The 59,058-nt window shown below is 36.6% G+C and overlaps 4 protein-coding genes and 1 pseudogene across 4 annotated transcripts; 1 reads left to right on the forward strand and 4 right to left on the reverse strand.

Annotated features, from left to right (window-relative positions):
- Positions 1–17,414: 17,414 nt before the first annotated feature.
- LOC142640559 (putative sugar phosphate/phosphate translocator At3g11320) lies at positions 17,415–25,625 on the forward strand. Its single transcript, XM_075814705.1, has 6 exons — positions 17,415–17,557; positions 17,949–18,181; positions 21,692–22,171; positions 23,160–23,263; positions 23,389–23,617; positions 25,086–25,625. Exons 1-6 carry the CDS (start codon positions 17,509–17,511, stop codon positions 25,230–25,232), a joined length of 1,242 nt encoding a protein of 413 aa, XP_075670820.1. The 5' UTR covers positions 17,415–17,508; the 3' UTR covers positions 25,233–25,625.
- Positions 25,626–27,022: 1,397 nt separating this feature from the next.
- Positions 27,023–29,822, reverse strand: LOC142638364 (proliferating cell nuclear antigen-like). Its single transcript, XM_075812386.1, has 4 exons — positions 29,383–29,822; positions 28,157–28,309; positions 27,937–28,034; positions 27,023–27,712 (listed from the first exon to the last, which is right to left on the reverse strand). The coding sequence occupies exons 1-4, from the start codon at positions 29,699–29,701 to the stop codon at positions 27,314–27,316; spliced, it is 969 nt and encodes a 322-aa protein (XP_075668501.1). The 5' UTR covers positions 29,702–29,822; the 3' UTR covers positions 27,023–27,313.
- Positions 29,823–31,706: 1,884 nt separating this feature from the next.
- On the reverse strand, positions 31,707–34,880 carry LOC142640757 (LIM domain-containing protein WLIM2b-like). Its single transcript, XM_075815001.1, has 6 exons — positions 34,547–34,880; positions 33,731–33,999; positions 33,263–33,362; positions 33,128–33,162; positions 32,916–33,005; positions 31,707–32,206 (listed from the first exon to the last, which is right to left on the reverse strand). Exons 2-6 carry the CDS (start codon positions 33,869–33,871, stop codon positions 31,997–31,999), a joined length of 576 nt encoding a protein of 191 aa, XP_075671116.1. The 5' UTR covers positions 33,872–33,999; positions 34,547–34,880; the 3' UTR covers positions 31,707–31,996.
- A 12,232-nt stretch (positions 34,881–47,112) lies between these two features.
- LOC142638153 (uncharacterized) lies at positions 47,113–48,256 on the reverse strand. Its single transcript, XM_075812157.1, has 2 exons — positions 48,017–48,256; positions 47,113–47,938 (listed from the first exon to the last, which is right to left on the reverse strand). The coding sequence occupies exons 1-2, from the start codon at positions 48,080–48,082 to the stop codon at positions 47,132–47,134; spliced, it is 873 nt and encodes a 290-aa protein (XP_075668272.1). The 5' UTR covers positions 48,083–48,256; the 3' UTR covers positions 47,113–47,131.
- Positions 48,257–52,009: 3,753 nt separating this feature from the next.
- Positions 52,010–56,021, reverse strand: LOC142641349 (F-box/FBD/LRR-repeat protein At5g22700-like; annotated as a pseudogene).
- Positions 56,022–59,058: the final 3,037 nt, after the last annotated feature.

The following is a 59,058-nucleotide window of genomic DNA, read 5'->3' on the forward strand; positions in this document are numbered from 1 at the left end:
TTCACTTTCATTATTTGTGGTTGATATTAGCTTTGGGAAAAGACAAAGCAATTGTGGTTGATATTAGTTTTGATAATAATACTTTTTTATTTAAAGAAAAGGCTAGAGGGAAAGTGAATATTATTATTATTATTATTATTATTGTTATTATTATTATTATTATTATCATGAACTTCTTCAAATATGATAGAATAGAATAATATCATCAGAATTAAGTCTTTTCCTGTCCTTTTTGGTAATTTGCACCAAAGCAACAATTTTAGACTAATACTATACACAAAATTTACCAAACGTTTTAATATAATTTTTAAAATTGTGTTTTCCAAACGTACATTTTAAAAACGCTATTTTTAAAAACGCTCATTTTTAAACAGCTTATCCAAACAGACCCATAGTTGAGTTCTTTCCATTTTCTGTTTTTGTTTTTTTCTTTCTACTTTGAGAAATGAAATATAATTTAGAAGAATATAAGTATTATGGTTTATGATAATGAAACTCATAAATGGAGGCCTTCAACCACAGTTTCAAATTTAAAAATATTTTTTAGAATTATTTAAATAAATAATGAATTATAATACTTAAACAAAAACAACAACAACAAATTCTCATAAAAATAGGAAAGAAATGGTTTGAGTTCCAATTGCAATCTCAAGCCCCAATCGCACCCCCCCCCCCCCCCCACTCCACTACACTCCATTGCACCCCTTGTAATCATAACCTAATCCCTAATTGTCATCCTAGCCATTTACGCCAGTGGCGGTGCCACCTTATGGCCAGGGTGGTCCCAGGACCACCCTGGCCTGAAAAAGAAAATTTATATATAATAACTTAAAATTTTATATTTATTTACCTTTAAAAAAAAATTTGGGACCACCTTGAATTTTTTTTATGCCAATAAAATTAAATTTTGGTCCATAATTTGAGCAACTTAACAATATATTGAGGTCTTTTAAGCAAAAAGGAAAAACTCAAAAAAAAATTGAACTAAAATCTGAAGAAAAAAAAAACTATAATAAAACTACTTTTTTTTTTTTGATAAGTAACGAAAAAAATTATAATAAAACTACTACAACACAGTGCTCAATATAACACAATTTTCAACATTTTATTAATTTTTATTATAGTATTATTTTTCCTCACTAGACATATATTACTTACTTCCCATTTTTAATTATTTATTCTTGTTTATTCTTAACCATACACGTCTTCTGTCTCCTAGATTTTTACATTTCATACTTTTAAATTTTATCACATCTTCATCTACACTTTTACATATATGTTTTGCCTTCCTCTTTGTTCGTAACTTATGTGTCTTTTACTAGTACCAGTGTGACAGTACTTCTTCTCAAGTTTTGAGTCTCAAATTTCTCAATACAATTTTTTTTTAGCTGTACAGGTACCTTTGTTCATTTCTTTTCTTTTTTTCCTTTTGAGGTTTTTTGGTTTACAGAATGCAAATTTGTTTTGGTTTTAAAAACAATTTTTTTTTAAAGCACAAACTTCACGCCGGCCGAATCTTGAATTTCAAACGATATTTATCGAAACACCCGAAATAAACTGGAATTACCTAAAAAATTTTCCGAAGTGGAATAGAGTGGGTTACTATTTCGGTTTGTTTACCGACACAATATTTTCCGGCCGTTCCGGCCGGAACGAAATGGAATTAATAACATTAAATCAAAACTAATTACATAAAGGCTAAAAAGAAATAAGATTGTGTAATTTATGCTTTCTAAGGAACACCCTAAACAAAATTTCTAGAGCCGCCACTGATTTGCGCCTTCCTAAACATGAGCTTGTTGAAAACATCACATTCTCCAAACTCGGCCTAATAACAAACCAAAAGTTGTGTAGGAACTCAGAGAGAGAGAGAGAGAGAGTTGATCTATGTTAATAGAAGATAGGAATAACATATGAATGAAAAATGAGAATCATGAATGAAAAATGAGAATCATTGGTTTTAGGGATTTTCATTTGGACTCTATAAAATGAAAATTGCAAAACATATTAAACTAAAAATGCATGTCATGGAACTCGAAAAAGGTGCCAAACATCTCTCTTTTTTTTTTTCTTCTTTTTTTTTTCTTCTTTTTGCAAACTACATTTCACTTTCTAATAAGCTATGAAATGCATTTTAAGAGAGATTCCAAACATGAGTCAATGTCAGTTAAATGTGATATCTCTTCCATTAGGATTATTCCCCTTTTTTTTTCTGCTTAAGCTTTGCACGTATATCCAATATTTTTATATCCAGAGTTCATCCTTTACGTTATGTTTGAAAGTTTGGAGATAAATGAGACTTGAGGGTATGAGGGGGGAGAGAGAGCAAAAGGAAGGAGAGTGGAGCGAAATGGTCATCACTTCCCCTTCTTAAGATGTTTTTAAATTTAAGTAGGATAAGGGGAATAGATACGCCTATTGGTTGCTTTAGAAAATAAAATGGTAATGGGAGAAAATAATAATACATCATATAAATTGACAATTATAAATTTTTGTTCAATTTAAAGAAATACACATAAAATGATATCATATGAACAAATTTGACAAATTATTATTATTATTAATGGCTAGTAGGAAGTTGAGCTGTTACACTCTTAAGGTATGTTTGGTACTTTCAGTGCAATTAGCAGAGTTGTTTGTGAGCTCGACAATTCATTTGCTGTATGGGTTTTGCACATTTAGCTCAGCTGTAGCTGGTGGTCTCTCACAGGCTCTGAATGGATGTTTGTTTAAGCCTAATATGAATGTTGTGGTCAAAGAGAGAACGTGCCCGAAGTCTGAAGGGACAAGCACCGATGTTGATAGTCTGCCTCCTATTGTGTTAGTGTGGGGAGTAAAAAGACCCCGATGGGTATATGGGCCTCTGGGCCATGCTAAGGAAGGCCGACCTGCTCCTGGGTTTATAACTTGTTAGTACTGTGGGTCGGCCCATACGCCGAGGGTCCAAGAGTACAGCCAATGATGATTTTTCCCCTCGGACGGACATCGGAGATTCCGGGACTTCATTGTAAAGGTTAGGGAATGACACGGTCAAGACCAATGGTTAAAAGGGATGAATTCTTGAATGTCCTAGAAGCACCGATGTCAGAGAAATACCAAAGATAAAAGCTGCCACATCCACATTAAAGACCCTGCACCTACCGCCCTGGCCGCATTAATGGGGAAGTGACACCTGAATAGTGGAAGGGAAACTTCTGGTTACTATTCAAAGGCACTGAGAAAAGAAATATCTAGGCTAAGGGGGAGTTGGGGCAACACGTGTACAAAGGATCAAAAAGAAGAGTATTTAAGGAGCAACCTAGAACAGAAATGAGGGGGACCTTTTGTAATCGAAAAAGAGAAAAAGAGAAAGTGATAATATAAGAACAACTCTTGGCTTACGTTCGAGGAGGTTGATTTACAATATTCCTTTTTGTCTCCAAGTGTTTATAGTCTTTGGCTTGTCATTTAATCCCAAAAACACTTCTAACCTGGGTTTCAAGCCCACACTCTACAAATCCATATTGTTTAAGGCTCATTGGGCCTGAGCTCATAACTGTTCTTGGGGCCAGATGCAATTGTGCGCTTACAGTTAGTTTATGGAGTTTTTGGATTTGGCAAAGGGGTATGTGAATATTTCATTTTTCTCATTATTCTCTAAAATGGGATTGAATTCATTTTTCATTTCGTGCTTTTTACGCTTTCAAATTAATCTCTCTTTTTTTTTTGGGGGGGGGGGTGTTTAATTTGTTCTGGGATTTTAGAGATTGGGATGATTGTCGTATTTAATTTGTTGGGGCAGAGAAATTTTTAGGATGAATTTTTTAATTATGTTGTTGTTTGTTTGTGCTTTAATTCTTTTTGTTTAAATCTTTTTTTAATTTAAATAATAATTTATTTATATAAAAAATTTCTATTAATTAGTTTAATTTAAAAATTCAAAGAAATGGGCACTTGAAGGGAAATCCTAATAAAGACTAATGGAAGGTTTTTTGATTGAACAATTTTGAAACTTAAAAGACTTAATTGAATAAAATCAAAGTTAGAGACCTAAAATGAATTTCGGTGAAACCTAAAGTTTGAGCTTTGCATTTTTGCCTAGATTTTATAATGACAAAAATTGGGTACAAACTTGGTTGTAGCCAATGGCTACAACTTCCACTAAAAAAATTAATCTCACTACATATTTTGAAATTTTAGTTTTTGGAATGCATGTTCTTTATATTCTTAATACACATGTCAAACTCTGTGTCAATCGGTTATTTACTATTCGATCGATAAACTTATTTTTTATCTATAATTTCATATTATAAAAACTTAAAACTTAAACATTTGATTGATAACATAACTATTAATCTTTGATCTTCTGGAAACAAGCATAGATGATGTAGGGACATTGGGCCCAGTAATTTATAAAGGATGGCCCAAAAAATCTCTTGGGCTAAAAACCTAATCCGAGGACATCAAATGATCTAGAGGTACATGAATGTACCTCGTAAAGAAAAGGCTAGGTAAAGATGTGATAACGTGTGGACAAATTATGTCCGAGGAAAGTTTTGTCCTCGGATAGTAAAGCCGAGGTCATAGGAAGAGAGGTTTAATATCCCCAGGGTATGTTATAGAAATTCCTATGGCTACGGGAAAACACGGTACACGTGGAGGACAATAGAAAGGGCGGTGGGATATCTAAGGTAAAGATGCTACCACCGCCCATACATTAAAGACTCTGCAATTGATATACTGACTACATTAATGGAGAAATGGGACCTGAGCATGAGGTTTGGAACTTGGTCCCTGATTCTAGAGGACTTCAAGGAAATTTGATGGGACAAGTATCTAAAACCAGCGTTATAACCATGAGGTGGAAGTGAGAATGGAAGAAAAAGGGAGTATAAATAAGAGAAAAGACCTTCGGAAGAGGGGGCTTTTCTTTGAGAAAGAGAAAGAATAGTATAAACCATTGTAATCGACCTTAAGAAGCAATATTATAAATTATCCTCGGATTGTGTCCGAGGAGGAGCTTTCATTCATATTATTACAGATAACTCCTTATTTGTGCCATTGGGCCCAAAGCCTTTTCTTTCTTTGTTATTTAAACCACCTTTGAAATCTAAATATCAAGCTCACTCTCTACAAATTTATTGTAAAAATGCCTTTCAAGCCCTTTCCCTTTTGATTGTGGATCGGGAGTTCGAATTGTGTCCTTACAATTGGCGCCGTGTGTGGGAATTTAGTCTTTGAAGAGGTTTGAAATATCATGGTGGGATCAGGACCACAACATCGTGGAGAGTCTGTGGGCTCCCAACACGAGGATCACTCCTTGCATCCTGAGCACGAGGAGAACCGGGAAGGTAGTATGCATACTACGCACACTACCAGAAGTAGGAGTCATTCACAAGGGGGAAGCAGAGTTCTTCATGAGGAAAATACCAAGGCCATGCAGAAAGAAATTGACAGCTTAAAAAGGAAATTACGTCACGAGAGGCGAAGGCGAACTCCTTCTGTCTCCGATCCCTCTTCGGAGGGTTCCAAGGATGACAATTACAGGCAGAGGTCCAGAACTCCCCCAGATGAATCTTTTTCTTGCGAGGAAGACAACCTGCATGGGCGGCAGGGTAGGAATTATTCTTCTAGGGGCTTGGGAAATGATGCAATGGGCAGGGCGTTGCACCAAATTAACATTCTTTTTCTTTTCATTAAGTATCAAACCGAAACATGTTATGCTTAGATCATTGGACCATATGCCTTATTTAAGTATTTAACAAAACTTACTAACGGTTTTTGACCCTTAGACGTGCCCATCTAAATGAAATTCAACCACTTATATCTTAAAGTCTCCCTAAGATAGTAATAAATGGACAAAAATCCATGAGCATCACTTAATGCATCTACAGACATATTGAACATGTCCATGGTATAAAGTTCAATCCAGGTTGTTGCTTTGACTTTAGTAAGTTAACAAGGGTAAAAGGATTACTGTTCTAAATATATCAAAACAAGTATGAAGTGATATGATCAAGGCAAAACAAAGGCAAAAAGCATCAAAACATAGAAAGTAGAACTTGTGCTTTCATTAAATTCAAAATTCTTTGGAATTACAAAATTACTTGCCAATTATCAGAATTACACTAAGAAGAAATAAAGGAAATGATGAAGACGAGAGGAGAACAGTCACTGCTTCAACTTTATCTTCAGAGGGCCTTTAGGGTCTTGAGGAAGTTGAGGCTGCACCGATGACTCATCAGCAATTCCTTTGCCTTTTGGATCATCCTTCAAAGTTATCGGATTCGCTTGATCACCCAGCACGTCCTTGGAAGACTCATTAAGGTCACTTGAGGGCTGTGTGTCCTCTAGTGCCTTTCCTTCTATTGGATCAGCTTGCTTGGGGAGTTGATCTTCAGCAAGAGTAGAGTCTTCAGCCAGCTCACCTTCCTTATCCTCAGATGGTAGTTGGGCAGCATCATCATCAGCTTGAGGAATGTCAGAGGCTCGAATGGCTGGAGGATAGTAGACACTCTCTGCTTTCCAAAGAGTAGAAGAAGCATCAACCCCAGCTTGGGAAAGTGCCTCGTTCCACACTTAGAGGCAGTAATGCCTGCATACCTCAAGAACCTGAGCCTTGAAGGTTTCTGTGATCTCCTTCACACCGATCTCATAACCTTCCTATTCAGCTCGGTCTTTTGCATTCTCGGCCTCTTCTCTTGCCTTTTCAGCCTCTTCTTTTTCTTAAAGGGCTTTCTCTTTGCTCTTGATGGCCTCCTCTTTGACCCTCTCAGACTCATTCAAATCTTTTTTAAGGTCCTCGATGAGCTTTCGTGCTGCAACAAGATTCTCATCAGTTTGCCTAAGCAGCAGTCGTTGGTCCTCGGTCTGTTTGGCAGTTGTTTTGAGAGCAGCCTCTAAACCTGACTTCTCACTTTCAGCCTTAATCAGTTTGGCTAAGACCTCCTGCAGCTTCTTCTTCTGTAGGTCCGAGATCCTTTGGGCGGTTTCGTGCCTTGATTCCTCGTCCCTCAAAGATTTGTATGAGTTGATGGCGATCTCTTCTACCCTATAGGCAGATTGAACAGCCTATGAACGAAAAGACAACAATGCAAAAAAGATAAAGTTTTAAGTTTTATGAAATAACAGGAATAAAAAATAGGCAAGGTTTAGAAGAGATACTTACCATGGCAAGTTCCTTCTTTAGAATCATAAAGACATTGTGGTCTCTTTTCTTTCTGAGCTCACCCATGTCCTCGGGGAGCAGCAAAGCTTGCTCCAATGTGTCTGCTACGCATGCAGTAGTCCCTTCATCAGAATTTCTAATGGATGCGTCAACAGTAATGGCACGGTCATCCATAGTCATGTCAAGGAGCCAGAGCGGAGCGTGTACGGCCACGTGAGATTCGGCCCGTTTATCTGACCTCGTCTGCATGATGCGGGCCTGTTTTCCACCTTTTTCAATCTTAGGCTCTTTAGGAAGAGAGCCCTTTCCTACCTCCATCACTTCTTTTCCTTTTCGCTGATCCCGTTTTCTTTTAAGGTCAACCGGATTGGTACGCTGGGGTTAGGAAAGAGGAGGAGGAGGAGGGAGCCTAGATTCAGGGCCTTTTTCAGCACCATTATCTTGGACCCTAGGGCGAAGTTCCTTAGGAGGCTCTTGAGACCCCACTTGAGCCTCGAGTACATCTTTTAAACTCGGCTTGGCCTTACGCTGGATACCCATATCGTCAGACTGTTGAATAATATCTTGTGAGACTTGAGAGGATGTGCCGAAGGTGGAAATTTGATCTTCGGGAGAGTGGGATTGATTAAAAACCTCGAACTCGTCCTCGGAATCAGATACTTCGACAATCTCTTCTTCTTCCTTTATGCTAGGCTGAGAAGAGGTTGCTTCACCAAGTATGTTTTGTGTTGAAATAGGGACTAAGGGAATCCCAACCGGAACGGGTTGTGGGGGTTGTACGGGTTGGGTAAACAGAGTACCTTGAGGAATAGGGGCCCCCTCGGGTTGCAGGAAACCTTCAACGGCAACGCTGATCCGAGGAAGACGGGGGTCCTTGGCTTTGATCACACACTTCAGTGCCTGGAAAGCTTTGGAAATGGGATCGTAGCCGAGGATGAGATGAGCCGCTTGGAGTTGGCCGTCTGTATGCACCAAAACTTTGGCTTGTAAAATTCTGTCCAATCGCCCAAAATCGACAAGGAAAGGGTGACGATCCGCTGCGTGTGGATCTGCAAAATTGTCCAAAAAAAAAAAAAAAACAAGGTAAGAATAAATAAAAAGATAAAAGGGGTGGTTTTTAAGGGTTTTAAATAAAATCCAAAAACTTCACCTGGGATCCCCTCCCTTGTCGGACAAGGTAAGCCGTCGTGCCAATCTCCTGATATGATCAAGAAGTCGTTTTTTAGACCCTTATTGGATTCGGGCAGACACTAAATTAACCTAACTGCTGGATGTCTAGATTTTAGGTAATATTCATCTTTTTTTGTTAGGTAATGGAGGTTATAAACCCAGTTCACATCGTGATGAGTGAGCCCTAGGTTCATCTTCTCATTTAAGGCATCTATAGAACCTAGGATCCTAAAGACATTTGGGACGCACTGGGTGGGAGCTAATCTAAAGGCCCTAAGATAATCCCTAGTCACAATCCCCATTGGGATTCTCATTCCTCCTTCGATGAATGCAATCATCGGGATTACTACCTCCCCTGTTTTTCTTTTTTCAAAATACTCCTCTTCGTTACAGTACCTAATTGATACGTTCGAGGGAATTTGGTATTTAGCCTTAAATTGCTCTATTTTTTTGTTTGAATCCACCAGGGATGCAAATCTACCCATTTTTTAAAAAAGGGGGTGTAAAGAAACTAAATAGATTAAGCCGAGGACAACGGAGTACAGAGAAAAAGAAAAAGAAAGGAAGAAAAACAAAAAGAACAAGAGCTGATAAGAAATGGAGAGAGTATGGGAGAACTTACTTTAAGAAAAAGAAGGTACGGTCACCTCGGACAGGGTATTTGGTAAAAAGAGAAAGCACGTGGAGATGGCAAAATGTGACAGGTACATTATAGGAGCGTTGTAGTGTGTGAGATGATTTGAAAGAAATTAGTATTTATATATCAATAGGAATTATGAAGCGGGAGAATTCCCGCCTCAGCCCAAGAGCAATTCTCAATCGTTGGATATATGTCACATCGCTGAACGTGGGGAACATAGAGACGCCAGAATTTAATTCAGGGACGCTTCGCATGCCGAAGCGTCGGGAACATGCGATGGGTAGTTCAAAGTTCATTGTCCATGTCAGCAATATTGCCAGAAATCTGCAGGATAAAAGGAGATTTAAGTCGAGATCCTCTTTTCATCCCGAGTTGAAGAAATAAGAATCTCGAGGGGCTATTGTAGGGACATTGGGCCCAGTAATTTATAAAGGATGGTCCAAAAAATCTCTTGGGCTAAAAACTCAATCCGAGGATATCAAATGATCTAGGGGTACATGAATATACATCGTAAAGAAAAGGCTAGGTAAAGATGTGATAACGTGTGGACAAATTATGTCTGAAGAAAGCTTTGTCCTCGGATAGTAAAGCTGAGGTCATAGGAAGAGAGGTTTAATATCCCCAGGGTATGTTATAGAAATTCCTATGGCTACGGGAAGACACGGTACACGTGGAGGACAATAGAAAGGGCGGTGAGATATCTAAGGTAAAGCTGCTACCACCGCCCATACATTAAAGACTCTGCAATTGATATATTGACTACATTAATGGAGAAATGGGACCTGAGCATGAGGTTTGGAACTTGGTCCCTGATCCTAGAGGACTTTAAGGAAATTTGATGGGACAAATATCTAAAACCAGCGTTATAACCATGAGGTGAAAGATGAGAATGGAAGAAAAAGGGAGTATAAATAAGAGAAAAGACCTTCGGAAGAGGGGGGCTTTTCTTTGAGAAAGAGAAAGAATAATATAAACCATTGTAATCGACCTTAAGAAGCAATATTATAAATTATCCTCGAATTGTGTCCAAGGAGGAGCTTTCATTCATATTATTACAGATAACTCCTTATTTGTGCCATTGGGCCCAAAGCCTTTTCTTTCTTTGTTGTTTAAACCACCTTTGAAATCTAAATATTAAGCCCACTCTCTACAAATTTATTGTAAATAGGTCTTTCAAGCCGTTTCCCTTTTGATTGTGGATCGGGAGTTCGAATTGTGTCCTTACAGATGATATATAAAAAGAAAATGTAATCCAATGGTGAATTTGTCAAAATTCACATCCAATAAAAACATATTGAATGGAGCTATAACTATTGGTTATAACCAAGTTTATAGCCAAATTTTGTCCATTTTATAACAGAATGGTTATTTATGCAAATCAACTATTTGGTTATTTGGCTCTATTTTCATTACAATAAATAGTTATTTCTTAAATAATTTAGGAATATTTATACCTCTTTTAAGAGCATTTTCAATGGATTCTTTAAAACAAATTCCTTTTTATATTAGAGAGTAAATCCTTAAAATTTTAAGGTCCAACAATCTCTCTATTTTACTTCTTTTTTTTTTTTTTTATTGAAGAGCATAAATGAATCTCTTGATGTGGATTGTAGCTCTATAAACACAATTCCAATTATGTCCAATGATAATCAAGGAGGAGGTGCCAAAATGTTTTAATGGCATTGTATCGAGCACAAAATTGTGCTTATGGGAAGTGTCAAAATAAAATTTGAGACAAGGGTATATTATATGGTTTATGAACTCAATTTTAATAGGAAAGTATTTTAAATGTGAAGGGCATTGTGACGCCAAATCTAGTTCCAATTAGAGGTAACAAAACTATGCCTTGAATCGTATGGAAGTGATAAGAAAACGATAAGCTAAGGAGCTGATACAAATGCTAGAGGGAAAATTCCATGTAAGGGAGTATGTAGTACGTGATTTAAGATAGGAACCTATATAAAATTATAAATGAGAAACCAATTTTCTTTTTCTTATTTTCCCAAGCCCCCCCACTACGAAGTAAGATATTCATTTCTTAAGGTACCATATGCAATTCGGAATAGGCTATATATATAAATGCTTCGTTAAACATTTTCAAACTTCCAACCTGTTTCAAGTAATTAAATTCCATTAAAATTTTCAATACTCTATAAATATAACTAGGCTAGAAATTTCAACGCGACACCTGTAAACAAAATAAAAGTCATTAATTGAATCTTATCCCCAAAAAAAAAAAACTAATTTATTGAAGTCTTGTTCTAAATTTGCATAATACATGAACAATTAAATTTAACAAGGATTGCTGACATACAAAGATATCTTCTTATTGATTTTTTTATTTCCCCTCTCTCTTTCAAATCTCCCTGAAATGTATTTAAAATTAAAGTTGTTCCAAATGTCAAAGCACAAACAAAACTCAGCCAAGTTTCCTTGCACGACTTGGCTGGCTGAAATAATAAATATAGTGAAAATGGGAAACCAATTTTCTTTTTTCTTTTTTCCCCAAACCCCACTACAAAGAAAGATAATCATTTCTTAAGATACCATATATCCACATGCAACTTGGAACAGAATACTTATGCTGCGTTAAATATTTGACACTTCCAAGGCCCAATTTGTTTCGAGTAATTAAATAAATTTTATGGAAACTTTCAATAGTCAACACTCTATAAATAAAATGAGGCTAGAAATTTCAACGAAACACCTGTAAACAAAATATAAGTAATTTATTGAAGTTTGAGATGTGGATTCAATTTTTTTTATTTTTGATAATCAATAATTATAATAGAGAAGAATATTTGAATCTTAAATGTCTCGGTTAAAAATACTAAGAGATGTCAGTTGAGTTATAAGACTTTTGATCAAATTACTATTGTTTTAAATTGAGTATAACATATGAATAACTCTGTCAAATTTCCTTGCATAATGTGTCAAAGCTTAAATTAGAAATGTTGTGAAAATGCAAAACCAATTTTCCTTTTTTTTTTTTTTTTCTAAACCACAACAAAGACATATATTCATTTAAGATGTACAGAATAATAATTCACGCGGTGTTTACTCCGTTCTTTAGTCTATTGTGAAGCAATTTTGTCTTATCTTAAAAATAAATAAATAAAAGTTTTGAAAACTAATAAAATACAATTTGTACCACGCTGATCTTTCAAGTTTCATACTTGATGACGTATGAACTGTTGCAGTACTATATATATAATATACGTGCTAAAACTTCCACAGCTAATAAGCAATAGAGAACAAGAAACGAAAAAATGGCTAGAGGTTTGGGTGTTCTTGCTGATGCGGGTGTTCTGTTGGGGAGCTCAAGTGGCCTGCTTTTGTTGGGCATGATTATCATGTCCATCCCAATTATATCAATGGTCATATTTGTTTGTGGTGATAATAAAGCTAAGAAGGGAAGAGCTGGTGGTGGGGGAAGAGCTGGTGGTGGGGGTTGTGGAGGTGGAGGTGGAGGTGGAGGTGGGGGTTGTGGTGGTGGAGGTGGAGGTTGTGGAGGTGGAGGTGGAGGTTGATGATAGAAAAATGAAGGATTCATTACTATTAAAATAAAAGGAATGCTACGTCTATGACATTTTCATAATATTTTCACAACAAATTATAGATGGTAAGTTGTTATTGGTTATAATTTGAACTTACAATTTAAATTACTTTCTTGTCCATCCATAACAACCAATAACAATTTACCACTTAGTATTTGTTGTAAAAGTATTGTGAAAATATTGTGAGCATAACATTTCTCTTTTCTCATGGGGTTTTTTTTTAAAAAAAAATAAGAATTCAATTGTTATAAATAAATGGAGAGTAGAGGTTGTTTTATTGAAATGAAAGAATGAGGTGAAGGTTTAAAGTTATAAACCTCGGTTCTCTTTGTAAAGAAGATCAATTGATGTCATTGAATTACAAGATTTTTTTGGCATGTATTTTCTATTTGCTATTGTAGTATAGCTAGCATAAAAAGAATAAATGATTGGTGAAGCTACATGACCCAGTTTTGGGTTTTATTTTATGTGTATATATATAATCGTTTAATCAAGTTATGTCAATCATAACTGTTCTGGTGTAATTCAGCTCAACAATCAATGAGAATTTAGCTTATGACTGGGCGTCTTCTCTAAAAAAAAATATGTGTACCTTTTCTTTTTTATTTTATAAAGAAGTCTTATTTTTACCTAAAGGTAGTAATTTGTGTTAAAATTAAATTCAAATAAACTTCGAGTCATTCAAAGCTAAATTCGTGCTGAGCAATAGCTAAATGTGAAGTCTTATTGTGTTGGTTTTTCACAATATCTCCAATAGTTTGTTGTTAATGTATGAGGAGCATTGAAGCTTTAACTAATTGTATTGCATGAGATAACAGTAAATTTAGAGTTAAGTCTATTGTAAAAACCTTCATTCTATTTTGAAAGTATTGATCAAGGAAATCTTCTCAAAATTTGGAATATTATTTTACTATTATTAACAGTTAGACTATTATGTTGATTTTCTCAAACCTTAAAGGAGTGCAGTATCATTTATCTTAAGATTTAGGACAAAGTGTAATTCCTCCAAACTTTAAGAGAGGTATGTGTAATTTATCCATAAAGATTAAAAGACAAGGAAGGTCAATAAAAGAAATGGAAAAATATTGAGTAGAAATAAAATAACTCCATCCATACATAGTTGGGCTGAGAAAAAGTATTGTCAAAAATTAGTTATGTCCAAGGATAATTGAGGAGTAGGTGTCAAAATGTTTATTGGCATTGCATCGAGCACAAAATTGTGCTTATGGTTTAGAGTGGCAAAAATTAGTTATGTCCAAGGATAATCAAGGAGTAGGTGTCAAAATGTTTAATGGCATTGCATCGAGCACAAAATTGTGCTTATGGTTTAGAGTGGCAAATAAAATTCGAGACATGGGTAAATTATATGGTTATGAACACAATTTTCATAGGAAATTCCAATAAAGGTAACAAAAGTATGCCTTGGGTAGTATGAAAGTGATAAGAAAATGATAAGCTAAGGAGCTAAGACAAATGCTAAAGAGTTATACCTTTGAAATTCCTAAGGAGTTATACCTTCAGATAAAGGCTATTCCAAAATCGGCTACTCCCCATAGGGAGGATTTTCTTTGCTGGGACTCTTCCTCTTCTGGGGATTTTGATGGGAAAGAAGCTTACAAAATAGCCAAAGGAAGCTTGGATTATCCTAAGTTTACAGGACAATGGATTTGGAAAATTGATACACTGCCAAAAATCCGATGCTTTATCTGGAAATGTTTTCTCCACTGTCTCCCTGTCAAAGATCTCCTAGTGTATAGGGGTATCACTGAAGATAAGCAGTGTGCTACGTATGGAGTACAAGCAGAGACAACCCTGCATGTTTTGAGAGACTGTGATGCAACCAAATAGTTTCGGAATCAGGTGGACAACAATAGATGTGATGAGGAATTCTTTGCAGCTGAATTAGGCCCCTGGCTAGAGGTAAACCTGAGGAATACAAGTGATAAGGTAGGACAGTTTTTGTCTTGGAGTTGTTTCTTTGCCTTTATGCTATGTTTGGAAGTTTTGAGGGAGAGAGAGAGGAAAGTAGAGGAGATTAGAGAGAATGGGAGAAGTGGAGAGGAGAGTAGAGGGAAATGTTTATTCTCCACCTTGTTTGAATGTTTTTAAAATTAAGTAAAGGGTGGGGAATAATTAGTCTTTTCATTTGTAATTTTGTTAATTTGGTAAGAGTAAATTTGATAATTCATTTGGTCAAGCATGTTTATGCTCCACTCTCCCTCCAAATCTCTCCAATTTGGGGGAATTAAAATAAGAGGTTAGAAGTAATTCAAACCCCTCCAAATCCCTCCCTCCCTCCCCCCCCCCCCCTTCCTTAAAAAACATCCAAACAAGATAATTAAATTATTCTCCCTCCCTCTACTCTACTCTCCCTCCTTCCCTCAACATCCAAACATAGCATTAGTATTTGGAGTCTGTGGCTACACCGAAATAAAAGAATCTTCAAGCAAGTCGGTGCAGGTGTTTGTAATATAGGTGGGGTGATGAATGTGGCGTTGGATTATTACTTCAGTGCTCGGCGCATTAAACCAACTAAGGAAAAAATTCCAGTCCATGTCAAATGGAACAAACCAGATTTGAATTGGCTCAAGCTAAATACAGATGGCTCTGCTATTGGGAATCTGGGGCCCGTGATCATAATGGTGGTTGGATTAAAGGTTTCGCGAGAGCCATTGGAATTGCAACTAGTGTGGAAGCCGAGCTATGGGCACTAATGGCCTGTTTGGATGTTTAAAAAAGGAGGGGAGTAGAGTAGAGGGAAGGGGAGTAATTCAATTACTTTGTTTGAGAGTTTTTTAAGGAATGAGGGGGAGGGGTTTGGAGGGGGTTCAACTCCCTCTAACCCCTCATTTTTAATTCCCCCAAATTGGAGAGATTTTGAGGGAGAGTAAAGTAGATAAATTATTGCCCAAATGAATTTTCCAGTTTACCCTTTCTAAATTAACAAAATTACAAACCAATTATATAAATAATCATTGTTTGTTTCCTGAGAAAATTTAAGTTGAATGAAAAAAAAAAAAAAAAAAAAGAATCTCACTGTTTCTGGGCAACCAAACAGAGTAATATGTAGCCATGCTATTTACCTTTGTTACTGACTCTGCAAATAAGGCAACCCAACAAGAAAAATTCAAGCTCGCGATGAAATACAAATTCCATTAGAAATTGAAACCCTAACCACAAAATCAAAACGAAAAAAAAATAAAGAAAAGAAGCAAAACGATTCAGATTGAACCTGCAAAACGCTATTGCAATAGCTAGTGTTGCTGAAATTTTCGAGACCAAAGTAGCACTCGCATTCAGAGAACTGGTCTCCGAGAGCTTTCTCAAGCTTCGAGCCCACAGCACCCATGAGACGTTGCTCCAACTTTCTGGTCTCCGTCGACGCAGCGAGCTACAACAACGGCGAGTACTAGCCGTGCTCCAACACGACGGTGGCTCGCTCCGACGGGTTGTCCTTGGGATTCGCTTTCGCTGGGAAAACCTCTTTCTTCTTCAACACAACACAGGTATGTACAATAAAGAAAATGTTTTTTTTTTTTTTAGGTAATAAAAATTATTTTATAATAGTTAATAGTAGTTTTATTATTTTATTAGTGGTATTTGATGGAATGAGAATGTTGATTAAATAATTATTTAATCTAACAAATTAATCATAAATCATAGACCAATGTTGTAAGTTCATTTTAAAATATGGGTAAATTTGTCTATTTAAATTATTTTTTCTTCTTTCTATCCTAATTTTAAAAACATCTAAATAAAAAGAAATGCTAATTACTCATTTCCCCCTTACTAATTTTAAAAGCATTGAAATAAGGTGGAGAATAATCATTCCCCTCTACTCTCCTCCCCACCCCTCTCCTCCTCTCTACTCTCCTCCCTCTCTAAACTTCCAAATAGGTCATAAGAGATGTCCTTCAACTGTGTATGTAGTTAAATGTTGAGGCAATTGAAGTTGAATTAGATGCTAAAATAGTGATGGAGTGGGTGTCTAACCGAACATAGACTAACATTTCTCATCATGTCCTTATCTCGGATTGCAGGAAGCTTTTGGAGCTGTTGCACAGGGTGAAGATTAACCACTGCTTTAGGGAAGGGAATCAATGTGCTGCAGAATGGCGAGACTAGGAGCTACACAGCAGCAAGATTTTATCATTTTTGATGATCCTCCTTCGGATCTTGGCCTCTTATTGTGTTTTGATGCTATTGGCACAGTCTCTGAGAGACTTTGTGCTAACTCTTCTATTATTTTCCTCTAGTTCAGTAATTTACCCCGGTTACCCAAAAAAAAAAAAAAAGACAAATGCTAAAGGGAAAATTCCATGTAAGGGAGTATGAACTATGTAGTATGTGATTTAAGAGGAGCAAGAACGGTTATAATAAGATTATTACGTACATGGAGGGAGATTTCAAGAGATATGAGATGAATATCGCAAGTATGTGTGTGTGTGGTAGTGATAAAAATTTTCCTATTGAGTATTCACCATCGTGGAACCAAGAGAAGAAAAGTCCCTGCTTTGAATGACATACTTCTCTATGTAATAGAAGTACTGTTGTAGATCGGAGAAAATTGGTACTCTGAAGAAAATACCATAGATTTTGAGGAGGCGAGAATAGAATGAATGAATTGGGATTTTTTCAAATTCGCCTAAGATTCCTGCAATTGTAAAGAATAATAAAGAATATACCTCCAATAGAAAAATGGTAGTATTAATTTAATTTTTTAAAACAAAATTCACATCCAATTTTGAAAAGAAATGGATAAAAATCACATAAGCAGTGCCATGTGTGCAATAAATGGTCAGAAGACTGGATTCTAACATAGATGTGCCATTGGCTCCTGCCTCTTGGCTTTTGCCGGACGGTTGTTGTCAGCGAAAGAACCTAGACACTTTTCTTTGCCAAATTCACTCTCACTTTCTTTCTCTCTCTCTCTTTTCTCTCTCACAAACACCATCAAACACACGGGGTTCCCCCCCCCCCCCCCCCCTTCTTCAATGGCACAGATTGCATTAACTTCTTCGGCAACCCTTGTTTCCTTCAAAGGTATGCTTTCTATCTCTCTCACCCTCTTTTATTGCCACTGATTGCATAGAATTTCTTCTTCTGTTTTTTTGATGAAATAGAATTTCCATTTACATACATGTATACCCAGATGGATTTCTCTTAAATTTTCAGAAAATTTAGAAATCCCAGAATTTTTTAACTTGAAAAATTTTAGGTATCATCTATCTATGCCGTACTATTTTCACCCAAATGATGATTGTGCACGTTTTTTTTTTTTTTTTTTTTTTATTAATAAGCTTTAATTGATTGAAGTCTTAGTCTGAGATTAGACCTCAAAAAGGTTATAATTTGTGATATGATTTGAGGGTCATGAATTGTAATCTAGGGTGTGAAATGGGAAAGATTTATTACCTTAATTTTGTGATTTCAGGTGGAGCAAAACGAGGGGCTAAGTTAAGTTGGGATACTCCGAGACTGAGAGCGTCTAGGATTGGGACCAATTTATGGTTGTTAAACAAAAGTGGTGGAAGTGGAAGTAAGGGCTATGGATTAGTTGGTTCCGATGGAATATATAGAGGAAACAGAGGTGTGGTGAAGGTATCCGATGGTCAAGCAGCCCCCTTGTCTGACTCTTATTTCTGGGCAGCAGCTAATAATAATAAGGTTGGAATTTTATCATGCACATTTCCATTTATATCTCTACCATAAAAAGTCCACTAGGATTTTTAAATATATGAAAGTGTTTACTCAATGGGCTTTGGCCCTTTAGTCTTTTGGGACCTCTGGATTTTGGCCTGAAATCCATGACTTGGACCTGGGCCTTTGATTTTTTTGAATGATGTCTGTTCTGTGAGGGCCACATTATCTGGTGTTTTACTTGGAAGCAATGCTAGAAACATATTCCTTTTTTTCATGACTTGTTAAGATGTGATTAGTGCAGCATTATTTACAAAATAAATTCCATTTTTATTTTAAGTTTAATAACACAAATTATAATATGCCACCTGAAAAGTGTGAGAAAAAGTATGAAAATTTGTGTATTGAGACTATTGTTAATTTTAATATGCCATGCAACTAGCCAACTACAATGTGCTGCATTTGAGAGAAATAAGTATAATATAAAAAAATTTGTAATTCTTGACGACATGATATGTTACTAAAGCATATCCCAACTAGTTTTTTTTGAGATGGTATATGCCAACTAGTTGAGTTATTAGATTCTTAACGAGATGACTTATGATTGATGTACAATTTTGGTGCAATGGTCACTCCACAAGTATAAGTGTTTGTAGGGGGTGGGGGTAAAGGCCGGACTTCAAGTCTATAGGAGAGAGTTTCATACACATATACACCTAGATTATGCTAGAATAAAATTTCTACCTTCTATAAAAAATAAATAAATAAATATGGTACAATTATTGGCTCATTTAAAAATAATGTTGCTTCAATCATAATGTATCACCTTAGTAAGTTGTAAAAAATATATATATATATATATTTTTTTTAGAGATAATTACAACATACTACTAATCTTGCAGCTTGAACCCATTCTCCCCTGAACCCCTAAACACTTTGTACATGGGAATGTGTCAATTCAGCTACAAGGCCTTTGGCAAAAAAAAAAATTTATGTTGATAGCATTGCTAAGATTATTTGTTTTTTAATTGCCACTAAAAGGCCCTGAAATACTTTTTTTATATACTAGGATTCCCTTAATTGTTAATTCCTCTATTTATTTCTATAAATGCCACACACAAAACAAAACAAAACCCCCCATTTTTTTATTAAATAGAACTGTTCCAATTCCAAAATTAATGAGTCATTTATGAATAATCTCAACAACAAAAAAAAACAAAACAAAAGGAGTCATTTATGAATGTTGTAAATGTAACAATAAAGCAAACCCATTTCCGTTTCAAAAACACAAGTAATTTGGTCCAGAACAGTTAATTCGGATTAAATAACTAACAGTTGACTTTAGTTAGTAGCATTCCATTCCACTTTCTTGGAGAACCTGTACCTATCAGTTTGGTTAGGATAGCCAACCTTTAGAAAAAAGGGATAGAGAAAAAGAAAGAATATCATGTTTCTTATAGCAACAAAAAGAAAGAAAGAAAAAAAAAATCATGCTTTTACTACATGTAGTGAAGCTGAAGATTGTTTCAACATTTGATTACCAAACAAAGCTGATTATTTGTCTGAACCAGTCCAAGACAACATGTTTCTAAAACCATGAAAATAAGAAAAAAAAAAGGGTCCCATTCCCCACTCACACAAATGTGATTTGATCCAACCTAGGGCTTCTCTTCTCCTTGATGACCCAAATTTCTTCTAGTGGTTTTTTTTTTTTCTTTCTTTGGAGGTCAATTTCTAGTACTTAGTTTAAGAGTATAAACTATAAAATAGTGGTATTTTCACATGGGCCAGATTGGCATAATTTCATAGAAAATTAGGCGGCACTTGGATCGGCCTTTGCCTAACTAGTCCAAGTTTTTAAGTTTCTAGTAAGCAAGCACTTTGAGTATTCCTTCTTCCACGACCCAAAAAAAAATGAAAAAGGCACGTAGTGTTAATCACATCTCCGTTGATGACGGTCCAAGTCATAGAATACATTTTTGTTTTCACAAGTATAGTGCTAAAGTCAACGAGAACGTGTCGTTTTTTTTTTAATTATTCATGAATCGTGACACTAATTACAAATTAGTTAGGGGTACATTTTCACAATTTTAATATAGTTTTGTCATTTATTCGATCGTTTGACTCATTCTATTGAAAAAAAAAAAAGAAAAAAAAAAAAGAGTGTTTTGGAATAAATTCTTGGTGCTAAGTGGGGTTTTGGAGTTTGGGTCAAAGACTACTAAAGTGGACCACTTCTTAAATCACAAAGGAAAAAATCAAAGGAAAATAAAAGAAATCCTCATGTATGGCATGTATAAAATTGGACATAATTCGGAATAAAAATTAAAAGTGACCCTTGATGTTTTCATTTGCAAATCAATACATGTTGGCATGTCGCAATATCTTCTAATAATTTCTCTTTAAAACATTGCACACTTGGGAATTAAAATTAGTAAATTACCCATCTCAGATTTTTTATTTATTATTATTATTATTATTTATTTGTCGAGTCAAATTAGAATGCTTTGCAAATCCAACTATCACAACCACGGTTAAAAAAAAAAAAAGTTATACAAGTAAATCTAAGAATTTTTCTATACTATAAAATATTAATATCATAAAAGAGAAATGTTAAAAAGTGTTTTAAGAGCATTAGTTTATGAGCTATTTTTAGATATATTTTAAGAAAAAATAATAAAATAATTAATTTTAATGATGACTTTTTAAATCTCCTATAAAAATGATATCAAAACTTTCTTAATATAATTTATTAATCATTATTCTAAAAACACTCTTTAACATTAACTATCATAAAAACCAAGCTAATTTTTCAAATTGAAGGTACCCACCAAATTCTTGTAATTCCCTGCAACATTGGAAACCGTATATAAGTCAAAAGTTATACTTTTCTTAAACGGTACACCTCTATGGAAAAAAAAGAAAAAACAAATTAGAAATCAACAAAGTTACAAAACCAAGCAAATATATATAGAAATAGAAATCGTATATATAGAAAGGAAACAAATTAGAAAGTCCCACTACAACAGCACCACCTATACCAATAAATAATAATAAAAAAACCCGAAAGAGAAACGAAACTTGCAGAGTCCATTCCATACGCGTTTTACGTTTACCTCCTCTTTCTTTCCTCTGTTTCTGTTCTGTTCTGTTCTGTTCTCAAAAATAAATAAAAACTCTTTCTTTCTCTCTCTTTCTGTGTCTCTCTCTTTTCCTTTATTTGCAGAGAGCTACATTCCTCGTCGGTCATCCTCAAAAACTCGACCTTTTTTCATTTGTTTTGTTTCACACCCACGTTTTTTTTTTTTTTTTAAATATTTAAAAGCAAATCAATCCCTTTCTCTTATTCTTTGTTTTCAATGAAATGAAACTCAACTCAATTTTCGCTCAGATCCATGGAAGAGAAAACCCACAAGCTTTCTCTCTAAATTCTCCAATGCCCAGATCTATTATTATCTCCTTCCTTGTATAGTAGACCTCACCGTTTTCTGATTACTCACTGAAAATATAAAAATCCAATCTTTTTTGTTGTTGAAGGCAAATTCGGAGCCGTCGGATCAAGACCCATCAACGAAAATGAAAGGTACAAGCAGATTCTTCACGATCGGGCTCGTAGCAGCGTGGTACTCCTCCAACATTGGGGTCCTATTGCTAAACAAGTACTTGCTGAGCAATTACGGGTTCAAGTACCCGATCTTTTTGACCATGTGTCACATGACGGCTTGCTCGTTGCTCAGCTACGTGGCAATCGCGTGGATGAAGATGGTGCCTATGCAGACGATTCGGTCCCGGGTTCAGTTCTTTAAGATCGCGGCGCTGAGCCTCGTGTTCTGCGTTTCGGTTGTGTTTGGGAACATATCTCTGCGATTCTTGCCCGTCTCGTTCAACCAGGCTATTGGGGCTACCACGCCGTTTTTCACTGCGGTTTTTGCGTACATTATGACTCTGAAGAGGGAGGCTTGGCTTACTTATGTTACTCTCATTCCTGTTGTCACTGGAGTCATCATTGCAAGTGGGGTATGTGCTTCTCTCTTTTTCTTTTTCTTTTTCTTCTTTTTTTTTTTAGCTTTGTTTTTTGGTTTTAATTTGTGCAAATTGATTGAATTTTGGATATGGGTTTTGCTTCAATTGAATTCTTGAGCTACTTTTATGTGCAATTAGGTTAGTTTATTTAACTTTGATTGGGAGTTACTGATAATAATTTAGTGCAGTTTAATGGGCTAGAAGATATATGAAAATCGCATTTCAAAAAAGTCTTATATTTTTCAGTCTACCTAGCTGAGACTAGTTTAGCTATTAGGCTTAATGGAGATATGAGCTTTTTTGCCTGGTTTTGATTTGGTTTTGACTTGTGTATAATTATTGAATATTGGATGTGGGTTTTGCATTAAGTTTTTGAGCTACTTTTCTGTGCAATTAGATTTGTTTTCTCAACATTAAAAAAAAAGTTCGTTTTCTCATTTTAATTGGGAGATACTGCATATAATTTATTACTGTTTGATGGGTTGAAAGATCTAGGAAAATAAGGGAAAATTCATATTATTTTTCCGTCTACCCAACTATTCTTAGATTAACTATTAGGCTTAATTTGGTAACTTATTTTTCTTGTTCTTTTTTTTTGGGGGGGAGGTTTGTTTTGATATGTGGCTAAAACTTAGCTATAGTTCCTTAGGTGTTGCCATAGGTTCTCCAATAAAAGTCAACCATGTGGTTGCATTGATATTAATGTCTTTGCTGCATTTGTCAATAAAACCATGTGGTTGAATTCAATTGGGGAACCTATGTTACAATGCTTAGGAGCTGTACCTAAGTTTTGCCCTTGATATGTAAGATTGAAGCTTTATTTGGCTGCATGAAATTGAGTGCTTTTTCCATCAATTTGATATTTGGATGATTTAGTTGGACTGTTGATAGACTCATTAGAGTGATTTGCAGAACTCTTTAAATGTTTTCTTTATTCAAGTGATATCACTGGAATAATATGTCTTCTGATTTGTGGCAACAGGGTGAACCGAGTTTCCATCTGTTTGGGTTCATAATCTGTATTGCAGCTACAGCTGCAAGGGCACTCAAGTCAGTGCTACAGGGGATTTTGCTCTCTTCAGAAGGGTAAGAAACTCTTATGTGTTCATCTTATTGAGACAAAAGTTAATGGCATAATTTCTTTGTTCTGTAGTTGAATTATTTCAAAACTAAAAGTGGGTACTGACAATGCCTTCTTAATATTATTCAAGGGAGAAGCTGAATTCTATGAACCTCCTTCTATACATGGCTCCAATAGCTGTTGTTTTTCTGCTACCTGCAACACTTATTATGGAAGAAAATGTGGTTGGCATCACACTAGCTCTTGCTAGAGATGATCACAAGATCATCTGGTATCTACTATTCAATTCATCGCTGGCATATTTTGTAAATCTGACCAATTTCTTGGTCACAAAACACACTAGTGCACTCACTCTTCAGGTATGACTCACTTCTTGATATAGACTAACTTCTGTTTGTTATCTAACATGTTTCATGTTCTCTGTTAATTGCTTGTGTGCACTATTTGCCTATTTATTTTTGAGCTCAGAGAAATGAATATTTTTCTTCCCTATAGAACTTGAACAGTTCTGGAGGAATGATCTTCATAAATTAATTTTGGAATTATAGAAATCTGAATATTAATTAGAAAAGGATCGTGTCTGCTTAGTGGGACATATGATAAGGAAATGTACGTTGTCGGTAGAAATTGCAATAATTTCTTTCTATCAATTCTTGGGCGCAATGAGGTGTTTCTGATTATTGCATAGATGGAGCCTTAACAAGTTCTTTCCTAAAATTATGTAAAAAAAAAAACATTAAAGAGAAGTTGAGTGCCTGCTTTGCATTGCATAATCTAAGTAGGTTATTGCTAATGTCCTATAGCTCAATTTATACTTTCTCACCTTGTTAGTACAGGTGGAGGGTCCCTGTAAGAGTCACCTAGTGCATGGTTGACTTACCAATTAAGTAAAAAAAAAAAAAAAAAAAACCATGTTTGCTTATTATCTTCATAAATAAAATATATTTTAATGATACTACAAAAAGGAACAATTGAGAGTGTAAGATGTAATGTAAAGAGCGTGGAAATTTATAAATTGAGCCCAAAAATAGAGTTCTTACTTCTTAGTGAAGCTCGTTAATCATAAATTCCTCTAGGGGTTATTGGTGGGGAGTATTAAATAGTGCTGCATGATCTCTATAAAAATCGGCAAATTCCACAAGTTCTGTACCCTAGATCAATTCCTATAGCTACATATGGTGGTTTATGGATGGAGTGAAGTTTGGAGAAAAGCATTTGAGTTTTTATGTTGACTCGGTTTCCCGTGGTAACTTAATTGCAGCCATGATATTTGAATTTTTTAAAGAGTTTAGTTGATGAGATGGATAAGTGGGATATTATCATATATGAGTTTTGAACTCTAGGCATGACCAATTGAGACAATCCTCTAAGATGATTTGATCATGTATGGTGGAAACCAATTGTGGTACCATTTGAGTTTGGTTTCAGCTGAAACTACTCTTTTAAGGATGGCCAAAAGTATTTAGGCTGAAGATGTGGAACAAAGTCCATGCAGCCATTCTAAGTGAGAGGGATACTGCTTCAATAGACTTTGTAGCTCTCTTGTTGTATGGCTTTATGTTAAAGTATCTTCTGAGTTGGATATTTTTGGCTATTTTTACTAATGAACTTCTTGGGAGCAAAGCATTTGCTGAGCAATAAAAGGTTGAGCATTATGTTTTTGCCCTTAAAGTTATGTATTCAGTCTTGCTGCCCTATCTATATTTGTGTTTCAAAGGTTCAATACATATATGTGCAATGTTGCCTTTTTTTTTTTTTTTTTGTTTCCCCTTATCTTTTTTTTTGGAAGTTCAACATTTGTAAAACAAAGAGTTCTGGTTCTTTCAGGTACTAGGAAATGCAAAGGGGGCAGTGGCTGTGGTGGTTTCAATTTTAATTTTTAGAAATCCCGTGTCAGTGACTGGAATGCTTGGTTACTCGCTTACAGTCATGGGAGTTATACTCTACAGTGAAGCCAAGAAACGAAGCAAATGATATCAATCTGGAAAGCATTAAGTGGATTTTCCAATATTTTGTTTTTCTACAGCGAGGATAGCATCAACCCACATGGAGGCAAAAGTTTGGGCCAACGTACTAGCAGTTTGAGGTGGATATTGCCCTCTAAACTCTATTTTTTGCGGGAAGCCTGCAGAGATTGGCTTCCACTTGTATCAGCAACAACTCAGGATTAGCCAAAGAAGTAGAAAATTTCAATAAGTGACTTATATACCTCTATTATTCCTAGCTTGGGGTTTGGAGGACTCTTTTTTTTTTAATCTTCTTTTATTCTTTCAGGAAAGGATTTTAGAATTGGATCTCTACACAATCAGTCTGTTATTAACATTTCTTATATTGATTAATTAATGAAAAACATTCATAATCTCACCATTCTGTGCTTGTCATCTTGGCTTTATTAAGGATTTAATTATGGTGTCCCTCTTCAAATTAATTACCCACAAGAAATCTGGTGGTTGCCAAAGTTGAACACTGTTGGAACATGACCAATTTACTCAGATAGTCTCCAAAGGTCCATTGGGTCTTATTAATTCTATTTCGGTTCATTCAGTTTATTTTGAACTAATTGGACATTAAATTCATTCTTTTTGTAAGTTCTCTTCTCTAACTCAATTCTTCTTCTTTTTTTCTTAATTCTTGGGTTGAAAAGTATGAAATTTTATTCTATTTTGACCAAACTTTTTAGTTTTTTGTTAAAAATACAAAGGAAATAGACACTAAAAATTATATATATTATTAGCCCTAAAATAACAATAAAAATGACAAATATTCAAAAAATTACTTTAAAATTCAGGTTTCAATAATATAGGCATCATACTTATATTTGAAAAGAAAAAAAATGTTACAATTGTAAACTAATATAATAATTTAAACTTAACATAACATCATGTGTTTCATAAAATGGTGTAAATTTAAAATAAAATAAAAAACATTATAAGAAATTTTTAAATTAGTCTACCAATTATAGTATCTTTTTTTAAAAAAAAAATTAAGAACATCTTCTCTATTTATAAAAAAAACATATATATATATATATATTATAATTATGTAGTTCAAATCTTATTATTAAATTGTTGTTGAATGCAAAATATATATATATATATATATATATATATATATATATATATATATATATATACACACTTAAAACTTATAAAAATTAAAAATATTTTTAAATAACACTCGTACTATTTAACCTACAGATTTTATATTATATTCTTATAAAATACAATTACATTATATTTTCCTACACATTGCATGAAAGCTTTGATGTGCCATCGTCTCGTGCTTGCCACTCTGGCCCATTTACTGATGGTTCTTCAGATCTTCTACGCTTCTACCGCACCAATCATACAACTGCCAGACTATTCCATTATATCTCTTTTTATTTACCTTTTCAGTTGTCCAGTTATTCTCACCGTAGATAAAGAATAAACCTTATATTATTGTCCTTGTGAATGAGATATGCCTCATAGCACAACAATGAGTGCCCATTAGTTAACAATCCAGTTTAAAAAAATTTATAGAAAAAAAATAATAATATTTTGACAATTTTTTTCATTTTTTATAAAAATGATGTCAAAATTTTCTTAAAATAAATAATATTATTGTCCTTGTAAATGAGATATGCCTCAAAGCATTTATAGATCATGCTAACAAGTGCCCTTAAAGTTTATGAAAAAAAAAAAATAATAGTTATTATTTTGACAGTTTTTTCATTTTCTATAAAAGTGACGTCAAAATTTTCCCATAATTTAAAACCAAAAACCAATTCAGAATGCATGATATCATTTTCAACAGCACCTAATCCATTTTAAACCGTACAATCTGAGTTAGGTTCAGGCCTTTTAGGCATAAAAATTGCAGAGGGCTAGGGATGTCAACAGCCTTCAGCAGAAATCAACAATATACAACACAAGATCCCAATCTAAAACATCTAAAATTGGAAGAATTAATATGATTCCATCTAAGGCTTATCTGTAAACAAAACTCAATGAGCCCTAACATGCCTGGTCTTCAGATTCTTTCAACTGAAAGGACAGATGAATTACAGCCATAAACTACTCATCATCCATAAGATCAATTTCCTCCTTAGATCCCACTGCAGTGGTGCTTTCAATTTGAGGCTTATTCTCATCTTCAGCCTTGACCTCCAATTTAGGCTTAATCTCCGATATAGGCTTGGCGTCCACAATAGGCTCTTCTTTAGGCTTCTTGTTCACTTCAGGCCTGGCTTCCGCTTGATTTTCAATGTCATCTTCTTCTAACTTTGGAGCCAAGTAGAACCTTATGTAACCCATCTCTGCTACTTTGTACTCAACTACCACAGGCAGTTCTGAAGACAGGCTGATTGTGACTTGGTTTGACAAAGGGGTTGCCTTTGTGAATGAGTTCATATACCTTAGTGCAAAGGTCAATGAGACTGGCTCCTGCATTTCTATTACGGTAGCATCTTCTGGCTGTAAATACAAACAAGAAATCAACCATGTCAAACACCAATAAGTAACTCCTGTGTCAATTTCATAATCCTGGAGAAAACAGAAGCACGCATGTGTAGAGCACTACATTGCTATAGGTAAATGACCAGTGCCCAAATTTCCACGCCCCAGCAATTCAAGTTGAGATACAAAATTACAGTATTTGCTCCATGCGATAAAATTTAAGACTTAAGAAAGTAACTAACCTTGTCCACTGTAGTATTCTGTCTGCAAACAATATTGGCAGTCCCAATATCACCTCTGGTGGAGAACTTCACACCTTCCTTTGTCACAGATATCACAACTGCAAAAATTGCCATTATCCACATAATGAGCATTCAGAATGTCTGATACATCCATACTCTTAAGGAACAAACTATTTTTGAGAGCAACTTTGACAATGGGCATGATGAGAAAGCAGAATACCAGTATCACCAATGGAGCTAAGGTCCTTGCAAATCCTTGCAAATTCAGCTGATGGCATCCTAACAATGGCTTGGAACTCTGCTTCAGGGATTCCAAGATGCTCACTGTCTATGTCCATCAGCTTCATCTCAAAGTCAGCAATCTTGTCTTGAGCTTCATGCCAAGAATAAGGAACAAGCAATCAACAAAACAATCATAGGATTTTAATGAATGTAAAGTATACCACATTTAGCAAAGAAAGCCCCACATGCAGGTATCGAAGTCATTCAACCTTCTATATCTTTAACAAATGAATATGAACTTTCATATTGAGCAACAGGACAAACCAACTCCATGTTCATTCTTTGTTCAGGAAGAGGTAACTAAAGTAAATAATTAGGAAATCAGGCCAATATACAAAAACAAATAAAAAATACATTCAGGATTTTCAAGACTATGCACACAAGTAATCACTACAATTGCTTTCCTTCCCCCAAACTTTCTCTAGAAAAGGAAAAACAGAATGCCAACACCAAACCACAAATACAATATTCTATCAAAGCACACAACTAATCTCCATATTTTCCTTCCTTTTTCCACATTTTCTAAGCAATCAAACAGAATCACAACAAAATCACCAAACAAAAGAACCACAAATACGACATTCAAAAATCAAAATTCCTCCTTCAACTAACAAGAACTTAACTAGTTTCCACATTTTCCTTTCCTTTCCCTATAAAGTTATGATATCCTTGGCATCATACAACCTTCAAAGATCCCACCTTCATTTAACAGGCAAGCAACTAATCTTCACATTTTTTTAAGCAATAAAACAAATTCACATAAATACAAAATATCAAAAATCAAAACCCCACCTTCGTCTACCAAGAACTTAACAAATTTCCACATTTTCTTTCCCCTTACCACATTTTCACAGCAACCAAACAGAATGATAAACAAAAATCCAAAACCACATTCGAGACTCCATCTTCATCTATCAAACAACCATTCTTCACATTTTCTTTCCCTCTCCCACAATTTCCCAGCAACCAAACAAAATTGCAACAATATCAAAATCCCACCTTCATCCACCAATAACTTCACAAATTCACCCACATTTTCACAGCAACCAAACAGAACGACAACAAAAACCCAAACCCATAAACCCACATTTTCTCAGCAGCCAAACAAAATTTCCAACAGAAAAAAAAAAATCACCAAAAGCAAGCAAAATCAACAGTTCTTACTAGGGCTTTCGAACATGAAAGTGACGGTGTCGCCGCCATCATCGGCCTTAATGGTAACAATATCGTCATTTCCGGCGCACTTGAGCATCTTGGCCATGTTGTTGAGGTTCATCCCCATGGACAAGTTACGGTCACAGCGGTAGTGCTCGAAGCCCTCAGATCTGAGGAGGAGAGCCACGAGTGCCACGTGGCTGGAATCCATGGCCTGGAGCGAGAACCCGGTGGCGGAGCAGTCGAAGTTAGCGTCATTGACAAGGTCCTTGACCGATTCCAGAACCTTCTTCAATAGACTCCCTTGGACTAGCCTTAGCTCTAGCATTTTGGCTTTTCTTCTATTTGAAATTAGGGTTTTGGTTTTTTTTTTTTTTTGCTTTCTGTTTGTGTTTTGAGAAGAAAAACAAAAAATAAATGAATGAAACTCTGAGACTGTGAAAGTGAAAGTGAGAGTCTGAGAGAGACTGTTGTTTCTTATAGTAGCTTTTTGGGGTTTAGGCTCTATTTGGCGGGAAAGGGGGAACATTCCCGCCGGATTAACATTTGAAACGACGTCGCTTTTTAGGAAGTTCCCGCCAGTTTAAGATCAAAACTACGTCGCTTTGTTTTCTCCCTCTCTTTGTTTAATATCAGTAATAGGAAAAAAAAAATAATAGAAATGTTTTGTGGTTAAATTTTGGATTTTTTTTTTTTTTTTAAATGCAGATCATGCTCTTATTTTATTCTTAAATTTTGGGAAAAAAAAAAAAAAAAAAAGAAGGGATCCAATTAGTTAAATTGGCAAAATTTTAAGGGATATGGAGATTGAACTCTACTTTTTCTAATGACAAAAAAACAATTATTATAAAGAGAACTTTATAAATTAAAATTCTATTATATCTTTAAAAAAAAAATTGATTTTTTTAATGGTGACTTACCAACTATTGTGCTACTAAATTCTATAAGTTTGTCGCTATAAGTTTTAACTTTTGCTTACATGATATAATTCAATGAGGCCTATGTAAGAGTATAAGACTTCATTATAATGATAAATTTTTTTTTTAAATAATTTTATATGATTATAATTTTTTGAAAATTAAAAATCAATTCAAGTTTTAACTTTAGAAACTAGTAGTATATTTTTACCCATAATATATGTGAGCATATAATTGGTAAAAAGGTGTAACATATGCATACGTACAAAACAATTTTTTTTTTTTAAATCACATCCGAAATACTAATAATGTGTGCACACTTCTTTTAAATCAACCGTAAGATTAATTTATAAGACAATAATAATTACTTATGGTTTTACAAATGGTTTTTATTTTTCGTAGTCAATGTCTCACTTTTAGAAATCGAAGGTTCACAAATTGAGATTTGGCTATAGAGATAGAATTGTATCTAAGGAATAGGGAGATACAACCAAAAAAAAAAAGTAATAAGAGAGGCACATTGACCAATCAATCATTTGAGTTGAGTTGTATTCTTGACTTTGGAATGAAAAGAGCAATAATGCTTTCTAGCACAGTACGTAGAATAAGACCACTTAGATATAGCATTCACATAAATGTTCCCCACCTGGCTCAAGTTGTAGCGAAGAAGAAAAAAATAAGCAGTTTTATTCGCACAATTTGCACATAGACTCATAGCGCAGGTCCCACTTGTATATTGTGTTTGGGTGAAGAAGTATTTGATTTTCATGGTCAATGTTTCACCTTTTCTTTTCATTTTAAAATGAAGTTATCATTGCAGCGGGTAGTAAATATATCCTTTGTTGCATTTATTGTATTTTATTTTGTAATTGTATTGATGCAACTTGTCCCGATGAATGATGAAGAAAGATTGGATGAGATTAGCAAATCCAATCTATTTAAACAATGAAACCAAGGGGTCCATATATTTTTGGGTATCAGTTCTTTTAATCATATACATATGGGACCATGATTATAAGATTGTCTTTAGCCCGGGCAGCTCCAATTAAGTGATCAACACCTGTACTCCATTAACAACAGATTTTACTAATTAAGCTAATTAAAACCAATAAATAAAAGTGATAGTGTTAATTACAATGTTGGTTTGTTTTTATTAGATGGAAAAAATAATAATAATTCCTTCCACCTATTTAGTTGATACAAGAAAAAATTAATTTCCAAAATTTGTCATGGAATACATTTTCTAATAAGCACAGACAAAATCTGCATAGTGATGTTTTAATCATTTAAAAGTTTCCTTTCCTTTTAGTAACTTTAGGGGAAATTTTTCAAAAATTCCAAACAAAATTAAAATTGAAAAAAAGTGACAAATGTTTTGAAGGTAGAGTACAGGGGACAGTCAGAAGGAATAGCCAGTAGAAATGAACTTTTTCTCACTCCATATCTTTGTAACAAGCCAAAACAAAAGGTACATAAAGCTCATGAAGTTTCTGCAAAATAATGTCCTGCAAGTCGTTTTACAAAAGCTGGATTTGCATCCCATGTTCAAGCAAACACAACAGTACGCCCAACAATGATGATGAGCTAAAAGCAAAGAGAGAAACAAGTTTTGCCAATTCTCCACCAAGAAAATTAGGTATCAGAAGAAACACACCCATAAACAAAGAGAAAACCTTGTAATCAAACCATAATAAATGATAGGGAGTTTAAGCCTCTGGCGTAGAGGCTGCTGCACGCTTCATTGATGCAGACTTGATAAGATGGTTGTAGCTCCCTTTCTCCTTGAAAAGCTGGGAGAAATGGTGTTTGCAATACAAAATGCCCTCTAGAGCTGCATAATTAGATGGTGTTATAGGACAACCACCATGAGAGCACTTGAAACATGACTTGTGGTAAGCCTGGCTCTCCACTGTCACCTGCAAATTTTTAGTCAAAACAAACCAACATTGTAATCAACACTATCATACTTGTAAAATTTTATTTAAGGTGCATTTGAATGTTACATTTTGTTGTAAGCTTATTTGCTGAAAGTTTACCTAGAAAAAATGAGGCTTTAAAAAACTATACATAACCAAATAAACTAAAAAGCTAAAAGAATAAGCCATGCCAAACAGATCTAATCTAGGTAAAAAGCTAGCCAACTATACACATACATACATATACATATTTGGCTAGTATTTGATCCTGAAAGTTCATTAAGCAGGAGGGACCTGGGGGCCAATAGCATTAGAATCGACAAATTCGAAATCTTAAATCCACATTTGCTAACTGAGATTACTATAAACATTAATCCCACTCTACTCCTGCATATAATTGTCAACAAAGGATCAAGAATGCTATTTCCATTTCCCAATGTTTGTTAGATATTTATATATGAAATGTGAGATCTACATACTCCAATGCCGTAAATTATAATTAACAACAGATGCATACAAGACATGCACTCATCGAATAGAAAAAACACTAAAAGGGTATCACAACCCCAAACTGCTAGGGTTGGACCAGGAAAAGAGGAAATAGAGGTGGAAAAAGAAGAGCACTCAGAGTCAGCAACCAGATAAAAATTTGAGATTTTCCATGTAGATTATCACAACAAAATGACTCTAGGGGATATTAGAATTTTACCTTCTCAAGTGGGTAAGCAGTTTTACCACAAGTAGCACATTTTTCTTGTGTCCCAGAAAACATGCTTGCAGCCTTGCTAGGTGACCTAGTCTGAAACCAACTCAAGCTTTTGAGAATCAGTGACAACACTAATACACATGAGAATCCTCATGAAATATTTGCCCTCTCATATTTAAATTTTGAATATACGCAGTGCAGTAGGGAAAATTTACCAGCTCTGGAGATAACTTCTCAGCTGACTTTGCAGCTGTTGAAAATGAAATTCATGGAAAATTAAATAGGCAGAAAAAAAACTGTTGACAGAAATCAAATATAAAACTTCATCAATGGCAAAAGAAAAGACATACGTGACTGAAAATTCTTGTTGAAACTACCCGTCTCCTTGAAGAGCTGCTCAAAGTGAGGCTTACAGTACAGAACACCTTCCATTGAAGAATAGTTACTGAGCTGAAAACATGTAAATTACACAGATAATAGCCTGCATAGAACTAGATCCAAAAGGCCAGAAGTTTCTAATCTTTAGTAATAGAATCTGGTTTAATGCAAACAATGTCACTAGATTTCATATCAAACCCTTATAATGCTGCATGAATGGTATAAAAATCACTCAAGGTTGATTTATACATGGCAGTTGATAACATTATATACTTCTATATACTGATAATTGTACATTGCATCTACAGTCAACATGTAATTTCAGCCTAAATCATAACCAAAACACAACAAATTCAATGCATTCCATCTGCCTACATACTACATTTGAAGCTACACCAGCCAAAAATTAAAAATTGAGTCTTCAAGGATGATAGATATACCTTTAGGGTCCCTTTGCAGTGGGAGCACTTGAAGCAAGACTTGTGGTAAACAACCCCATCAGCAGATAGCTGCTCTACTGGATAAACTGTCTTCTCACAGACCTTGCATTTCTGTTGGGTGCCAGTGAAAGACATAGCCATTGCCTTGGATCTGACTCTTCTCTCTAAGTACTAAATATACCGCCAAATCCAAGGCGATGGATCCGCTTCAAAATCACTTCCTGTTCAGATTTTCCTTTTCCAAACAGCAATCTTATCTACTCCAAGAACTTAAAAAACACAAAAAACAGAATCAAGAATGCAGTTAGAATATGTCAAATCAGGGAAAATGAACCCATTCATTCTGTTTGGTTTCTTACAAGAAGCAGGAAACTAAAACAGCCCAAAATTCTGGAACTTTAATTGATTTTTCCACATGGGTTTTTTAGAAAACTAAAATCAAACTCAACTAAGGAGTGAAAAAAACCCAAAATTCTGAAACTTCAAATGATTTATCCAAATGGGTTTCTTTAAAAAATAAATAAACAACTAAAACCCAACTCAACCAGAATCATATACAGAAATTTGACTTGGATTAAGCACTCACATTACATGAAGAAAAAACGGGATAAGCAATATTCAAGTTCTTTAATTTCCCTACCCATCAGAGACTAACAGAAGCACATAATAATTAAACTTAAGAATCTCTAACACCAACCCACAAAGAAAACTGATAAAATGTGAACATATAATCAAGCACAAAGAGAAAGAACAAGATCTGGGTCGTTAAGTAGATTAAGATAGTAACTAAAGAATTGTAGGGTCAAAGATGCTAACCTGAACAAAGAGAATAAAAGTGGATCTGTGAGTTTGACACTTCTCGATCTAAGAAAACCCAAGAAAGAAAGTTGAGAAATGGGGGAAGGGAGTGGAATACGAAAAGGGTCAGAGAGGTTATATGCAGCTAACGGATGCAGCGAAGTGAAACATCAAACATGTAGATAAAAGTAGGAAAATACCAGTACACCCCTAAAGATACAGAGAAGAATAGTGAGAGAGAATATAGGGGAATAATAAAAAAAGAAGTGGGCAAAAAAATATCTTGGCTGGAAACACTTTGTCTCCACTTTGTCTGGTTCAACGATTCTCAATGAGTAATGGACTCACAATCACGCGGCTTTTTGGCTAGCTGTTGTTGTTGTTGGGCTTTGTTAATTAAAGGGAAAATTTTTACTGGATGACCACTTTCTGGTTTGGTCTTTTGGTGGGGACAAGAATTTATTTTTTTTACTTTCGCGCTCAACCTTTTCAGGCATGTAATTACGGTCAAAAACAGTAGCTTAAACGGTAAACTTTTTTTTCTTTTTTTTCTTTTTACAAAAAGAAAACCACTATTTTGTTTCAACAATAATATTTTTTAGAAAATGAGTCATTTTTTAAAAAATATTTTTTATAAAATTATCTCATTTTTCAATGTTTGATAGCAACTTTAAAAGAGTTGAAAAACAAACTTCTAACTTTCCTTATTTAATTTACTGTGAGCTAGAGTTATTTTTCAAAAAAATTTAATGAAAAACAATCTCTAAAACTAAATCATACTTTTTATGTTGACCAAAAATTGTTTTTCTTTAATTCATCTTTTTTAATGCTACCAAACACTGAAAAATAAGGAAAACTATCTTTACATAAAGTTTTCCATTGAATAAAAATAGAATCCGTGTACAATCCTCCACAACAAGGGAAGGAGAATCCTCTAGCCAAATGACATCACTCGAGACATTTATAGCATACATAGCTAACCAATGAGCCACCGAGTTGATGCTTCAATTAGCATAGTGAACCTCCTACCATTGTAGATCATTGAGAAGGAAATAACATCCTAAAAATGTGTCTCAGTTGAGAAAGCAAGCATTTCTTTGACCTCACAGATGACGTGATTTTTGTTATCACCTTCGACAACCAACTCTGAAAAGCCACACTCAATAGTAAACTCAACAGCTCAACGACAAGCTAGAATTTCCACTTCATCACTACTTGTCACCGGCCAACCCTTAGCTGTTAAAGAAGCCATAATTTCACCTCTATCATTACGTATAATAGCACCAACCCCTGAAGCTGCTTGGTTTGTAAATATTGTTGTATCAAAATTTAGTTTGAAATGAGAGATTGGGGGTGAACACCAACTAGTCGGACCAACTATATATGAGTTTATGGAGAGTTGAGTATTGGCTCTCTAAAACTTGTCAAAGAAGTCCCTTTCTCTCTTTTTCCAAATCCTTTTCAATTCTTCTCAAAAATAATATTTTTTTAAATCATGTTAACGGATACAATTAGCGTAATTGTTAATAAATTATTTAAAGAAAAATTTGATACCATTTTTATAATAAATGTAAAAAGTTGTAAAAAATTAATTACTGTTTTATTTTTCTATAAAAAGCTTTTAAAAATATTTCCTAAACCAATATACTTAAATTTCAATTAGTTTTTCAATAATAAAAAAATCATTTTTCAATTAGGTTCCCCAATAAATCATTGTTGGGTCTCTAAAGTTTAAAGGACGAGTGATTTTTTCGTTGAATGTTATTAGTTCTTTTGTTAATTTCTATTGATCTCTTTGTTTATGAGATTAACAGAAAAATGACTAAGAGTTTTATTTATAACTAAAATAAAATAAAATTTGTAACATTATTTAATGTTGAATATAATTTCACAATAACCAAATCAAAACCTGTACTAGTATTTATTTGAATCTACTGAATGCCTAAATCCATCGAAACCCAACCCTGGATATAGAGAAATATGGCAAGGCACGCGTCTGTGGTACATGATTGACCAATATGATGATGACCTTTTATTACATGAGAGCACAAAAAGGCAGTCTAGTTGGGCTTCAATGCATCCTCCACAGAATTAGAATTGCCTTGTATTTCTTTTTCTTTTTCTTTGTTTAGAATTAGAAATTGCCTTATATTTCAATTTCAAGCAAAGAATTGTGAATTAGAGAGTAAGATAGTGAATATTTCAAAGTTTCAAGGTTCACGTTTCAACTCATGGTAAAATCTATTAGAAAGAAAAGAAGGAATAAAAAGTAAAAACTCAAATATAACATGGTAAATACTTTACAACCAACCGTATAAGGTCATAGACTTTCATAAAACATATGACATGTCATCTTAGTACGGCCATTCTTTGGGTTTGCCATTGTGGCTCCTTACCAGTTTAGCTGGTTTGTCACTCATGTTTGTGCTTTGGGATTTGCTTTGAATATCAAAGATTTGGTTTTTGTAATTTGTTTGGTTAAAATTTAAGTACTATTCCTTAGTTAGATTAGATAGCTTAAGCTTCCAATTAAGTTATACCATGTGATTTTTATTGATTAATGAATTACAGTGTTGAATTTAATTTTCCTCGGAAAATATAACACATTTTTTCCTGCATTGTCAATACAACCATGTAGTTGCTTTCAATTAGGGAACTATAGCACCTAAGAAATTGTACTTAAATTTTACCTTGTGTTTATGTGGCAATGTGGGCTTCTTTAAGATCATATTGGTTTTTGATAGGTTGGTTGTCCTCATTTGGGAAACTTATGCGCTTTGGTGATTCCTTGTGCATTGACTACTCTTGATCATTGGTTGACGGATCATGGCTGGAAAATTGTCTGTTTGGCTAGAAACAGCTGTTCTTTCCCACCTATACTTCCAAATAGTAGGGGAAGCTATTGCATTGGATCTTAATCTTGCATGAAACACTATCCTTGACTTGATTTTTTCTAATCCAAAATCTCTTATAAACCAAATTAAGAAATATTTAAGAAAAAAAAAAAGTCTTATTGAGTACTCTTAGGAAAATTATTAATAAACTATTTAAGAAAAAATTTACATTAGTTTCATAAGAAATATAAAAAGCCGTCAAAATAACTCTCTCTTTTTTTCTTTTTCTATAAAAATATTGCTAAAAATATTTTTTATAAACTAATACCCTTAAAGCATTTGTTAAAATTTTAAAAAAATAAAAAAATTCCATTATGTTCCCCCATGATATCACTATTGGGTCACTAAAACCATTTAAACAATTTTTATTATGAAACAACTAGGTCACAGCTGTGAAATCTTGGTGATATAACTGATAATTGATTTAATGGTATATTAAGATATGCCAAGGCACGCCAATGCAGTCTATGATTGACTAAGCTGATGATGACCTTTTATTACATGAAAGCACAAAAAGGAGGGCTGGTTGCACAGAAACACCCTATATTCAAATTCAGAGCAACGAACTGTGAATTAGATTAAAGACTTCTGAGCTTCAAGTTTCAGCTCATGGTTATCCACTTTCTCAAAGGGAGGCCTGGGTAATCATGGTTATCTATTGGAAATTTGGAAAGAAATGTAAATAACTAATAATAAAAGAAAACTAAACAATTACAGAAATATGACTATAAATAATAAATGTTTAATATCACTCTTATTTGAACAATTTCTTTATTTCTCTCACTGTAATCGCATGAAATTATGGGTAACCAATTTTTGGCTAGTCCGAAAGGCAAATATACGTTTCTATTATTTAGTTCAGTTTTTTTTTTTATTAAATTATTTAGTTCAGTTTAGTTAACTGGTTCATGTCCAATTGTTAACCGGTTCGAGTCTAATTTCATCAAGTTTATTTATATTATATATTTGATTGGCATACAAGGAAAGAGGAGAAAAAGATGAAAATATATATAAATATATAATTAATACTATTTTTTATAGATAATTACAATATACTACTAAACCCACAACTGGAACCATTTCTCCCCAATCTCCCAAGCATTTTGTGCATAGGGAGGTGTCAATTCAGCTACAAGACTTTTGGTATATATAATTATTACTATTCGTTTATATCCACTTCTTTACATCAATATTTATACTTAATACTACCTAAAAAAAAATATTCACGATTAATGTGAAATTTAGGGGTGTGTCAAGTTGATGGGTTTTTAAATCAAACTCAACATTTTTGGGTTGAAAAAAACTCAACCCAACTCATAACAAGAGTCCACATCCAACCCACGTGGGTCGGATTGGACTTTATTTTTTATAAAGAAAAAAAAACTATAGCATTAAAATAGCAACAGCTAATAGAATTACAAGTGTTTGTCATCCATTCTAAGTAAGATATCAAATAATTTTATTCCAACTTAGTTGAGAAACAACATAGAACAACATAACTGCATAAGTATTACAACGGTTTGTTGCCTCCTCACATATTTTGAAATGAGAAAATAATATAATAGGTTAGAGTTTCTAATTTATATCAAGGATCGGGGCAAAAGAGTAGTTAACAAAAACATATAATATATATTAAATATAGGTAGGTCAAGTTGAGTTAGGCGGATTTATGAATCTACAGTCTACTTACCCAAACCCAATGGATTGGATAAAGTTTGGGTCAGTTTTGGCAAGTTGCAAGTTGACTTCACACCCCTAGCGAAAATATTCACATTTTATAGCAAGAAACACAATAATGCTTTAGAGCACTATTACTACGTGTGTGGGGGGGTAAAAAGATCCTGATGGGAACATGGGCCTTTTGGGCCGTGTTAAGGAGGGCCGACCTGACCCTGGGTGTAGAAGTTGTTAATACTATGGGTCGGCCCATGCGCCGAGGATCCGAGGACCCAGCCGAGGGTGAGCTTACCCTCGGGTGAGCACCGAAGAACTCGGGATTTCATAGTAAAGGTTAGGGGATGGCACAGTTAAAGCCAATGGTTAAAAGGGGGAAACCCTAGAATGCCCCAGAAGCACCGGTGTTGAAGAAATGTCAAAGATAAAGGCTGCTACCTCCACATTAAAGACCCTGCACCTACCACCCTGGCCGCATTAATGGGGAGGTGACACTTGAACAGTGAAAGGGAAACTTCTAGTTACTGTTCAAAGGCACTAAGAAAAGAAATATCTAGGCTAAGGGAGGAGTTGGGGCAGCACGTGTAGAAAGTATTAAAAAAAAGAGAGTATTTAAGGGAGGACCTAGAACAGAAAGAAGGAGGACTTTTTGTAACCTAACAAGAAAAAAAGACAAAGAGAGAGAGATAATATAAGAACAGCTCTCGGCTTACGTCCGAGGAGACCTATTTACGTTACTCCTTGCTGTTTCCAAATACCGCCAATCTTTAGTTTGTCATTTAATCTTCACTCACTTCTAACCTGGGTTTCAAGCCCACTCTCTACAAATTTTTATTGTTTAAAGCTCATTGGGCCTGAGCCCATATCTGTTCTTGGGTCCAGGTGCAATTGTGCACTTACAATTGGCGCCGTCTGTGGGAACCTAGTCTAGAAGTAGTAGGGATATTATGGCAGGCTTAGGCTCTCACCATGCAGAGTCACAAGGATCACAACCGGAAGATCATTTCGAACGTCTTGAACATCTTAGGGATCGTGAGGGAAGCGTCCATACAGAATACCCAGGGGCTAGCCATACTCAAGGAGGGGGTAGCACTACCCACGATGAGGGCTCTAAATCCATGTAGAAGGAAATTAATCGTTTAAAGAGGAAGTTACGCCGTGCTAAACGTAAGGTTTCCCCGTCCTCATCTAGTTCTTCCTCAGAGAAGGATAGGGGAGTTGGCTACAGTTCAAGGTCATATTCCCCCACTAGCGCAACATCCTCCGGCGAGGAGGACGACCAATCAACTCGCAGACGTAAGAAGCTTCGTTCTAGGGGCTTGGGCAACGATACCATGAGTAGAGCGTTGCACCAACTCTCTAAATCTCCGTTTTCACGGAGGATTGAGAGGGGGAGGCTTCCCAGGAGGTTCACCCAGCCCACCTTTACCATCTATAATGGCCGGACTGATCCGGTGGAACACGTGAGTCACTTCAACCAAAGGATGGCGGTGCACTCTCATAACGAGACTTTGATGTGTAAAGTCTTCCCCTCCAGCTTGGGACCTGTGGCTATGAGATGGTTTAACGGACTCAAATCGGGGTCTGTGGGCTCGTTTGGGGAGTTAACTAGGGCATTTGCTTCGCGCTTCATCACGTGTAGCAGAGTCCCTCGGCCATTGGATTCGTTGCTATCCATGGTCATGAAGGAAGGGGAGACACTGAAAGCATACTCCGACAGATACTGGGAGATGTTTAATGAAATAGATGGCGACTTTGATGAGGTGGCGCTTAATACCTTTAAGGTAGGCCTCCCTACTGATCACGACCTAAGAAAGTCTTTGACGAAAAAGCCCGTCCGCAGCGTACGCCGTCTTATGGATCGTATTGATGAATATAAAAGGGTAGAGGAAGACCGGCGGCAAGGAAAAGGAAAGGAGAAGGTTATCCCGCAGAGAGAAGGGATTTCGGGTCGGACGGATATCACAACAACAAGCCGAGGAGGGATTACTTCGGACAATCCGGCTCGGCAAAGACCCAGTTGTAAATGCGTGTTCCGAGAACCGGTGCATCGGTTATTAGAAAAAGTTCGTAAAGAGCCCTTTTTCAGATGGCCGGCAAGATGGCGGGGACCCCGCGAGAAGAAATCAAAACCTTTTCGTCGGTACCATCGGGATGTGGGCCATACTACCGAGAACCGTCGGACCCCGTGGAACCATCTCGGAGCAGCTCGTCGGTGAGGGAAAGTTAAAGCAAGACTTGTGTCACCCACCGGGCAAGTAAGTCAAGTTGGTTCAAACAACCAGAGGAACAGTTCATCTCGGCCAGCATTGGGAACAATTAATGTTATCTTCGTCGCACCCGGTAGGACCGGTTCAGTCCCACTAGGATTATGGCAATTTCTCATCCGCAAAGCCGAGGATGTAGGTAGCAGGGCCGAAGAGATTAAAGAGCACTTTACCTGTCTTGGGTTTCTCCGAGGAGGATAAAGTAGGGACTATCCAGCCCCATGACGATGCTCTTGTGGTTACCCTCAGGATAGGGAATTATGATGTGAGAAGGGTGATGATAGATCAAGGCAGCGGTGCAGATATCATGTACCCTGATCTATTTAAAGGACTGAGGTTGGAGTTGGAAGATTTAACTCCTTATGATTCTCCACTTATAAGCTTTGAAGGAAGGGCCGTTGTGCCGAAGGGACAAATCCGTCTACCCGTTCAATCCGGCACAGAAACGGTTGAGGTAGATTTCATTGTGGTTGACGCGTACTCTCCATATACAGCCATCCTCGTCAGGCCATGGCTGCACGCTTTGGGAGCTGTTTCTTCCACCTTACATGTTAAAGTGAAATTCCCCTCGGGGGAGCATGTTGAGGAAATCCTCGGCAGCCAGGTAGTTGCTAGGCAATGCATATCGGCTGCGGTGCTTCGTCGATCGAAATGGAGTCATCAACCTTGCCCATCCAGGAGTCATAGCAATTAACGGCTCCGGAGGCACCTGGAGCGATGACGGAAGATGAGGCCGTCTCGCGAGGAGTTAGAGAAGTTTGTAATAGCAGATGATCCAGAGAGGTTCTTCCAAGTTGGCATACTTTTGCCATACCAAGAGAAGATGGAGTTGTTGGAATTTCTGAAGGATAATTTAGATGTCTTTGCATGGAACCCCTATGAGGCTCCAGGTGTAGATCCGAACTTTATTTGTCATCATTTAAATGTCAATCCGGCCATTGTTCCGAGGAGGCAGCCACCTCGGCGATCTTCCCGAGAACATTCTGAGGCTGTGAAGGAAGAGGTTCTTAAACTCAAAATGGCGGGGGCTATCAAAGAAGTTTTCTACCCTGAATGGTTGGCTCATACTGTTGTCGTTAAGAAGAAGAACGGCAAGTGGAGAGTTTGTGTGGACTTTACTGATCTGAACAAGGCCTGTCCTAAAGATTCGTTCCCAATGCCACGGATTGATCAACTGGTAGATGCTACTGTCGGACATCCTCGGATGAGTTTTTTGGATGCCTTCCAGGATTACCATCAAATTCCCTTGGCTTTAGAAGATCAGGAGAAGACTGCTTTCATTACACCAACCGGGAACTATCATTATAAGGTCATGCCATTTGGGTTAAAAAATGCTGGGGCTACTTATCAAAGAATGATGACCCGAATGTTTGAACAGCAACTGGGGAAAAACATAGAAGTATACGTGGATGATATGGTGGTAAAGAGTAAGACGGTACCTTCGCACATGACAGATTTGGCCGACACCTTCCGGATGCTGAGGAAGTATAAGTTGCGCCTTAACGCCTCCAAATGTTCTTTTGGCGTGGGATCTGGAAAGTTCCTAGGATATATGATCACTCATAGGGGCATAGAGGTGAACCCAGTGCAGGTTAAGGCTATTCAGAATTTGCAGCCGCCTCGGAACCCAAAAGAGATTCAAAAATTGACCGGAATGATTGCTGCGCTGAATAGATTTATTTCTCGGTCAGCTGACCGATGCCGTCCTTTCTTTCAGTTGTTGAACAAGTGGAAAGGGTTTCAATGGACCGAAGATTGTGAGTCAGCTTTCCAACAGCTTAAGCAATATCTTTCTCGCCCGCCCATCTTATCTCGTCCTGAGGTGGACGAGGTTTTATTCGCTTATTTGGTCGTGGCTGTTCATGCGGTGAGTTTAGTCCTTATAAGGAATGAAAATGGAGTGCAGAGACCAATTTACTACGTTAGTAAGTCCTTGAATGAGGCCGAGGTGCGCTATTTGCCCTTGGAAAAAGCGCTTCTGGCAGTAGTCCACGCCACGCGCAAACTTCCTCACTATTTTCGGGCCTCATACTGTGGTTGTTTTGACCCAGTTGCCTCTCAAGGCTGTGTTGCGTAGTGCTGATTATTCTGGCAAGGTGGCAAAATGGGGAACCATTTTAGGAGCCTTTGATGTTAAATACAAGCCTCGCACTTCGGTGAAGGGGCAGGTCCTCGCTGATTTGGTGGCAGAGTTTACTGAACCATTGTTAGAAGAAACTTCAAAGGAAGCACACATGGGTGAAAAATCAGTTGGTGTGATCACAGCCGTATCGCCCTCGGCTTGGAAAGTTTATGTGGATGGGGCTGCTAATCATAAAGGGTCTGGGGTTGGACTTGTTCTAATGTCCCCTGAAGGGATTGTCTTTGAAAAATCTTTGAGATTGGCCTTCTCGGCTACTAATAATGAGGCTGAGTATGAAGCAGTCTTGGTAGGCATGCGAATGGTACATAAGATGGGTGGCAAGGAAATCCATGTGTTCTCGGACTCTCTGTTAGTGGTCGGCCAAGTCATGGGGACCATGGAGGCTAGGGACCCCAGAATGCAGGATTATTTGGCCCAGGTTAAACGTCAGCAAGCTGAATTCGACTCCTTTGTCTTAGCTCATGTCTCTAGGAGTGGAAACACTCATGCAGATTCCTTGGCTACATTGGCCACATCCTCGGCTCAAGGTCTACCAAGGGTTATTCTCGTTGAGGATCTGGTAGAACCTTCTCTTGTAACTGCTGATGCACCTCGTATCCATCTAATAAGGCCTGGTCCTAGCTGGATGGATTCGATCATATCTTTTCTTAAAAATGACATCCTTCCTGAAGACAAGGTCGAAGCAGAAAAGGTACGTCGAAAGACGCCGCGTTTCTGGTTGTCCGAGGACCAGAAGTTATACAAACGATCCTTTTCAGGACCGTATTTGTTGTGTGTACACCCTGAATCAACAGAATCATTGCTGGAGGAATTGCATGAAGGAATTTGTGGGAGTCACACTGGGGGAAGGTCCTTAGCCCATAGAGCCCTGACTCAGGGTTATTGGTGGCCTAATATGCAGAGGGAGGCTCAGGACTATGCCAGAAAATGTGATCAATGTCAGAGATTCGCCCCTAATATCCACCAACCTGGAGGGGTTCTTAACCCTCTCTCCAGCCCTTGGCCTTTCGCGCAATGGGGCTTGGACATTGTAGGGCCATTCCCGAGAGCTGCTGGAAACAAAAGATGGCTGCTCGTAGGGACAGACTACTTCACTAAATGGGTCGAAGCTGAGCCCTTAGCCAATATCCGAGATGTTGATTCCAAGAAGTTTATCTGGAAGAATATTGTTACTAGATTTGGTATACCACATACTCTTATTTCGGACAATGGCGTTCAATTTGACAGCAACGCCTTTAGGCAGTACTGTGGTGACATGGGCATCACAAATAGATACTCTACCCCAGCTTATCCTCGAGGAAATGGACAGGCCGAGGCCGTTAACAAGGTCATAGTCAACGGGCTCAAGAAGAGGTTGGATGATGCGAAAGGCAGATGGGTAGAAGAGCTCCCTCATGTCCTGTGGACGTATCGGACCACTCCGCGCAGTCCACCGGAGAAACGCCATTCTCTATGACTTATGGAGCCGAGGCGGTGATACCATTGGAGTCTGGATTTCCTACTCTAAAGACAAGTTCTTTTAGTCCAGAGAATAACAAGGAACTTCTAGAGAGAGATCTTGATTTACTTGAAGAACGGCGTGAGGCAGCTATGGTCCAAATGGCTTATTATCAGCAGAAGCTAAAACAAGGACATGATGCCCACGTGAAGCTAAGGCCACTTGCGCCCTCGGTGATCTTGTATTAAGGAAAGTTGTAGGCACTTCTAAGAACCCAGCATGGGGTAAGCTAGGACCTAACTGGGAAGGCCCCTACCGCATTGTTTCAATAGCAGGCATAGGGTCGTATAGGCTAGTTGACCTAGATGAACGAGTTGTACCACGTCCATGGAATGTAAATAATCTTAGAAGGTATTATTATTAATCAAATAAGCTTTTGTCAATTAATGTTTCAAAGTTATGGCTAGCTCTCATATTTGAAGTTACAATTTTTAAGAATCAAACAGAAACTTGGTTAAGTGTAGTCCTCGGACCACAAACCTTGTGGAAATTGATGTCTTATCATTTGTTAAACAGAACCTTAGTTATGCCGGGTCTTCGGACCTCCTACTTTGAGAAAATTAACATTTGAAGTTACTGTTTTAAAGAATCAAACAGAAACTTGGTTAAGTGTAGTCCTCGGACCACAAACCTTGTGGAAATTGATGTCTTATCATTTGTTAAACAGAACCTTAGTTATGCAGTGTCTTCGGACCTCCTACTTTGGGAAAATTAACATTTGAAGTTACTGTTTTAAAGAATCAAACAGAAACTTGGTTAAGTGTAGTCCTCGGACCACAAACCTTGTGGAAATTGATGTCTTATCATTTGTTAAACAGAACCTTAGTTATGCCGGGTCTTCGGACCTCCTACTTTGGGAAAATTAACATTTGAAGTTACTGTTTTAAAGAATCAAACAGAAACTTGGTTAAGTGTAGTCCTCGGACCACAAACCTTGTGGAAATTGATGTCTTATCATTTGTTAAACAGAACCTTAGTTATGCGGGTCTTCGGACCACCTACTTGGGGAAAATTAACAATTGACGTTACCGCTTTAAAGAATCAAACAGAAACTTGGTTAAGTGTAGTCCTCGGACCACAAACCTTGTGGAAATTGATGTCTTATCATTTGTTAAACAGAACCTTAGTTATGCCGGGTCTTCGGACCTCCTACTTTGGGAAAATTAGCATTTGAAGTTACTGTTTTAAAGAATCAAACAGAAACTTGGTTAAGTGTAGTCCTCGGACCACAAACCTTGTGGAAATTGATGTCTTATCATTTGTTAAACAGAACCTTAGTTATGCCGGGTCTTCGGACCTCCTACTTTGGGAAAATTAACATTTGAAGTTATTGTTTTAAAGAATCAAACAGAAACTTGGTTAAGTATAGTCCTCGGACCACAAACCTTGTGGAAATTGATGTCTTATCATTTGTTAAACAGAACCTTAGTTATGCCGGGTCTTCGGACCTCCTACTTTGGGAAAATTAACATTTGAAGTTATTGTTTTAAAGAATCAAACAGAAACTTGGTTAAGTGCAGTCCTCGGACCATAAATCTTGTGGAAATTAATGTTTTATCATTTACAGTTACAATTTTGAAGAATTAAACGAAAGATTGCTTAAGATTTATCTTCGGACGATGACTTTGACTAAACTTAACTTTTGATTGTGTCTGGATGTTAATACTTTACTGTTTATTAACTCGGATCTTAAGTTTCATATCTTCAAGTGTTAAGCAATTTTGTATAAGGAATGGTCCTCGGATCTTACATCCTACTAGAAACAGTGTTATGCATAGTAAGGGCTTAATCATTATATGAAGTCCTCTTTCCTTTTTAATCAAGGCATTGTTCAAACGTATTAACTATCTCACCTTGTATTAAATCTTTAGTAATACACGCATGACTATGTGGAAGTTATGATTGTGCCATCCTTGGAGTTAGATTTTTATACTCTGAGAAACTTTTGATGTGACTTAATGGGAAACTTTTGTGATAAGTACAAAAAAAAAGTAAAGTAGAAACAGAGACAATCCAAGTGAAAAGTAAACGAAATCGTTCTTCATTAATCAATTGAGTATGCATTACATATAATTCAAAAAAAAAAAAAAAAAAAAAAAGGGAAAAAGAGAAGCCCTAAGCTAAGTCCTAAGCTGTTGGAGGAGGATCTTGCTGAGAGGTGCTAGTGCCCTCGGTCTTTCTCAACTCCAGCTCAAAAGGAGTCATAACCTGTTTTCCTTTATCCGCTGTCTTCGTTGAAAGGACGATGGGTTCCATTGTCTGGCTTAAATCCTTCTCTGCATCCCCTCCTCCTTCCTTCTCTTTGTTGGAACCTGAAGGTTCTGTAGGATCGGGAATTTGCTGTGGGATCATCGGAGGTAAAGCAAGAAGAGTCGTCTCAGGGGTAGGAGCAGCAACAGGAGCCTCTTCAATCTCCTGTATATCTAGGGGAAGCCAAACGTTCTCGGACTTCCTCAAATTCGAAGATTGGGGAACTCCTGCTGCGTTTAAAGCTTCCCCCCATACTTTTTGACAGTATTCGCGGCATAAAGCAGCGAACTCCTCTGTCAGCTGCTCCTCGGTGGTTGCTACCCCTTCATCGAAACTTGCCTGCTTGGCAGCTTGAAGAGAGAGTTGGAAGGAGCTGGCTTCTTCCTTCATCAGCGCCAGTTGCTCCTTCAGATCCGAGCACTCCCTTTGAGCTTGGGAGAGCTCTTCATCTCTTTCACGAAGGAGCTTGCGATGTCCTTCTATCTGGGTCTTCATAGTCTTCAAGTTTGACTCGACCCCGTTTTTCTCTCTCCTCAGCTCCGCTACCTCCGAGGTCAGCTTCTCATTCTCGGCAAGGGCTATGCCCAAGGACTTCTCAGTCTCCAACCTTATTTCGAGCTCAGTTCTGGCTACTTTCCGAGTGTCTTCAATAAATTTTTCAGCTACAAAGACCTCCTGAATAGCCTGCAACAAAGTATGATGGAGTTAGGAATAATGAAAACAAACTTACTTATAAATATTGTTAAAAGGAGAAACACTTACCAGCGCTAAGTCTCTTTTTAGGGAGAGGAATAGTTGTGGCTGGCCCATTTTTTCCAAGGTCTCCATATCCTTGGGCAGCAGAAGAGGGCGTTCCAGGACCTCGGCCAGGTGGTGAGCATGGCCTTGTTGAACCGCCCTTATACTGGACTGGCAGGAGATGGGAGCGCCGTCCAGCCTTAGATCGGGGGACCAGGTGGTCGGTGCTCGGCGCACTACAGCCTCATCCCTGATTTCCCCAAGTTCAGCTGAACGGGCTCTACCCTTGCCCTTATCCGGGCCTGGCCGGGGCCGGTGGGAGTTGTTGGCGTGGTTTCTTGGGGTCTTTAGTAATCGTCCCCTCATCATCCCCCTTCCTCTTCTTCTTGGGATCCTCGGCTGGCAGTTTTGGCTCAGCAGGAGGAGGAGGAGGAGGTAAAGCTGGGGGAACTTGGGACGTCCCCGTTTTCTTTTTCGCTGCAACTTTGGCAGCCCTGTTGGTGAGGAGACCCTCCATTCGTCCCATGTCTTCTTCTACGTCGTCCTCGGGAAGGGCAGCCACAAACCCAGCAATTCCAGAGGCTTCGGTGGCTTCTTCTTCCTCGTCGGAAAGTACCACAAACTGGTTCCCGCGAGGTCTCTCGGTGTCTTCGAGATGGAATTGATCTATCTCGTCGTCAAGTGTGTGTGAAGAAGACACCTGCTCTTCTGGAATGACAGTTGTTTGTGAGTGCACGGCGAGGGGGACTGCTGCTATCGGCCGGTTGTACAAAATAGTGTTAGGAGTGTCCGGGAGGTCACGGTCGTCCAAAAAATGGCGCCGAGCTACGTTGATCCTCTTCCGTCTTCGGTCGCCTGCAATAATGGCGTCCTCTATCTCTTGGAAGTCTTTGGAAAGGGGAGTGTATCCGAGAATGAGGTGAGCAGCCCGGAGTTGTAAGTCTTCGCTGACGAACACCTCGGAGCGAAGTACTCGGTTTAGATCGGCAACGTTACAGTGACTCAGACGAGGACGCACGTGCTGCTTATCTGCAAAAAAGACGTCAAAACAAACAAACCTGATTAGATTCACACAAATATTTAACAAGTTTAAGTAAATACAAATACGCGTTTTTGTGTGTGTGTTAGGAGAGGTTGTGTTGTGGGGAGATTAATCCTAACGGCGTCGCACCTGGATCTCCCCACTGAACTGGGCAGTGGAAGCCATCGTGCCAGTTCCCAGACACGATCAAGTAGTCGTCCTTCATGCCTTTGTTTGATTTGGGCAGACAGGAGATTAGCCTAACGGTGCTGGACCGAGATTTCATGTAATAACCTACCTTAGAGAGTTTGTGAGACTCATATAGGAACACGACATCGTGCCATGTGAGGTTTAAACCCATCTGCTCGTTTAGAGCATCTACACTACCTAGAACTCTAAAAACATTTGGAAGGCATTGGTCGGGGCACAACCGGTGGTTGCGAAGGTACTCCCTCATTACGGGTTTCATTGGAAGGGTCATCCCACCCTCTATGAAGGCTATCATAGGGATGATAACCTCTCCCTCTTTCCTAGAACCGGCCACGGCTGTTGCCGGGCAGTATTCTAGCCCTACGTCACTGGGAATATGGTATTTAGCTCTAAAGCCTTCCATCCCAGCGGCGGTATCAACTAGACACTTAAATTTTTCCATTACAGAAAGACGATAGACTAAACTTTAAAAGGGAGAGTGTTTGTATTGGTAGCCGAGGACAAATATCGAGGAGAAGAGGTTAAGAATAGGAGCAAGAACTTACAAGGTTGAAGGTGTGCAAATCTCCACGGTTTTCTGCAAGGTAAGGTATGATGACTGATGTCTTGATGGGATTACCCCCTGAGGAATTAAATGAAGGCGCGGGTTCCCGAAGCGTCACGACGTGCGAAAAGGCGGCCTCGAAATTATGTCTGTCCCGCCTAAAATTTTGTGGAGTAATGAGAACCGTTGGATGCCCATCTCACCGTTGAACGTGGGAGACAAAGAGTAACTTACAGTAATAAATGCGCGCGTTTTCGAAAATAAAACCGCCAAGTGTCATCTTCTGGGACGCGAAACGATTTCCACACGTGCCATCACTTATAAAGTGTGTAGAGCAGGTTCTCGTCAGATCAAAACCCTATTTTTCTCCTCGGACGTTGAAAATTAGAGTTTTGAGGGGCTATTGTGGGGGGGTAAAAAGATCCTGATGGGAACATGGGCCTTTTGGGCCGTGTTAAGGAGGGCCGACCTGACCCTGGGTTTAGAAGTTGTTAATACTATGGGTCGGCCCATGCGCCGAGGATCCGAGGACCCAGCCGAGGGTGAGCTTACCCTCGGGTGAGCACCGAAGAACTCGGGATTTCATAGTAAAGGTTAGGGGATGGCACAGTTAAAGCCAATGGTTAAAAAGGGGAAACCCTAGAATGCCCCAGAAGCACCGGTGTTGAAGAAATGTCAAAGATAAAGGCTGCTACCTCCACATTAAAGACCCTGCACCTACCACCCTGGCCGCATTAATGGGGAGGTGACACTTGAACAGTGAAAGGGAAACTTCTAGTTACTGTTCAAAGGCACTAAGAAAAGAAATATCTAGGCTAAGGGAGGAGTTGGGGCAGCACGTGTAGAAAGTATTAAAAAAAAGAGAGTATTTAAGGGAGGACCTAGAACAGAAAGAAGGAGGACTTTTTGTAACCTAACAAGAAAAAAAGACAAAGAGAGAGAGATAATATAAGAACAGCTCTCGGCTTACGTCCGAGGAGACCTATTTACGTTACTCCTTGCTGTTTCCAAATACCGCCAATCTTTAGTTTGTCATTTAATCTTCACTCACTTCTAACCTGGGTTTCAAGCCCACTCTCTACAAATTTTTATTGTTTAAAGCTCATTGGGCCTGAGCCCATATCTGTTCTTGGGTCCAGGTGCAATTGTGCACTTACAACGTGTTCTAAAAAATGCTACTTTAACGCATCAAAAAGTTACTTAATCTATGTTAGCATAGCATTTAAGAGAATTACATCACTTGGCATTATGGTCACTTCCCAAGTTCTAGCTCTTGTGGGGGGTGAGGGGCCAACCGGCTAAGGGTTGAAATTTAAATCTTCAAGAGGGAGTTTCACACATATATACATTGAAAGTATTGACATTAGATTTCTTTAAAAGATCATATTTTAATACACCAAAAAAACAAAAAAAACCACCCCACAACCCACCACCACCGCACAAAAGTAAAGTTAGAGGATTTATATGAATTTCAATTATATTTAAAATGGTGTAACTTACATTTTAGCCTCTCTTTTTTAGAATTAAAAAAAAAAAAAAAATTCACATGGCAATACATGTGTCATTTAATGTAGCATAAAAAAAATGCCGTTAACCATGTCAGCATTTCCCATCATTTAAGGGCATGGATTATTATGACATAGAACCAAAAGATGAGACTTAAACTATCACATTTCAAACCTTAAGGAACAAAGTGTAAAAGATAGGAATCAAATAAATATTTACCCAAAACTAAAAGAAAAAACTTGTGAAAAATAGAGTCAAGATGAGTCTTGCTAGTTTCTTGAAGTGAGGTAGTTTGTGGATACTACTAATTGGTAAACGGTAACCAACCCTACCACAGAGGAAGAATAATGACTAATGGTGCAATAGCCATATTTCACCTGATCCGAATCCGATCACCAAATTGAATCCTTTCTCCTACTGAGTTTTCCAAGGGCGATCTATTGAGAAGGAAAGTCAGGAGAAATTTATCTAACAAGTGGAAGAGAAAACAATTCTCCCAACAGTGCATGTCTGATCTACTTCTTGGTTAAATTCTACAAGAGGTTTTCAGTTGACGTTATAGGAGGCAGTTGATCACTTGACATGCTCTTTCTCTTTCCTTTTATATCAGGTAATATATTGTTACTGCTGGTGAAGCAGCTAATTGTTTTCATATGCAAATACTTTTAAGCTCTTGGTTAGTTTTTTATCCAAAAAATACAAAATAAATAAATAAATAAATAAATAAAAGCCCACCCAGATCGCAATACTCATTAACTAGATCAACATCCATAATACATGGATTTTGCAGATTTTGGGGTCCATATACCTATGGCCAAAAAAAAAGAGAACGAAGAACTAAATAAATAAGTACATTTTTTCAGTTTAAAAAAAGTTCAAGCAAGCCTAAGATTACAACATTACCAACTGGATGGATGGGGGTACCTTTGCTTCAAGCTGCCTCTTGGCAAGACGTCTTGCAGTTCGTTCGATCTTCAAATTAGCACTCGCAAAGGGAGTTCGCTTGACAATTTGATCGCGAGGATCAATCAAAATTTTCTCAAGTGCCACAGCATTCCTAATAAAGTACATGACAAACTCAAATTCACATGTGCGTCCAGTATAACCGTAAATTTCCAACACCTTGAGGTATTCATGTCGGCATTTGATACGCCTGCTCATGTTTCTTCTGTCATGATCTTCGACATTTATCCATGGCATCTACAAAGAGAAAAAGGAGTTATCCCATTATTGATAAAACACAAGTATAGAAAAAATATGTATATGCACCCAAAAGAGTATCGATAGTAGCTCAATATAATTTACTGGAAAGAACACATATGCAGATACAATCAGTAGACAATCAAGGGGGGAAGGAAAAACCATCAAACTAGACAATTAGTTTGATTGTAACAAATAAACTAGCAAAATGTCCCAAGCAACTGTCCAATACCAACCAGGATCTTACAGAGTTTACTAATATTACCTGCGACAGTTTTGGGATTACACACTATATATATAAATTTATTATTACAAACGCTACCTCATATGTTAAGCGCATGTTTTCTTCAGCTGAGCATCGAAAGATGGATTGAAGCAACTCTCAACAGAGATTCTGCATCATGAAATCATGGAAGGACTTATAACGCCTCCCTTCACTAATGCCAAACATTTTTGGAAAAAGGCCATTGTGAATCATATGGCCTAGGAACTTACGATTTTCTTTCGTAGACTGAAGATGACATTCTCAGACCCATAAAACACTCAATCCATCCAAGTTAGAGTCTAGTTTGGTAAACAACAAAATTAGGCCTAAACAAATAGGCATGCTGCTTACAAAAGCATATATAACTGTTGGCTTAATTTCTTAAATTTCTTAGTTTGACTTATCCCATTCAATCCACCCATGGGTTTGAACTTTGAACTTCCAACCTGATCCTTCCAAGGTTGAGGTGTTATTACCATCCTTTCTAATGATAGGAAGTGGAGAATATGCAAGAGCCAACACATACAAAAGCTGCATTTCAAACAGATGAGGCATGTTGTGTGAGTGCATATCATACAATCATTATCTAGTATCTACTAAACACTCACCTTCAACTGAAGTATCTGCAAGTAAGGGCATGCGTTTATCAAAGGAGTCAGTCCAAGGAGATTATCCTCTCCCCATGCTCCAACTTCTAATACCAACTTTTTAAGATTATTTAATGGAGGAAATAATTTACTGCCTACTTCATCCTGGAGATACCAAAAGCAAAAGTAAACAACGTGATAACATATGGGATGGAAAGAAAGGGCAAACACATAAAGAAATACTAACCACAAAGCCATCAATTAATTCAAGAGTAAGTACTTGTAGCTGAGAAAGACAGCAAGAGAACTGGGGGAGGTAGTCATTTAGCAACGGTCGACCGAGATTTCCTTGTCCCACACCGATATAAAGATCAACAAGCAATGGCACATTTTTTATAAACAAGTCTATATCCAACCCCGCATACTTAAATGACATAAGGCTTGTGTCAAAGATCTCAACATATTTTTAGCAAGTGCAGTAGATTACCTCCAGGTGTTTCAAAGAAAGGGATGATCCAGAAACTCTTAATTTTACCAAATGTCTTGATCCACATACAGACAATCGCTCAAGCTTGGGACAATTGGCTAAAAAGTACTCAATAACTTCCTGAGTTATGCCAACATTCTTCAAATAAAGATCTTTGAGAAACTTAAAGCCACGAAATGTTGAGTACGGGTGCTGAGAAGATTCAAACAAAATTGCTCCCTAGAAGACCCGCAACTTTGGCTTCTCCAAAGTCGTTTACACTTAGAACTACAACGCCTTGAAGACAAGGCATTATAAGGACGTTGCCCTAACAAGTCCATCTCAAGCCTTTGAACTTCCCTTGTCATTGCAAACTCGATCCAACTATTAATAGCATGCGTAGAATTTTGATCCAAATCAAAAGAGATCCTGAATTCATTTATAGTTGAGACTTCATATTGTCCCAAAACACGATCCACCCATTTGACATACATAGGCCCTGATTGAATTGTGTCTGTTGCCTTTGTAGCATCAAAGTCAAGTATAGTAATAGATGTCCACAAATACCTCCATCTCCTACCAAGGATACTAGTAGCCACCGCTTCTCTTAGTGTCAATTGTGAAAGTATGGAAACAAGAGTTTCACTAGACAGGTTACTTATGTAATCCTCGCAAACACATTTTCCCTTAAATAAATCGATGAAAACAAAGAAAAAGAGTCAGCTAAATCATAAAAACACTCAATTATAAATAAATATTGGCACAATGTAAACATCACTTTAAAAAAAGACTTTCAATTTGTAGCACCTTAGCTAGTACAAATTTTTAATGGGTTTCACCTTGTTTTTTGAACATTTAGCTGTAAGTCGCACCCTTTTCTCCATCGATTGAATCCCGCTAATTCTTTGTTTGCTATGATGCAAACGCGCAGAGTTCTGCTAAGCAAAAATCAGATACACATTGAAAATTTGAAATTAGTGCCCAAGAAACAATAATTTGATGAAAATACAGAAACTTGTTAGCAATTTAGCAAATTTTAGTTTATACTTTAGAAAAAGAAAAACAAGTTTAGCAAATAGTAATGCTATACAAAATTGATCGAAGCCTTAAAAGATACCAACTTTGCCCGGAAATAACAAATTTACACCAAAACAAACGTATTTTCTAGAAACCAACGCCCTCTAAACCACAATTGAATAATAATAACAATAATACGTGTATAAAGATAGAATTTTTAAAGTAGGTGAAAGAAAAGACCTAACATCTTTGTCCAAAATTTATCAAAGATACAAAGTTTTCCCAGAATTATGTATATTCTATGGAAACAAACGTAATTTTTTTAAAACCACACGCATCCTCAACCCTTACTGAATATATAAACGGAGCAAAGGACAACATAGATAGATCAATTAATACCTGTGGAGATTCTGTCAAAAAACTACCTTAGAAAGCGCTGCATGAACTAGGGTTTTTGATACATACAAAGTTTTTGGAGATCTGTGGAGGTTCTGTCAAAAAATTGCCTTAGAAAGTGCTGCATGAACTAGGGTTTTTCATACGTACACAGTTTTTGGAGATGGTATATATATATATATATATATCATCACACGCGCTAGTAGGGACGGACCCAGTAGGGGCCCGGGCCCCCCTGTCCTTATGTGGAAAAACAAAATAGTAGGTATAAGCCCAAATATTATCTTAAAATTTAAGAGTGATTTACTTACCAGACCCCCTAGAATTTTGGAAAAAACTAACTTCAGACCTCGAATAGTTTCACACTTTCAACCCAAAGAGAAAAAGAACCCAGAATCAAAAATAAAATTTGGCCATTCATTGAGTTGTTGACCCATAGCTCCTCCAAAATAAGCATCAAAATAATTTTAATAAATTTAAACAATCACAAAAGGATAAATAGAAAAAATAAACCCAAATCTTTTCTATTTAGGACTCTTAAATCAAGAGATTCAAGACAACTCCTAATAAAAATGGAAAAAAAAAAAAAAAAAAAAAAAAAAAACTCATCTATATATATATATAAATCAAACAAACAATCCCATCCCTCACCCATCGCCGCTTGCTGCAAAGAGCTCCATCAAGTTGAAGATCTGACCAGCCAACCAAGGACGATCGGCACAAATCTTAGCCTCCAGGCCCTCTAAGGCTCCACTGCTGTATTTATCCTCTTTCAATCCCTCTCTCTGTTTGTATATTCACATGTGTTCATTTTAAGTTTAAGACTCAGCTGCTCTTTGTTTTAGTAAAGTGATGGAAAACTATAGTTACTCATAATATAGTAATATAAAATAGGATTGTTAATTATATTATTATTTTATTGATTGATATTTTTCATTGAGAAGATAGGTTGATATGTTTACGTGTAGTTCAAATTGTTCAATCAAGCAAAATAAGATCACTGTGTAGTATCCTATCAAAAAAAAAAAAAATCAGTGTGTAGTACTGTAGAGGACTAGTAGCTATATTGTTAACTTGTGAGTGATCATCAATTTGCTTTATGTTCAATGTAATTTTTGTCTACAGTGCAATTTCAATGTAAACTTACATGACAGACATACAAAAAGTAATAAATTAATATTGTACATATTTGTAAAAAAATAGTAAATATTGTATATTTTTTATAAATGTACAAAATATTTGCCATTTTTGGTTCTGTATACAATATAAATTTATATTATATCGTACGATGTAAAAGAAGAATTTTCCTATATTTTAAATTAATAATAGTGTTTCTATAATAATAATATTTGCTTGAGCAATTAAATTAAGTCATTCACTCATTCTTATAGACTTGTTTATTAATTTTGTAGAATAAAGTATTTTTTTTGTCATGATGTTTTTTAAGTTAAATTTTTTTATTATCTTTGACTTGGCCTCCTATCAAATATTTTTGACTTTGCCACTGACTATATGAATGCTTATTTAAAATTTGGTTTTTTATACTTTGCCCCCTAACCTAAAATCCTAGGTCCGTCCATGCACGCTAAAGATGAGTTTTTTTTTTTTTTTTGGGGGTTTCCAAAGCAGTTTCATTTTATTTTTTATTTTAAGAAGAAGTTGTATTAGTACTTGACTACTAATGTGAGAGAGAAATTTGGAAATGAAAAAAACAATTTATGCTCCGTTTGTTTTGATGTAAAATATTTTCAAGAAAATATTTTCCAATTTTACAATGTTTGTTTTACAGTAAAATATTTGGTCAAAAGTAAAATATTTTCAGTCTACTAAATCAACCTAAACAAATTTTTGTAAAATATTTTACACTTTAAATTTTGGTAAAACATTTTACATTTGCTCACTCCCCCACACCCCGATACATATCACCCTCTTCATTCCTACAGTCACTTTACACTTAAACTCTCCCAAATCAAATTTCTCTCCTAAAACCTAGCCATCTCTGGTCCCTGCTCTCACCAATTTTCAACTCCAAGGTCTAAGGCACCACCGATCAACTCTAGTTTCTATTGGCGCCCCCATCGTCGAATCTATCTCCCTTCTCTCATACCTATCTCACATAGAAAAAGAAAGTCACGAGGAGGGCTTCTTGGTGGGGAGCTGTGATGCCGATGGTGGTCAAGGAAGCTTTCCGGCATGATCTGGATAGCCGCAATCATAGGAAGGTGCTAGGTGGATAGCGGCAACCAAGGAAGATTTCGTAGGTTGTGATTTGTCTAAAATGGTAGATCGCAGTTCTATTTTGTGGGTAGATCAAAGGAAGGTGCTACGGTTGTGATCTACCATCAATGTCTGGAAGGTGCTATGGTGGCGAGCAAAAATAAAATAGAACTATGATCTGAAATTGGTTTTTATTTCCTGGGTTTTTTTTTTTTTTTTTTTGCTTTCTTTTGGGTGGTTATGGAGTTGTTTGATCGATTTTATGGTTTAATGCTTGTGGTGGATTGTTGGTGGTTTGTGTTTAGATTTGTGGTTTAATGGTCAGATTTTTTGGTGGTGGTTGTCTTTTTCCTCTCTTCCAGATCTAGTTTTTGGAGTGGTTGGGGGTGGTTTAATGGTTTATGCTCATTTTGGGGTGGCTGTTGGTGGTTTTTGCTCATTTGGGGTGGCTGGTGGTGGGTTGCATTTTCGTGTGTTTTGTCGTTCCAAACACTTGAAAATATTTTACAGTCAAATATTTTATAGTAAAATTGTTTACATGTAAAATATTTTACATCGTAACAAACAGATTAGTGATAAAAAAAATGCTACATTTGTGGAAAAAAAATATTTTTTTTTTCAAAAAGAAGTTCTATTAGTACTTAACAACTAACGTGAGAGAAAAATGTGAAGGTGGGAGAAAAAAAATTATTTAACTAAAAATTAGGAGTTTTTAAATTACTAATTTTACATGTATATTTCTATGATTTAAGCCATAAAAACGAATGAATTATAGAGTATTTTGTGCCTCTAAATTGAGGATCCCAAACAAGGAAATCATTTAAATAATAGTATAGATAAGATAACAAAGGATAAAATTTGGATTTGACTAGAAAAATCATAATCTCTTTGAACCTCTTAGATTTAATTAAGGAAATTCTAGCTCCACTACATTTAGAATCTAAAAAACAAGGAACTACACACAATGTGCGCTACAATGACTAAACTACCCAACATATTAGGACTCTAGAAGCAATAGCATTAGTCAGTCGAAAATTTTTCTATCTATTTTAACATAAGAGCCTACTTTTTCTATTTTATACTATCACTTTTTTCAAAATACCTATATAATCAATTCAGATCTTCTAGAGTTTCTAGGGTACTCTACCCAATAGAGTTCTTTAATCTTGACCTCTCATTTAAAATTCAATGATTCAAATTACACTATGTCATTAATTCTTAAACAAAACCTTAAAAATAGATTCCACAGCTATTAAAATAGGCAGGTCACATTTTGAATTTATTTTTAATTAAAAAAATTTTAAAAGTTAGATCTGAACCCAATCTCTCTGCCATGCCAACACCAACGAGACCAAACTTTTCTCCGGCGAGATCTGAGCACCGGAAGGAATAGAGAACTGGGTGGAATTGGTGCCTCCTCTTCTGCTATTCGTGCCTCCTTAAAGAACAAAATCTCCTCATCCGTCATTCTTCGTAATCTGAACCATTCTTCGTAAGAAGAGAAAAGGTTTGTGTAGTATCGGGGCCTTTGACTTGGTCATTTAGAGGGCGTTTGGATAAACTTATTCCTGCGTCTGCGTTTTAAGTTTTTTTTTTTTTTTTCCTCCAGCCGCAAGTGTTGACTAAATCTTCTGTGA

This window comes from Castanea sativa, chromosome 6 (assembly GCF_040712315.1).
Source record: "Castanea sativa cultivar Marrone di Chiusa Pesio chromosome 6, ASM4071231v1".
In the NCBI taxonomy this organism is placed as follows: Eukaryota; Viridiplantae; Streptophyta; class Magnoliopsida; order Fagales; family Fagaceae; genus Castanea; species Castanea sativa.

Excerpts from the sequence above, each read along its gene's own strand:
- LOC142640757 (XM_075815001.1), bottom strand. The coding sequence starts at position 33,871 with ATGGCTATGTCTTTCACTGGCACCCAACAGAAATGCAAGGTCTGTGAG. Across the intron at positions 33,163-33,262 it reads CAACAAGAATTTTCAGTCAC|CTGCAAAGTCAGCTGAGAAG; the intron begins GTATGTCTTTTC and ends CATTTTCAACAG. Across the intron at positions 33,006-33,127 it reads AGAAGTTATCTCCAGAGCTG|ACTAGGTCACCTAGCAAGGC; the intron begins GTAAATTTTCCC and ends AGTTGGTTTCAG.
- LOC142638153 (XM_075812157.1), bottom strand. The coding sequence starts at position 48,082 with ATGGAGACCTTGGAAAAAATGGGCCAGCCACAACTATTCCTCTCCCTA. Across the intron at positions 47,939-48,016 it reads TAAAAAGAGACTTAGCGCTG|GCTATTCAGGAGGTCTTTGT; the intron begins GTAAGTGTTTCT and ends ACTTTGTTGCAG.
- LOC142640559 (XM_075814705.1), top strand. The coding sequence starts at position 17,509 with ATGGCACAGATTGCATTAACTTCTTCGGCAACCCTTGTTTCCTTCAAA. Across the intron at positions 17,558-17,948 it reads AACCCTTGTTTCCTTCAAAG|GTGGAGCAAAACGAGGGGCT; the intron begins GTATGCTTTCTA and ends TTGTGATTTCAG. Across the intron at positions 18,182-21,691 it reads CAGCAGCTAATAATAATAAG|GCAAATTCGGAGCCGTCGGA; the intron begins GTTGGAATTTTA and ends TTGTTGTTGAAG.
- LOC142638364 (XM_075812386.1), bottom strand. The coding sequence starts at position 29,701 with ATGCTAGAGCTAAGGCTAGTCCAAGGGAGTCTATTGAAGAAGGTTCTG. Across the intron at positions 28,035-28,156 it reads TAGCTCCATTGGTGATACTG|TTGTGATATCTGTGACAAAG; the intron begins GTATTCTGCTTT and ends CAATTTTTGCAG. Across the intron at positions 27,713-27,936 it reads AGAATACTACAGTGGACAAG|CCAGAAGATGCTACCGTAAT; the intron begins GTTAGTTACTTT and ends TTGTATTTACAG.